The 71,349-nt window shown below is 38.5% G+C and overlaps 5 protein-coding genes and 1 pseudogene across 10 annotated transcripts; 2 read left to right on the forward strand and 4 right to left on the reverse strand.

Moving 5' to 3' along the window:
- Window positions 1-3,511: 3,511 nt before the first annotated feature.
- LOC143845885 (uncharacterized) lies at window positions 3,512-6,055 on the reverse strand. Its single transcript, XM_077354292.1, has 2 exons — window positions 5,878-6,055; window positions 3,512-4,176 (listed from the first exon to the last, which is right to left on the reverse strand). The coding sequence occupies exon 2, from the start codon at window positions 4,127-4,129 to the stop codon at window positions 3,689-3,691; it is 441 nt and encodes a 146-aa protein (XP_077210407.1). The 5' UTR covers window positions 4,130-4,176; window positions 5,878-6,055; the 3' UTR covers window positions 3,512-3,688.
- An 8,241-nt stretch (window positions 6,056-14,296) lies between these two features.
- On the reverse strand, window positions 14,297-19,735 carry LOC143845383 (transcription termination factor MTEF18, mitochondrial-like). 2 transcript variants are annotated; one of them, XR_013234407.1, is made up of 2 exons: window positions 17,453-19,734; window positions 14,297-14,644 (listed from the first exon to the last, which is right to left on the reverse strand). XR_013234407.1 is itself a non-coding variant. In XM_077353699.1 (1 exon), the coding sequence occupies exon 1, from the start codon at window positions 19,471-19,473 to the stop codon at window positions 17,605-17,607; it is 1,869 nt and encodes a 622-aa protein (XP_077209814.1). In that variant the 5' UTR covers window positions 19,474-19,735; the 3' UTR covers window positions 17,365-17,604. The 2 variants fall into 2 exon arrangements, 1 of the variants encoding a protein (XP_077209814.1); XM_077353699.1 differs by lacking the exon at window positions 14,297-14,644 and having other exon boundaries at window positions 17,365-19,735.
- A 3,998-nt stretch (window positions 19,736-23,733) lies between these two features.
- Window positions 23,734-29,999, forward strand: LOC143892349 (tobamovirus multiplication protein 2A-like). Of its 2 annotated transcripts, none has more exons than XM_077396898.1 (6): window positions 23,734-23,971; window positions 27,145-27,244; window positions 27,364-27,444; window positions 28,283-28,387; window positions 28,467-28,668; window positions 29,600-29,999. In XM_077396898.1, exons 1-5 carry the CDS (start codon window positions 23,745-23,747, stop codon window positions 28,566-28,568), a joined length of 615 nt encoding a protein of 204 aa, XP_077253013.1. In that variant the 5' UTR covers window positions 23,734-23,744; the 3' UTR covers window positions 28,569-28,668; window positions 29,600-29,999. The 2 variants fall into 2 exon arrangements, with proteins under 2 accessions (XP_077253013.1, XP_077253012.1); XM_077396897.1 differs by having other exon boundaries at window positions 28,467-28,650; window positions 29,600-29,994.
- Window positions 30,000-30,544: 545 nt separating this feature from the next.
- On the reverse strand, window positions 30,545-32,959 carry LOC143846148 (pentatricopeptide repeat-containing protein At5g59600 pseudogene; annotated as a pseudogene).
- Window positions 32,960-33,532: 573 nt separating this feature from the next.
- Window positions 33,533-37,724, reverse strand: LOC143845556 (uncharacterized). Of its 3 annotated transcripts, none has more exons than XM_077353937.1 (7): window positions 36,536-37,724; window positions 36,223-36,382; window positions 36,037-36,113; window positions 35,904-35,943; window positions 34,773-34,827; window positions 34,206-34,272; window positions 33,533-34,097 (listed from the first exon to the last, which is right to left on the reverse strand). In XM_077353937.1, the coding sequence occupies exons 1-7, from the start codon at window positions 37,130-37,132 to the stop codon at window positions 33,885-33,887; spliced, it is 1,209 nt and encodes a 402-aa protein (XP_077210052.1). In that variant the 5' UTR covers window positions 37,133-37,724; the 3' UTR covers window positions 33,533-33,884. The 3 variants fall into 3 exon arrangements, with proteins under 3 accessions (XP_077210052.1, XP_077210051.1, XP_077210053.1); XM_077353936.1 differs by having other exon boundaries at window positions 34,206-34,275; XM_077353938.1 differs by lacking the exon at window positions 34,206-34,272.
- Window positions 37,725-52,967: 15,243 nt separating this feature from the next.
- On the forward strand, window positions 52,968-60,638 carry LOC143846631 (ribose-phosphate pyrophosphokinase 1). 2 transcript variants are annotated; one of them, XM_077355122.1, is made up of 8 exons: window positions 52,968-53,284; window positions 56,607-56,780; window positions 57,294-57,542; window positions 57,958-58,101; window positions 58,249-58,416; window positions 58,812-58,881; window positions 59,047-59,128; window positions 60,149-60,638. In XM_077355122.1, exons 1-8 carry the CDS (start codon window positions 53,159-53,161, stop codon window positions 60,327-60,329), a joined length of 1,194 nt encoding a protein of 397 aa, XP_077211237.1. In that variant the 5' UTR covers window positions 52,968-53,158; the 3' UTR covers window positions 60,330-60,638. The 2 variants fall into 2 exon arrangements, with proteins under 2 accessions (XP_077211237.1, XP_077211238.1); XM_077355123.1 differs by lacking the exon at window positions 52,968-53,284 and having other exon boundaries at window positions 56,607-56,694.
- Window positions 60,639-71,349: the final 10,711 nt, after the last annotated feature.

Below are 71,349 nucleotides of genomic sequence, written 5' to 3' on the forward strand. Positions count from 1 at the left end.
ACCCGTTTTGATACCTCATGCATTTGTATTTTGATTTGGATTTGAGTTTTGGGTACAAAATACAGATTTGGATTTGAGTTTTGGGTACAAAACACATCAATCATCTTCATGATCATGTTTTAAGAGAGAGAAAAAGAGAAAGGGAGGGATGTCTCGCTGCCGTCGGAGCAACGTCGAGGAGCAGCGATGGTGAAGGAAGTTGCCACAAATATTGATTTCCAAATAATGTATCGCAGAACAGATTTGAAAATCAGAATTTTTTACACTGTTGTAGCTGATTTGGAAATCTAAGGATCTGATCCAGTTCAAAATATCAACTAAATCCAAATCTAAATCTTGTTGGTATCCAAACGTGGCCTAAAAGAGGTAGAAATGATTTACATTTCATGAAAAGAAAAAAACTAGGGGAGTGGAAATACCCTAAGAGAAAAGTGTATCTACACGATCAAGTAGGTAACTTATCTACTCCGTTGGCTTAAAATAGAGTGGGAGCCCACATTGTTTGGGTGATGCAAACCATTCATTTGATGGGTCCTCACATAGATAGGGTGTGCTAAAAAAATCAGCTCCATAGGATCATCCCAACCCTTCGATTTGCGGAGGTTAAAATGGACGGGTATAAACTTTCACAAATCTGTCCATTTTTACCTCCACAGTTCGAAAGGTTAGGATGATCCTAAGGAGCTGATTTTTTGGGCACACCCTATCTATGTGAGGGCCTATAAAATGAATGCTTTGGATCATCCAAACAATGTCGGCCCATTGTGTTTTGGCTAACGGAGTAGATAAGTTATCTACTCGATCGAGTAGATACACTAATCCCTTCGTAGAAATGGTTTCAATTTCTCTAAAAGACAAAACTTGGGGGTGGCAATATCATTTTCCATCACGGAAAGAGTGTTAATCGTGTGTATGTATGAGTTTGGTGTTCGTGTCTTACATTCAGGTAGGCGTGACGGAGACTTTTTGAGCCAAGGTTGTAATTAATTTGCTCAATTGATCATCATAGAAAAAGAATAAGAAAAAAAGAGAAAAGAAAAAGAGTAAATGTAAAAGAACTGATTGAACTGCATTTAAAATGGTAAGCATAGATTAACTGTAGCTCCCATGAGTCAACATAGAGAGATCAATATGTCATTAATTTGAAGCACAACTCAAACACACATATTTTAGATGCTGCCACATCAGACCTTTTTTTTTTTTTTTTTTTTTTTGGAAAAGTGACTTGATATATTCATACCATGGAATTTACATGGGGACTAGTAGTCCCTCTAGCGATTACATAGTATGATTATCCAGGAGCATACTCCTGAATCCCAAAAAAAGGATAAAAGATGAAATAAAAGCTGCATGTAGGCTTCCTCCATCCACATCCCAGGACACTTTCAACATCATGACATCCTCGCATAACACTTATACCATCAACCCTGCGTTGAATTTTTCAGAAACCACCTTTCCAGGCATCACCATACGTATCCGTGTCGAAACTCGACACATGAGTCTGTATCTACAAATCAAGATTATATATACTTTGTATTTTAGCAGTGTCCTCATTTCTAAATTTTGGGGCTTTGCCGTGTCCAACACTCCGTGTCCGTGTCGACACGCGACATTTGTGTTCATGTCCACAAATCATAGCTTCTAGATTATTTAACTAGGTGCTTCCCTTGTTCCTGAATTTTTGAGCGCCACCACTTCCCTGGTACTGTACAGTAATCTTCACACTCATGGGGCTTTTTCTTTAATGAAAGGGACAAGAGAGCCTTTTCTTGATCTTGTGTACTATGTTCCTAAAAGAGACTCCACATATAGGTAGGCAATGGTGTCTCCATTAATAGGCAGTGCTTTCTTGATTACTCTTACATAGGTGCTTCCCTGTTCCTGAATTTTTTAGAGCCGCCACTTCCCTGGATTCGTACACTAATCTCCCCACTAATGGGGCTTTTTCTTTAATGAAAGGGACAAGAGAACCTTTTATTGATCTTGTGTGCTATGTTCCTAAAAGAGACTTCACATATAGCCATATAGGTAGGTAATGGCGCCTCCATTCATAGGCAGTGCTTTCGTGATTACTCTACACACACATACGTATATATATATATATAATATAGACACACACGGTCAGAAGATCTGACTTACCTTTTGATGAGCTGACTCCCTTACTGTGTCAGATCATTGTTCATAAATTATAAGTTGGGCGAATAAAAAATTATAGTTTGGTTTGGGAACAGAGTGGCAAAACTACAATAATCTGATGTCTAATGAGAGAGAGTAAGGAGAGAAGGGGAGACCGAACTGGCCATGGAGTTTAGACTGTAATTTATGATACTCTTTACAACTCTAATCGCTCACTTATATATGGCAGCAAACAAACTAAATTACAGCTTATCCATTAATGACATAGACACCATCATAATACATGCATCTATGTGTTATTTTGCTTCTAACACTCTCCCTCAAGCTGAATCATTCCTCTGAACATGTACAGCTTGCTAGTAAAGCACAGATGATGATCACTTGTAAGACCTTTGGTGAAGATGTATGCTATGTGATCTTTGATTAGGACAAAATGAGGAGTTGTCTCACCACTCTCCACTCTTTCTCTGACAAAATGAAAATCAATTTCTATGTGTTTTACTAGCGTGTCACAAAATCTAGTTTTTTGCAGCCCTGAAAATGAAATTCATATCTCATGATTCTTTTCTTTTTCTTTTAATGGTATCTCATGATTCTTTTTGTGTGCATAAGCTTTAAGAACATCTCTGAATTCACTTCTCCGCCAATGCCGACACCATGATTCTTTTATAGATCCAATCGAACTTAAGTATGATACAATCACAGCGAGGTAGAGACAAACTATTAACAACTTTACCCAAGTACGCCCAAACAGTTTCCTTCCACTTTTGGAAAAGATCGCGTGCCTACAATCCTAAAACTCTTCCTTCACAAGGACCCAGTGGATGATGCAGAGATTACCCAAGCATATAGACATTATAAAGCTAATTGCATGTTTTTATGTGAAAATAATTCCTTAAAAAAGCATCACCATCATTACTTCTAATATAAGAAAAAGAGGAATGCTAAACTCACAGGAGCCCTTGCAAAAAAACAAGCGTAGAAGGGCTCTCCCATTGGTCAATAACCATTTATGACAGTTAAGAATGTAATTTGCAGGTACGAAAGGTGCGGGAGAGAAAATCTCACATTGAAAAAAGGTTTGAATAATTTCATACATTTTCCATAACAGTTCACTATCATAGATCTTGTTGAAACCCAGGCAGCAAAGAAGTTACTGAATTTGGCACTATATGTGGATAACTAACATATATTCTCTTTAAAATGGCATTGCCATGATTCATATGTGGAAAACAAAATTATATGCCATACCCTGATAAAGAATTAGCATCCCCAACAACAAACAATGAAATGAAAAAAGAAGCCTTTGGTTACACATTCCGCATTATATAGATAACAGGAGAAAGCTTATGAAAAGACTTGTGGCTCAAAGGAAGACTAGAAAGCAGTGCAGCATGTCCATAACCTCTCAAATAAAATATTCATGAACAAGGAAAGCAAAAAACAAAAACCGAAAACAATAGGAAGAAAAGCTGAAGAGACAAGGGCTCACAGACCACATATACCGCCGACACAATAAGGAAGAAGCCCGTTGGGACAATTGTCCCATATCTCACTTGCAATTAACACCGGCCTCGGCAGCTCGCCGAGGCTTGCTTTTGCGCCTGCTTCCGTTTTGTCGAAACCCATTTGACTTGCTCGACTCATCAGTGCTCGATCTGGTTCCGATACCATTTTCCTCTATAACTAAATCAGCATTCTCTTTTACCTGTGTATGCCTCTTTCTCTTCTTTCCGTTCTCAGATGCTGCTACACCTTTCACCTCTTTGCTTGGAATAGTGGATTTAGCATTGTCAGCATTTTCTTCGTCTTCAATTTTTTCGGCCTCTTCTTCTTCAAATTCATCCTTTAAAGGTTTCTGCGGCCGCCCTCTTCTTTTATTGGCAGGAAGTGATTCTTCAGCACCAGGAAGTGATTCTTCGGCACCACTTCCTGGGTCATCATGACTGGTAACAGCAGTCAACTTCTTCCCCTTTCCTCTACCCCTACCCATAACCCCAAGCCTCACAAGAGAGTTACTCAAATGAATAAAGGAGAATGCTGCGAAAAAAAATGGGATAGATACTAAGACAAAAACTAAAATAAAACAAGAATATAGTCTCTGGGAAACACAGTATAAAATACATATTCTAGAGCAACTAAAAAATAAAAGGAAAAAATGTCACATATGTACAGCTAAATAATGGATGGGAGAACAAATTTCTAATATTAAAGCAGAAAATCAGTAGCAGAGAAACTAAAACCAATTAAAAATAGGCGTAAGACCCCAAGATATCAGATTTGAGAAATAATGTCTGTTGAAACCAAGTAAAGAGAGTTCTATAGCAAGCCAAGAAAAACCTCATTTGATTAACAAAAAGTATAAATATTCACGTTAATTTAATTTTCAGCAGTCAAAGAAAGAGAAATAAAATAAAGGAAACCCAGATTAAGAGTTTCGGTAGAAACAGAGAGATAGAGCAAAACAATACTATCTTCAGTAGACCTACAAAACTAAAGAATATCCAATGGCCATGCAAAACAACACACCTGATCACCCCTTAGGAGGCAACGAAGTGAAAACTACGACCAGACTCTTAAACATCAGATTTTAAATAACACATCTGATTAATAAAAAGAGGATTAGAAGGAGGCAAAAGGGTGAAAACTAAGACCAGACTCTTAAACAACAGATCTGATTAATAAAAAGAGGATTAGAACTACCCCGTGGGAGGCAGAGAGGCGAAAACTAAGACCAGACTCTTAAACATCAGATTTTAAACAACACATCTGATTAATAAAAAGAGGATTAGAACTACCCCCTGGGAGGCAGAGCGGCGAAAACTAAGACCAGACTCTTAAACATCAGATTTTAAACAACACATCTGATTAATAAAAAGAGGATTAGAACTACCCCGTGGGAGGCAGAGAGGCGAAAACTAAGACCAGACTCTTAAACATCAGATTTTAAACAACACATCTGATTAATAAAAAGAGGATTAGAACTACCCCCTGGGAGGCAGAGAGGCGAAAACTAAGACCAGACTCTTAAACATCAGATTTTAAACAACACATCTGATTAATAATAAGAGGAACTACCCCTTGGGAGGCAAAGAGGCGAAAGCTAAGACCAGACTCTGATTAATAAAAAAAAAAGGATTAGAACTACCCCCAGGGAGGCAAAGAGGCAAAAACTGAGACCAGACTCAACTCAACAAAGCCTTTGTCCCAAACTAGTTGGGGTCGGCGAAAAGTAAGACCAGACTCTTAAACATCAGATTTTAAACAACACATCTGATTAAGAAAAAGAGGATTAGAACTACCCCCTGGAAGGAGGCAAAGAGGTGAAAACTAAGACCAGACTCTTAAACATCAGATTTTAAACAACACATCTGATTAAGAAAAAGAGGATTAGAACAAATCATAATAACCAACAATCAGACCCTAAACTATTGGCTTCTAGAAGCCCTACAATCTCCAACATACTCCATTACAGGAAAAAAAAAAACACTTCTACCTTTATAAGGCCAAAAAATTTTCAGAAAAAAATATTCCACAGAAGAAGAGAAAGAAGCAGGTTATAGAAAACAAAAAGTAAGTATTGATAATCAAACCCTATACCACTAGAGAAGCTCTACAATCTATTACAGGATACAGTAAGCAAAAAGATCTAAAACCCACCAAAAAAAAAAAAAAAATCTTATCAAATACTGATAAGAGAATAAACAAATGAAGGAGTAAGAACTGAGAAATCAAACTCACCTCTTATGAAAATACATCCCCATCCAACTACCACTGAAAACCCTTCTTCTTCTTTTTCTGAATCTGATGAAAGATTATTGAAATGGAAAACCCAAAAGGAGGAGGTTTTTTTTCAATGGTTTTAAAGAGACAGTTATGCTCTGTTTGGTTTTTGGGATTTTAAGAGAGGACTCAGAGGAGGATGAGATATTTGTTGATGGACTTGTGGAATAAAATAAGCGATGATATTTTCGCCCCCACTTCAGCAAGTATTCGCCCCACTTGAACGTGATTTGACGTCAAAAAAACGTTAAAGTTGCCGAGTGTTCACGTTATAAGGGGGCGAATGCGTACTGCGGAGGGGTGAAAATATCATCACAAATATAAACACTAATGAAGACTTCGATTTGTGTGGCCACAAGAAGCTCAAAGTAATTTTTCAAAAGATTGATTTAATTAAGAGGAATAAAATAATCCACCGTATAAGTTATAGAGGTAAGTTCAGTGTATAACCATGTCTCTCCGTCAGGACGTCAGATGGGCCATATATTTGTCCCCTTGTTTTTACTTGGAACAGCCCCCCATAGTCTAAAAGAGTAGCCATAAATACAGTAGAGGGAGCTGTCCGGGCGGGGGCCCTGCTTATATCACTTCCCTACAAAAACAAAAAATCCCCGCTAATCAATGGATTTAAACCGGTCACCAAAATTGTTGGGAGAGTCAAAGATGCTGATTGATACGGTCAACTTTTTATTAGCTCTGAGAATCAAAGTAGTTCTGACTGATTTGGTAGGGCAAAACTTGAACTCAGTGGTAAAAGAGAATCGATTCTGGCGAAGAAGAGCTTACTTGGATTTGGATTTTGATAACAGATTGTGTCCAAAACTGATTATTGGATTCAATGATGCTTTAATTTTGACTCACACAAACGGCTTAAAACAATAAAAGCATAGGCATAACTATGCATTTAGATTCGGTGTATATTTTTAAGCATAACGGTTTCTTCTTCATTTTATCAATCTAAAAAATAGGCCTTTCTCTTATTTAACCATTTTAAAATGGGAAGTGATATATTCGCCTAAATTCCTTCCCCAGTCAACCTTCTCTAGTGTATTTATAGCCATCGTTTTAAATTTCGACCGAAATCCGAAATTTCAGATTTCGGTGGAGACCGACACCGAAATCGGCCAAAACCGAAACGGTCATTTATTTCGGCCGAAGTCGAAATTTCGGTTTTTCCAAAATTTGACAAAAAAAAAAACTGTTTTTTTTTAATATTAATTTAATATTTTATCGAAATTTAATATTAAATAAAATATTGGTTTCGGTTTATGTACCAGATTTCGACCGAAATTTCAAAATTCCAGGGTCCGAAACCGGTACTGAAACCGAAATTTTAAACCTCGTTTATAGCTACTCTTTTACACTACAAGAAGGTGGCCCAGGAAACAAAAAGGGTGCGAATATATCTTTTACCCTTCTAAATATGGGTGGGTTTGTTGAAATCTTAATAGCATTTATTGCGGAATGCGATCTTGTAGATTACGTATTTAAGTTTCAAATATGCCATAAAATATTCCCGTTCCTTGAAGGTGTGGTTTGTAAATATTTAGTTAGAAAGTTAGAAGAGAACATTTCAAAAAATCTCTACAAATCAAGCAATCCCATTTTTTTGCCTCGTCTGCGCGATCGGATCAGTTAAAAACACCTTGATTGGATGATCCTAGCCCTTTGATCCTTCGAGCCTAGATCAAGCCACGTTCAGGGTTCTGCAGAGAAAATCTAAACCGTTGATTATTTTTTAGTCCTTTATCTTACGCATGCGATATCCATTTGGGATGGGAACAAGACCATGTGGGTCACGTCATGATGTTCTACAAGATCAACGGTCTTGATAGTGAGACTTTCTGGGACGTGTGGAGCCCACCACATACCTCTTCTTATAGCACATTGGATTTGTTGAGTGGATTTTCGATCACCTCAATCACGTCGCTCAGCTCATTCACTCTACCATGAATGGCTGAGATTAAAAAACCTATTTTTCAGGTAGACTAATCTCAGCCATTCATGTGAAAGTGGACTGATCTCACCCATTAGTCAGACAAAGCTGAAACAGCCTCGGTTTGTTTGCCCCCCTGATTGGAGCACATGTTTTCAACCCTGAGGCAAAAAATTCAAACCTAACTATATTTAGATTATGCTAATGATTCTCTAGAAGGTCTATAGAACCCAGTCTCTACGCTAAGCTTCTCTCATTTTTCTCCTCTTTCTCCTCTTTTTTCTACTTGTTTGGCAAGCTGAAGTTAGACAAATCCATACTCGTTCAAATATTTTAAGTAGAACCAATGAGGATCCATATCACTCGAACTAACCCTATTCATTTTTTACTTATAGGGACCCGAAATTTATACTGATATCCCTCTAAATTAACCATAGGCATAGCATTTTCCTTTCTAAACCATGAAAAGAAAAAAAGATCCCATGAAAAAATTTCATTGTGTCAGTTTTTCTTCAAAATGATACTGGGGTTGTTATGTAGGGATAGCTAGTTCGGGATAATTTTACGGCGATGATATTTTCACCCCGTCCCCCACTCCTGCATTACGCATGCGCTCCCCTTATAACGGGATTTAACGTCAAAAAGCGTTAGAAGTCGTCCACTTTTCACGTCAAATCACACTACAAGGAGAGCGTGCACGTAATGCAGGGGAAGTGAAAAATATCATCTCCCTTATTTTATCTTTGGATAGGCTTGCTATCCTTCGTTCATGTTCATGTCGAGAATAACCTCAATGGATAAGGTATACTCATAGTTAGCAAAAAGTGATACGGCAAAAAAAAGGGGATGGGAAAGATTCGAGTTTAACAAGGCATTGGTTAAAAAAAAAAACGGAAACACCAAAAAATGTATTTAAAATTTTGTCATTTACCAAATACAGTGAGTGTAAATTTGGAAAGTTGGACAAAAAATGTGTTTAATATGTTTAAAACTCATTTTAAACATGTTTAAAACGTTTTCTTGAAAAAAAATAAAAAATAAAAATTTCCACTGTAAAGGTTTTAAACGGCAGACTAATAAAACATGTTTAAAATGAAGTTTTGCTAACTATGGGTATACTATACAGGGAGATGACCACTATCAGGGTTATTATTCAATATAAAATTAAGTAGGGCATCCACTCACAGAAACAACTTATCCAAGGATGTCTACCCCCGTGCAGAACAGCCTCACTCTGCATGTGCCCATGTGATTTTGATCTTTATTAACCTCACTTAAGTCTACTTTTAGTCCTTTGATTTCATAGGCCCTGGGCCAGACTATGGTTTTAAATTTCGTCTGAAATTATAAGATTTTCACCGAAATTTCAATCCTTGGGCAAGACTACGGGCCCACATGCAAGATGCATAATTGCATAGGGAGTAATTGTTCCCACTATGCGTCCTGCTGGTACTAAACTACTAATACAGTAATACGTAGGGGGTGCAAGTTTGGCCCTGTCAGCCCTAATCCGCCCTGAGCCCGAATAGGGCTCAGGGTTGGATTTTCCAACCCTGAGGGCGGGTCAGGATTATTTTTTTAGACCCTGACTCAGGTCGGGTCGGGTTCTGGGTTAATGCCTCGGGTACCGTGACCCGGTTCGATCCTAAGTTTTCTATTATAGAATTGAACCATCTGTGCATGTTTCTTTTGCTAATGTTTCTTTAGATTATTATTATTAATTGTCTCTGTTGTCCGTCATGTTGTTGAATTCATATTGTCTTATTTTGTTCTATTTCTCTGTTTATTGATCATTTTGTTTTATATGATAAGTGGTTGCTTTATTTTTGACACTCTTAACCGGTATTTGCACTAGGGTCAATTAGGGCCGGCCCGGTCTTGCCCAATCAGGCGGGCCAGGGCCAGCACTGAGCCCTGTAGGGCAGGCAATGGGTTGAGGTTTTTCGGCCCTGACTCAGGGTTAGGGCCGAGATAATGAGATCTACGGTTGGGCTAGGGTTTTGAAAAACCCGACCCTGTTGCAGCCCTAGTAACACGCAAGGTGCATTTGGATTGTAGAAATTAGAGGTGGAATCAGTATCCTATTCCGATTCCAACATCTGGTAAAAAAATGAATGGAATGAACGGGTGGAACTGGAAATGACAACAGGGTGGAATTAAACGGGGAAAAAAATACTGGTAATACCTTTGTGACACCTGTTAAAAAACATAAGACAAGATGATTTCGTGCAATTATCAAACCATGATAGTGCCAATATCCGTAACATATCCATAGATAAATAAACCTCGGCTTACTATCAGCTATATGGAGAATTGATGGTTTTTAGGAATGTATAGGGTTTTCTTTACTACTCTATGGTTGGAATCAAAACCCCAAAAACTAGTATCTTATTTGTCAATTGTCCATTCATTAGTAGGAAACATTTGCTTGCCTTAACAAATCTTAGTAGTTCAATTGCAACCTGTATTTTCAGTTTTAACTTCTTGACTTGTATATCTAACAAGTTATGAGGTTTTGTAACCTTCTAAATTCACCTGTGTTACCCTTTGAGAGCTTTCTGAAGGTAGATAATGTTTAATACCTGCTCAATCTACAAGAAACACATCTCAAAAACCTTAGGACTTTCCAGTCTCATTGGAAGTGTATACAAAATTATTTATAAGGTCCTGTTGTTTAGACTTAGGGAGTTACACCATTATTGGTTGCAACTACCCATTATTGGTTGGAATTTTGATGGCCAGTGAAATTGTTTTCTCTACAAAATCTAGTGGCTCTCGTGCCATGCGGCCGAAGTCGGATCTCGAGAAAGCATATGATAGGTTTGAGTAACCTCTTCTAATGTAGACTTTGTGAAAAATGGCGTTTAGCCTAAAGTGTAGAAAGTGAATTGAATGCTACATCTCGACTGTCCTTTTCTCCATCATTATCAGAGAAGGTGAATTTGGCCACCTTCGTATGTTTAGAGGCCTCAGACATGGAGACCCTTTATAGATGAAAATATTAGTTTAATCTTGTCTGGAGCACTTGAATCTCGATTCCTTGTTGGTTAATTTCCTGTTTGTCATGGTGGCCCTATAATTTCTTATCATCAATATGTTGATACAATTATCTTTGTAGAGGCTTCTCTTTCCCATGCATCTAGAATTAGTGTTCATCATCCTCATTGAAGAGATCATTGTGCAAAGAATTAATCGATGTAAATCCTATGTGTGTGGCATCAACCTCGATGCCTTTGGGATTCAACCCATTTCCACTGTCCTTGGTTTTAATGCGTCTTCTTTTCCAGTTAAATACCTCAGTCTTCCTCTTAAAGACAGAAAACTCTGTCCTCATGATTGGGACCTGATGATCGTAAGGATTGTATCCCACATTGATTATGGGAAATGCAAATATTTTTCCCTCCCCTATTGAAGGCTTCTCTAGTTAATATTCTAATCTATTTTCTATCTTTGTATAAGATTCTTCCTCCAGTGGATGACATAATTAATCTGATTTCTCGTTTTATGGAACAATGTTTATACTTTCATGAAAGTTCATTTGATTAATTGGGACTCGGTGTGCTGTTTGAAGTCTGCTAGAGGTCTTGTTGTTAAAAGTGTTAAAACCCATAATGAAGCTCTTTTGGCGAAATGGTGGTGGAGACTCTTCAATAACAATGGGGAGTTATCGGATAACGTGATTCTCCATAAATACAAAGAATCTCGCAGTTACCTTCTCTTGGGAGAGTGCGCGGATATGGAGACACCAATATGGAAGAATTGGAAGTTGGTCTTGCAATTTTTTTCTTCTCACCTATTTGTTCATATCGGTAGCGGTGAGAACTCCCTGTTGGTTTGATAGATGGTGTGGTCAGCCTTTGGCAAGGTCCTTTCCTAACCTCTTCCCTAAAGCCATCAATCCCAAGGCCCTTGTTGTGGATTACTCCGAGGGAAGTGGTGCCCAAAGAGTTATCACTCCATTGATTCGTGAAGGAACTCTCCAAGGATTTGTAACGAGTCTTCGAGGCTTTCTAAATTAGTTTGCAAATAATACTTCACTACTGTGAATTACATGGATGAGTTGGTAACTCTGGAGAAAAGTGGCGTCTTTTTTGTTTGGGAAAAATACAGATACCCCCCCTCAACTTTCTGATATTTTCAACGACAACCTTGACTTTTCAACCTGCAATTCAAAATGCATCAAAGACACCACCTGACAATTTCTTCATTCCTATCTACCTTGTCACGCAACAAGCATTATTGAAAACTAAGGGGGTTTCGTTGATGACTTCGAAAGGTCAGCGTTATCGTTGAAAATGTCAGAAAGTTGAGGGGTGTATCGTTTCCCTCTCTTTGTTTATATGCCTTAGCCAAAGGTTCTCTCTTGGGTCCACGATTTCCAAATATCTTGAAGTCTTTCGCCTCCCTCAGGGTCATTGCCTTCATTTGGTGTGTTCTCCAACTGGAGATCAACTCATTAAGAGACATTTGTGAGTCATGAAATTACGGGTTTATGGATTCCTATTAGAATCCTTTATTTATTATCCAGTGTCCTAGGGCACTTTAGATGTGGAGATTTTTCTTTGGACTCTTTAACATTCGACCGGATTAATCCGTGCGTTCATCTATTATGTCCATTTGGTTGTATTGGAATAAACCAATAGGCAATAAGCAATTTGAATGCTTGTGGGACATCCCTTTTTCCCTCAACAATTTTGATTATTTGAAAAGATATGAATCATAGGATTTTAAACAAGAAATCTAACCTGATTGGTAAAATTATAAATCAGATAATTGTTGAGGATTTTGTGCGTGCATCTAAAACTATGATCGCATCTTTAAGGGTGTGGTAAAAAAACTCATCTCATCTTCTTTTGAAGGCGATCGCATGGGAAAAATACAGATACCCCCCCCCCCCCCCCAACAAACTTTCTGACATTTTCAACGATAACCCTGACTTTTCGAAGTCATCAACGACACCCCCTTGGTTTTCAATAATGCTTGTTATGTGACGGGGTGGACGGGAACAAAGAAATTGTCAGGGTTTGTCTTTGATGAATTTTGAACTATAGGGTGAAAAGTCAAGGGGTCTACTTCATGGACGGTGAAAAGTCAGTGGGTGTCGTTGATGACTTTGAAAAGTCAGGGTTACAGCTGAAAATGTCAGAAAGTTGAGGGGGTGTATCTGTATTTTTCCCCAATCGTATTGACAATTTCTTGGGTCAAGGCGATTCCTTGCTTCAAGTTTTTTCGGCCTATGATCTGTGGTATGGTTGGAGGGAAGTGTGAGGTAGTTCAGAAGCTCGGCCTTTGACTGTGCAAGCTTAGGAACTGCCGGCTTTTGGCTTATTAAAGCTTAACTTTGATGGTTCTAGTTTGGGCAGCCCCAGGCCAGCATGGATTTGAGGAGTTCTTAAAGACGATTTTGGGTTGGTTCGATGGGCGTTTCCGAGTCTCATTGGGTTTGCTGATTCCAATGAGGTGGAGGTCCGTGCTGTACTACAATGATTATGATTAGTGGCAGGAGAAAATTTGGATCAGGTGATACTGGAAGGGTGCCTGCCCTTGGCGATTTGCCTCTTCTTTGAAGAAATTCAAGACATTGTGGGTTCCGCATCGCTATGTTTCAACCATGTTCATACATCCGCTAATGGCTAATGGCTCCGCGGATAATTTAGCTAGACATGGTGTCAACTTGCATGCATTGGAGCTTTACGATTTCCTTCCGCCATGATTTTCACTTTATTTTATCCTTTTCTGTTGTTCTTGGTTTATCTTAGTTTACCTTGGTTTGTTGTGTATAAGGTAGACGCCCCTCAGTTGACGGTCCGTCGACAAATCGAAGAGTTAGGATGATCCTATGGAGCTGATTTTCTGGGCACATCCTATCTATGTAAGGGCTTCAAATGAATGCTTTGGATCCTCCACACAATGTGGGCCCGCTATGTTTTTGGTCGGCGGACTAGAGAAGGCTCTCTAGTCGACTGACTAGAGGCGAGATCTTAATTAGCATTGATAGTATAGTGTTTCAAAAGAGGGGGTCTACCTTATACACATTGAAAAGTCACGGGGTGTAGGTTATGAGTTTCAAACTACAGGGTTACTGTTGAATGTGTCATAAAGTTGAGGGAATGTAACTGTATTTTTCCACCCCACCAAAAAAAAAAAAAAAAACTCTAGATGCAGAAGGTATAGAGTACCAAGAAAGTGGTGCTCAGGACCCAGCTGCAATTAATCTTTAGGTTGCCTGATAGAGTCAAATATGCTTGCACATTCTCCGCCGATTCCACTGCTCTAGGATTTAGAATCTATATCGAATCGGATTCGGGAAATCTCAAAAAGAAGAATTGTGTATTCACCAAGATAATTTGATCAATTTTCAAAAGTTATTTGTTTTACATAATAATATAGCTGTAACAAGTAATATATTGAAGATTTTAATAGGTTAAGTAAATATAACAGTTTATCTTGGTATAAAAACTTACCATTGGATGGATACTACTCAAAATATGCTGTAATTGTAGAGTTGTTGTACCAGTATTCAATGAAAAAACATATAAAAGGGTGTTGCGGAGAATCCTAAAGTATTGGAATCCGACACATGTCCGCCACGGGTACTTAGCACATTAAGAAGAATCCGTGTAACATGAACGGGAATGCTTCCTATTGCTTTCAACATTTATTATCAGTCGGGGAACCAGCATGAACGAGAACTGCATGTTTTCCGATCTGGCAATGGTAACTGATAAGGATCCAACAGCTGGAAAATGCCGATTTCCAATAATGATTGCGTATAGTTCGTCAGTGGCACTGCATAAAGTGACAGATTACATTATTGGCAGTAGTTCTGGGGCTTTCAGTGTTCTTGTTTCTAATAAACAGGAAGGAATCCATCTTTCAGTAATTGATGAGATGTTTATGTTAGCAGATTAACATAGGCGCCTTTGCCATTGTCTGTAAGTGTTTTTTTTTTTTTTTTGAATGATATTGTCTGTGAGTGTATTAGATTTTTTTTTTCTCGAAGAGTGACATATTTCATTGATATTAGAATAACACTGGGGACCGGGAGTCCCATCCTGTATTACAAAATATCATATGGAGGATGGACGGGGTATGTCCACGACCAAGTAGAGGAAAATGTTAAAGCAAAACAAAATACAATAACATTATTCACTAGATTATTGTCTCTAAGCTAAACTCTTTGTTTCAGTGTGGCCTACCGCCTACCTTTCTAAGTATTAGAAGTATAAATTCCAGTAACAACAGATTCATGTGATCAAAAGTCAATATGAGCAACCTTTTTTATTATTTGTGTTTCAGGTGTCAATTGGTATTCCTAGACATCTTAAGATGGGTTCCATCTCCTCCATGGCCAACACTTTGGAGTTTCAAGTGTAATCCTGTTTCCATGAACTACCTGGGTAACATATTACAGAAACAGAGTGATATATGGGAGATGATAAATTCGCACACCCTATAGGATGATTCGCACCCCTTTTACACGTTAAAGTCTGCCACAATTGACGTTAAAAGGGGTGTGAATCATCCTACAAGGGGTGCGAATTTATGATCGCCCTTAATATTATTACTAACACAGAGTACAAAGGCTAGGTGGAGGCAATATAGTAGCTATGATAATGTCATTACACAAACTACAATTGTTGTCAACCATAAAACAGGAAATGAATTCCCCGATCGAAGCAACAGTGAATTTACACCTCTTGCCAAGGTTTCCCAAAAAAATTGGCGTGGAAACAGAAATTACAAGCCAAATAAATTAGAAAATAAAAGAAAACTGACTTGAACAGCACCACCACTGTTCATTCAAAGTAAATATTCGAGTTCAAGAAACCCAAACCTCAAATTCTAGTAACCATAAACAGAAAATTGGGGATGAAAATAACAAGAATGGGGCAGAACCTGTTTGAGTAATAGAAATTAAATGGCAGAAAAAAAAAACACTTCAACTTTGATGTTTGCATTCCTCCCTTTCGCCATCCATATAAGATTATTTATAGAGTTGTCTCTCAGTCAAACCCAAGTACTAACTTTAGATATCATTTTCCGATACAACACACTGTTTATCGAAAGAAACAAATTGTCAACATAAATCAAGAACCCAAGCACATAAATCAGGAAAATGGCTCATGCAAACCATTGAGCCTCTAGCCCAATGGTTAAGGCTTTGTTCTTTGACCCAGAGGTTGGGAGTTCAATCCCAGCTTACCTACCCAAAAAAAAAAAAAAAAAAAAAAACCTATCTCTTTAGAAAACCATCTAAAAACTTCCTAAAAGTGAAAAAAGTTCATGACAATTAATGTTAAAAAGAGAACGGCAGGGGTTCACCCTTCTTTTCTAGCAATTGAACCATGGTGGGCCTTCGCTGATATCAAGATGATATCACCAGTACAACTGTTTTGGCCCTGTTTCTTTTGGTTCCTCTTGCTATAAAATTTTTAAAAAGTAGAGAACTTTGATGAGGTTTTACTGTGGCCTTCGGGCCTTCTGAATTTGCATAACTGTTTAGCCAAAAAGAACTTGCCCTCGATTTCAGTTCTACATACGCTTCAGTGTCTTTAGGACCAATTTCTCTAATTCTTTTTTGCCGATCATATGGTGAAATCTATAAGAATAGGACCCCAATAGTCAAGAGACTATTCTTCATTATTGATTACCCTTTGTTGATGACAAAAAAAGTACTTTGGAAAAACAACTCCATATGAGGCGATTTGGCTTATCTGGGTGGAAAGAAATAAGAGTCTTTGAGGAGAGAAAATCATTGGGAACAATTAGAATGGAGAATAAACTCTTTTCTTAGCTGGAATTGGATAAAGAATTGATTCTGGGTATGTTGTTAGTTTGGAGTACTTCATAATTGGAAGAAGTTTAAATAGGTTTGTTGGTAGGATTGATTTAAGAAGAAGTCCGCCTCAACTTTGATGTAAGTTCACAAGATAATCTGACTCTGGCTAGTGTAAGAGGGATTTCTAGGAATGACTTGGGTGTAATTGGTAAAGCATTCTTCAATCCTACTGGGGCGGTGGACTCAAATGAGGGAAATTTAGGAGCACTCCTCGTAGAGTCGCATATTTTTAAAGAAGAGCTGCTCAGATTGCAATAGGTGGGAGGTGATCAAAGAGAGTGATAGCATGGGTCATGAGTGCTTCACTAGGACCATGGAAGTTGGCGAGGAATATTCTAGAAGTATTCAATATTAGTAGTGATCTGTCCCCATGGTCCAAACAAGTCCCAAGAAGCGTAAATGACATGGTGGACAGTCTGGAAAAAAAAGGAGCATATTGGCATGCTCTTGTAGTCAAGGACATGGTGCCACTGGAGATTTAGCTTGCGTCTTTTATTTTCTTATTAGGGACATTCCGGTTCATCTTCTTTTTGTAGTGGGGTTTTCTGTTTTTTTTTGTTTTTTCTTTTTTCTGAAATGATACTGGGTTTTCTCTGATTTCTGAAGTATCTTTGTGTTAGCACTAAAAAGATCATGCAACAACTAACAACAGACGCCTAACTGTGAATTGAAGTTATAAACACGAAATATCAAAACAAATTTGATATTCCCTCAATATAATATAGAAGAAAAAAAAATTAAGAATATAGACTTACACGGTTTGCAGTTCAGTTTCGCTGTCCACAGTCCGAATTTCGCTTATATTTCGATGAACTTAAGAAAAAGGTCACTCAACATCAACAGGCATTAACTACCTCAGCAATACAACAAAAGGAAAATATCAAATTTAATCAAGCTAAAATACTGCTTAGCCTGAAGATAATGACTTCTTAAACTTTTCCCAAACCTCAGGACCCTTTGGGTGATTATTTACATACTTATTCACAAATTTCTTATCTGAAGATGCAACAATAGTGCTCAAGGCCAACATGGGGCTTGCTATTCCTTCATCCCTAAGCCATTTGTACATTGAATACCTAAGTTTGACCCTCTCAATAGTATATGCCACATATGAGGGGAATGAAACTAATGACTCCACAGGATAACCCATTCCATGTACAAGAAAATCAATCTTTTTCTCAATCACATCTCTCGACTGGTTAAGAATATGTGGAGCATTTTTTACTATGTTGGAAACATCATTCGAATTCAACCCGGCTTTCACAAGACAATCAAATCTCTCCTGAAGTTCATCACTTTTGCCTCGGAACAACTTTAATGCTCTCTTCATCTCATTTGAGTTCTCAACAAACCCCAAATCCACCAAGAATATGGACTTTACTTGATCCTCATAAGAGCTCGGCAAAGGTGGAAAAGGGCTAACCTTAGTCCCCAAGATCCAATTCATCAACTGATTCGGATCCTCCTGTATAATTCTGCATAACCTTTTCTTCCCAACATTCAGTTTTGTAAGCAAACTAGTTGGTCTCTTAAAAGAACACAAACCCAAAATTTTCGAGTGAGTTCGCACAATCTTTTGAATCTCTTTATCTTCCATTTCAATTTCAACCAGCAATGTTAAACCCTGCCGCAAGTTCATTATGAAGGTACCGACTTGAACTTGAGGGAATTGCAATAACAAGCTCCTTATCTCAATCATTGGAACACCTAATTTGATCAATAGCCCAATCAGTGAATTTGTTGTTTTCCCTGAATTGTCTAACAAAATTTCAGGATTTCTAATTAACAATGCCCTCAATTCCTCCCCATTGCACCCTATTTTGCTAAACATGTGCAGAAGTCCAAGTACTTTGTTCCAGTCATATGAATTCTTTTCTGACAAACACCCACCAATCCAGTCACATTCAATTCCCAAACTCTTCAACTCTTCTAAAACCTCCACAAACACCTCATTAACACCCCCAATCAAAAGACAAGGACTACAACCAATAAGCTTAATAACACTAGTTTTACTCATACCCAATTCTTCATAAGCCTTAAGTTTTGAACTCAAAACCCCATACTCATACTTGAAAACTTCTGTTTCCCCCATGTAAATCTTTCCTATTTTACAACCGGGAAAGCCATAATTACACAGAAAGTGAAAATTCTCAAGCAACAAATCATCATCACTAAGAAACATCAGTTTACGCGGTAGAAGATGATTAAATTCTGAAGGATTCAATCCTATACTGTCGAAAAAAGGCTCAAATTCGTTAATGGGATGGTAGCGAAGGTACCGGGTTATTGACCGCCCGATTTCTTGTTTGTTTTCCACTCTTTCGATAAGATTTCGAAGAAAATTCGGCGAATTTTTGCTTATGTACTCTGCATCAGTGAATTGAAAGCTTCGGGTAGAGTGAAGGTAGTCCCTGAGAGCGGATTGCGCGTCCGTAATGTCGGTATCAGAGATTAGGGTTTGGGTTTGAGAACTAGGTATTGGGCTTGATTCCAAGACAGAGGCTTTTGTGGTGTGAAGAGCTCTTCTATTGAGTGAAAATTGGATTTTTGATAAATTAAGGTTGTTATCTGAAGAAAATGAAGAAACCCAGTTGAGAATAGAGATTAGAGTTAGGGTTTGAGAACTAGGTATTAGGTTTGCCTCAAAAAGAGAGGCTTTTGTGGTGTGAAGAGCTCTTTTAATGAGGAAAAATGGGATTTCTGACAAAGTAAGGTGCTTATCTGAAGAAACCCATTTGAGAATAGATGTTGTCTTGAGTTTCTGGAAATGGGTCATGACTATATGGACAAGATTTTGTAGAAGAGAACAAAAAAAAAGGCTAATCTAGCAGAAAAGTAGTCGTTTGGTTTGATTTTCTAACCTTGGATATTTGTGGTTTCTTAGGTTTTCCCGCCTCGATAGTGAGCTCCAGGAATTTGGATGGACTTATTCTTGATTTTATGGAGAGTCAGAGGTGGTGATTCATTGTCAGAGGAAGCCATGGATGGAGTTCGTCCAGCTCTAGGATGAGGGTTTTTGAAACATGGAAAGCTCGGTACTTTCATTGCCAAAAGCAGGGGTATTTTGGTCATATAAAATAGGAGATTTTTAGGTTGGCATTGAGAAAATATTAGTCGAAAAAAGGGTAAATGACACTGAATATGAGTTTTAGACTTTAGTGAGATGATATTTTCACCCCTTCTGCAGTACTCATGCGCCCCACTTATAACGTGAACATCGGGCAACTTTAACGCTTTTTGACATCAAATCACATTACAGTGGGCGCATGCGTGCTGCAGCGGGGTGTTCAATAATACTTAACTTAGTACAGTGGTGTCTGGTCTCAGTTTTAACAATCCTTTTCACGGAATATAAGTTCTCCTAGACCGGTTGGAACTAGAGGGTTATGTCCTCAGTAGAGGTATACAACTAAAAATTGTCATTTTTTTTTTTATGATTCATTTCTCATTTATCTCATTTCATGGAGCTTCGTGAAAAAAGCCCTTTATCGGATTTGAACAGATGACTTACGCCTTACCATTAAGTTTAAAGGGCCAATTTTCTTCAATTCATGAAGTAGTCACTAGTCACTATGAGTTTAGTGCATGTACCTATGTATATATTATATGTACATATATACATATACGCAGAGGGGCTCATTCGGAAGCAAGAAATCGGATTTATCTAGGAAGTTCTATGGTAAAAGGTAAAATGACTCCCATATATGTGTCTGTCTCTCTCCTCTTTCTCTCTCTAACCCAGAGGAGAGATAAAGACACATAGGGGTCGATTTAAGATATTTGGGAGTCGATTTAGCACTGCCCTATTTATATTTGATAAATATAAATGCAATGACTTCATCACCCGAATTTTATTCTCGTGAATTCCCGTTCGAACTAAGCTTTTGAATAAAAAACCAAAAATGCCTTTCCAGATAGTTTTGTCACTCTTCTTCTTGATTTTTTTTTTATTATCCACCACTCCAACCATCAATCCAACTTGGAAGAAGATAAAGAAGAACAAAAAAAGAAGAGCGAGAAAGAAAGAGAGGAACAAAAAAAAAGGGAGGAAGAAGGAAAAAGAAGATGAGTGAGACAATGAAAAACAGTGGAAAAAAAAAACGTAGAAAAAATGAAAAAGAAGTTGAAAAAAAAAAGAATCGACGCGCAGCAAAAAATGAAAAAAAAAAAAAAAAAAAGAGAGAGAGAGAGAGGAAGAAGGAGAAGGAATTATTGGAGTTGACTGATAAAAGTTTGTGAGATTTGGTGTCGAAATGATGCGATAACTGGTCGAAACAGTGAAATTTGGGTGTCGAATCGGTAAAATGGGCAGTTGACTCGGACCCATTTTACTGAGATGAGCTCCCATTTTACCGAGCCGACCCCCCATTTTACCAAGTCGGCACCCATTATACCAAGTTGAACCTTTATTTTATCGAGTAGACCTCCTAAATCCCACTATTTTGGCCTCAAATCTCACCGCTTTGACTCCAAATCTCACCGCTTTGACTCCAAATCTCACCAACTTTTATTAGTCAATCACAACTTTCCCTTCTTCCTCTTTTTTCATCATTTTTCTGGCGTCTTCTATTTTTTCCGGAGTCAATTCTTCTTTTTTCCTTCTTTTCTTTTCCATTTTTCTGGCGTCTTTCATTTTTTTTCTTACGTAGATTCTTCTTGTTCATTCTTCTCTTTTTTTTCTTAACCTTTTCTTCTTCCTCTTTTTATTCTTTTTTTCTTCTTCCTTTTATTTTCCAATTCCTCTTCTTCTTCTCCTCCTCCCTTTAAGGGCATTTTCCATCTTTTTCCTGTACAACGTAATTATGATGGATGTGCATATTTTTTTTAGAGGAAATGATATATCCGCCCCTTTTTCTTCCCGGGTCACACCCTTGTAGTGTAAAAAGAGTAGTCATAAATACACTACAGTTGGGTGGCCCCGAGAATTGTAGGGGAAAATATGAGTGGGAAAAGTAAAATTGGGGACCACTTGCCAACTGATCCAAAGCTCTTTATTCATCCCCTTTTCTTCCTTGCGCCTCGCACCTCGTGTATTTATGACTATTCTTTACACTAAGGCTCTGTTCACTTGCGTTCCCGGGAAAGCAAATCCCTGGAAAACAGCCTCTTTTTTCCTTGACAAGACAGAATTCTGGTGTTCACTTGGTTTCCTGATAAAGTAACAAGCCTAGGTGGAAAATGTCAAATAATGACATAGAAATTGTCAAAAATGATGTGGAAATGTCCCTTTTCTCACAAGTGTGAGAAACCAAATCCCACTATTTTGGTCAGATTTGCATTCCCGGGAAAACTAGTGAAAAAAGGTGGGCAAGCAATTTCTCGAGAAACCTTTTCCTGCACAGTTCCTGTGCACGTGAACAGGAGCGGGAAACCTTTTCCTACACAGTTTCCCTGGATTTCTTTTCCTAATGCCACGTCAGATTCCCGAGAAAACAAGTGAACATAGCCTTAGCCGGGGAAGAAAAGTGGGCAAACATATGATTTCTCTTTTTCCAAGACCTTGTTATGAATCGGCCATGGAGCAAAATCAACCATTAGATAACAGTGTCATTGAATAGACAATGAGAACAATAAAAAAGAAAACATCTTGCATTCATCAAAGAAAGCTTCCATAAGGCTTAGGGCATGTTTCTTTTTCATAGGTTTTATTATTATTTTCTCCTGTAGGTAAGCTGGGATCGAACCTCGACCTCAAGGTTGATGTCCAAGGCCTTGACCATTGAGCTAGGGGCTTTGGGCATGTTTGGCCACCATGAAAAACTATTCCATGGAATATTTGTTGGGTCAGTTGTGAGAGATGGGCCGGGGATGGAAATACTTGTAAGGGTGGACATGAGGGAAGGTCCGAGGAAAACAAAAAATACATGTTCTAAATAGGTATTTTCATTTCACTAGTTTTTAAGGATTTTTGTTGTCATCTCCACTCCCGCCACTTAAAAGGCAACATTCCTTCAAACTCACGTCTATAAAAGGAGGACAAACTTAGAGGTACACGACATATCACAATCACTCTCAAGCTCTCCCTCACGCTTTGCTCAACTCTTAATGTTGCCCTATCTGAATTAGGTATCGAGAGTCCCCCAAAGTCCAACTTCGGTCATCTTTCTGATCCATTTCTAAGCCAACTCAGCATGGTTCACTTCCCAAGAGCAACACCTGATTTCAGCTGCAAAAAAGACATAACATTTGGATAGTTTGGATCATTGAACAAGTGGACCATCTTGTACATATACCTCCTCCTATGTGCATCCATCTTATAAGGCTTACTAGATGGATGCATATATTTTTCAACCAAAGTTATGAGCGGCTAGAAGTATTATGGGGCCCCGGCTTTTGAGGAATTACGGTGATAGAAAAACGTTTTGTACAGCCTGAATCTTGAACAGAAGGCGAGGAAAGGGTTTCAATGGTCAGGCCACCCCCCCCCCCCCCCCCTCGCTAGTGTATTTGTGACTACTCTTTTTATGAGACTTTATTTGATGTGTGGCCGTACAAACCATATTTTTCAAAAAGTATGGCACGGCCCACACGATAGGATGATCCAAACAGTCCATTTGTTGGGCCACAACGTAAATAAGTTGTGCCCAAAAATCATTTCAACAGGATGATCCTAACCCTCCGATCTATAGAGCAACTGCACATTATAGATTTTGGGGGGGGGGGGGGGGGGGGGGGGGGGGGGGGTTAGGTTCATCCTACCGGAATGAATTTTGGGGCACAATCTATTTACGTTGTGGCACGTCAAACGGACGGTTTGGATCATCCTATGGTGTTGGTTGGACTTTACTTTTTGAAAAATAGGGGTGGTCCGTGGAAGAAAAGTGGGACGAGTATATATAGAGATTAGGAGGGCATTTTCATAGTTTGGATCTTAGCAAGCTATTTAAAAAAACAGGAAGCTACACACCATTAAAAAAAACGGTCATAACCGTTTCCATGGACTCCCCGCAATTCCAGTTCTCTAGCCCAACTCCCACCACTCAATTCCATACAAAATGCCAAAAAATTCAGGATTAGGGTTTGGACCAAACAACATTCTCAGAGAAAATGGAAAAAGTAAAGTTTTCTGAATTCTTCTTGAAGCTCCTAAACTTCTTCCTCGCCCTTATAGGCCTAGCAATGGCTACTTATGGGATTTTCCTCCTAATAAGATGGCATCAATCTTCTCTTGGCGATTCCGAATCGGGTTCTTCGCAAACACGAAAAATAGTCTTGGGTCGGCGATTTTTGCTCGCCGTTCATTTGTCACATTCTTACCATCTTCCTGAAGAGTGGTACGTGGGTTTTCATTAGATTTAGTTATTTTATTTGATTCTTCCAATTCTTGGGAATTGGATGCTTTCGATGAATTCTGATGATGTTATCCACCAATGTAGAGAAGGTTATATGTTAAAACTTTAAATTGGGTAGTAGGGCCTAGCTTATTTGAGGTACCTAACCAAAATGCCAAAGCTCCAGTGCTGATGGAACACATTAGGTTATGCCCTTTAATCCTGGCCCATACCAAGGTGGCTCCCACGTTGTCCCATACCTAGGCAGGCCTCCACTCAGGACCATAGCATTCCACCATGCTTCTTGTTAGGAATTAACAATGCAGCAGAATAACTATGCAAAGATAAACAAAAATCTCACAAACAGAACACCAGATTTACGTGGTTCACCCAACCAGTTTGGTATGGGCTACATCCACAGCAGAGCGACAAACCAACGATTCCACTATTCTAAAGAAGAGATTACAAACCCTCACCCTCTCACTATGGCGGCTTCTAATATCACATCCTTTTATATGGCGTTCTCAGACGCGTTACAATAAAAGGAAAAACCCTAATTCGAGACCGCCGCAGTCGGGGTAAAGTGTACAGTACTTTCCAGATTAGACTGAGATTAGGCTTCACCAATAACACTTCTGAATCTACAGCCCTTGGCACTCTATGGCAGCCCTTTAATCCTGGCCTATACCAAGGTGGCTCCCACGTTATCCCATACCTAGGCAGGCCCCCACTCAAGACCATAGCATCCCACCATGCTTCTGAATCTGCAGCCCTTGGTTGCCCACTCTATGTTGGCCCTTTAATCCTAGCCCATACTAAGGTGGCTCCCACCTTGTCCCATACCTAGGTAGGCCCCCACTCAGGACCATACCACCATGCTTACACACCTGCTGCCCTTGGTTGCCCACTGTATGGCAGCTTTCACTCTTGCCCTTTTTCCATGCAGCCCTTTTCATTGGTCGCCTCTTCTGTGGTGGCTCATTTTGTGGTAACTTCACTCTGATAGCTTTCACTCTTGGCTTTTTATTCTACATGGAAACCATTTCCAGGTCGTCCTCTCCACAGTTTACCCCTTTTGTGACTCAAACATGATGTGGTGGCTGCTCTGATGCTGAATGTTAGTTGCCCAACCAATACGCCAAAAGCTCCAGAGCTGATTGAGCACCTTAGGCTAGGCCCTTTAAACCTATCCCATACAAGGTTGGGCCTCACCTTGCCCCATACCTAGCCAGGCCCCTAGCCAAGATTGTAACAACCTGACGCATTCCATCAATCCCGGTGCTTTTGGTGTATTGGTTAGGTACCTAACATTTGGCATCAAAGCCAATACCATGTCTCGGGTTCGAGTCATAGAAGAGGCAACCTACGAAATGGGCTACCTGGAGCAACTAGAGTGAAAGTTGGCATAGCAGGAAGTGCGAAGAACGAGTCGGGGGATGATCATTGTCGTCCTCCGATTGGATAAACCTTCGAATTCACGAATGGTTGTTCTACAAATTCACGAAGAACAATATAGAACCATCCCTCTTCGAGAACTTTGAAAATTTTATTTTAGAAAACAAAACACCAGCGATCGTGCAAAGAAAGACCTTGCATGTAGATAATATAGAAATTAAGTTTTACTCTGAACAAGACTTCATCTCAACTGTTGATCTCACCTACCAGTTGAGGCTAATCCTAGACTCCTACAAATAAAAAAACAGTTGATCTCAACTACAAATAAAAAAAAACATAAAAACATGTATAAGTTAGAGACGTGAACTACTTCAAAAGCCACCGACGAAGGGGTGACCTGTGAAAAGTGCTACCTGAAGAACAGTCAGAGTGAAGACTGTCATCAAGTGGGCCATCAGGGACCTAAGCTGTGGAACATGGTGGAAAGTTACTGTCGTAAGTGGTTTAAGGGCCTAGCCTAATGTGTTCCACCATCCTGGGGCTTTTGGTGTGTTGGTTAGTTACCTAACATTGGGGCACTCAATTAGTTGCATCTAGCATTATGCAATTGTGATTTATTAAGTTCGATTCTTAAGTGTTTGATCAAACTGTTCAATCAGTTTATCATAACGTTAGATTGAAATTGTAGTAGGTTTAGATTCAGTATTGAAGTTGTATAAGATTATGTAACTGAATGGGGAAAGGATGGAAATACTCAATAAGAGAAATTGTTTATCAGTGTAATATTTGGATATTTATGCCAATGTATGCTACTAGATAATCTGAAATGGGTTCTATATCCATATTTGACTGTTCGATATTAGACATTAATGTGCCAAAACCATGTAGTAGTAAGTAGCTTTAGAGTTCTAAAGTTGTACCATCTTAAGTGAGCTGGTGTGCTTGTGAAAACATGTCTTTTAACCTGCCGACACCGAAGAAAGATGCCCTTCCATGAAAATTGATCTGATTATGAGGTGATTGCACATATTGATAATGATTGTTCCCACTTTGATTGCTAATGTTGTTGTTTGTTCATTGTTGCAGCCCATATTTCAGATGAATGTGAAGAATGTTATTTTCTGGAGGATACTTCTGTTGATGTCTTTAGCAGTTGCTATGAGTATAACACAATTCATATTGATGCACTTTCATGGTTGCTAATTGCATTGAGAAAAATTGTGGTTGTGGGTTTCTTTTACTATAGTTATGCCACCGCGTGAATGAGCCATAGCCCCTAAGTCACAGTGATTGGACTACGTTAGCTGTCTGACTCTGATCTATCACAATATGCATATGCTATGTGTACAGTGGGAACCAAAGGGCATGAACTCCCCATGCCGCAGCCAATGTTTATTAGTGTTTTCCTTTTAATCCTTGGAACTCTCTTTTTTTTTTTTTTTGATAGGCAAGCTGGGATTGAACCTCTGACCTTAAGGTTGAAAGCCAAAGCCTTAGCCAATTGGGCTAGAGGCTAAACCCCAATAATCCTTTAACTCTATCATTGGCTTCTGCATTGGACCTCGAAGTTGTATTTTCAGTTTGCCGCATCCACTTAACACTGCCACCATTAAATTTTGTGTTGCTTTGTATTTCTTAATGATTGAGATCATTTATAGAATGCATTTTTTGCATATAATACTTGGTTCGTACTGTGCACATATGCATATAAAAATCTATACATGCATGTATATACACACACATTCTAATCTTTAATTGATGTTGTATATGCTCTGTTGCAGGTTTATTTTCCTTTTGATAGCAATTGGAGCAGTCCTCTTTATGATTTCTTGTTGTGGATGCATTGGAGCAGGAGCTCGGCATCGTTGTTGTCTATCTTGTGTATCCTAGGATGTATATACATGATTTTGCCCTATGGTATTATATCACAATTTTCTTCATTTGATTTAAAAGGTTCCCTTTGGACATGATAATGTGATAAATTCCTTAAGACACACCAGTATTCTGCATGCATGATCTTACTTGTCGTGGTGGAACTTGCACTTGCAGCTTTTATATTCTTTGATCACAACTGGAAAAAGGTGAGTATTTTGTTCTGGTCATCATAGTTCCCATAAATGTCTTCTTGTTTTTTCAAGACAGGCACTGAAAATTTACTTAAAATTCCTTAAATCATATCCTAGAAATTACCAATTTATCCTTATTATTGAAAATGTTCCCTTTTTTTATAAATGTCTGTAAAGAATTCCTCTGATCTTACCAAACTTCTGACTGTTGTTTCATGTAATATAAAAAATACTAGCAATATTATAGCTGCAAATTTTGTCTAATTCTGCATAGCCAATGAAGAATTACTCAATTTGAATTACACATTATTTTGGGAAGATGGATTTATTAAATTACCCAAGTTTTAATAATTTTTATAGAAATTAACCCAAATGGAAAACATAAACTTTAATTCATGGAATATTTTGTAAGCATTAAATTTTGGACCAAAGCATTAGATTTTGAAATGCTTCATTCTTTTAATAATCGGTTTTGAGCTTTCCTTCATTTTCAAAGAGTAATTTGTCCCTTTTGAATGAGGAAATTAGTGTTGCTACCCACTTGTTTGGTCCTTCCTAGTTTCAACTCATATTTTTACTTTGAACTTTTGCATTGGCTCATACTCCTCACTATGAGCTGTGTGAACCAAGAAAGAAAAAATAAAATTAAACAGGTAGATGGGTGGGAAGGAGCAAAACCAGTGTTTCTGGCACTTTCTGCAATATCATCTCCCTTTGATTAATAATAATAATAACAATAATTCATATTTAATTTGGTCATATTTCAGATTTCAGAGGCATGTTATTACTTCTGAGGTATAAGGTCTACTATCTTGTTTTCAATGGCGTAACAATTGTATCTACTCTTTGACAGAAATTACCAACTGATAGAACCGGCAATTTTCGTACAATGTTCGACTTTTTGCACAGAGAATGGAAATACATTAGATGGGTTGCTCTTGGAGTAGTTGTCTTGGAGGTATAGATTAAAATGCACTCTAACAACTATCGTTTCTGTTAGGAATCATGTCCGCTGAGTTTAGTTTTCTGTTCTACAGGCTATAGCTTTCTCATTAGCTCTTTGCTGGCTGGCTGAAAAGCAGCCATCGGACTACATCATTAGGGATGAAGAGACTGTCGCCCCACCTGTTCCCCAATGAATTCTGATTATATGTAGGCCTTTCTCAGATAATATAATGTCAGTAATAGCGGTTATCGGCCGATGACTCGGAGTGAGAAAAGGTAGGCATCTGAGAAAAGGTAGGAATCTGTCTTGTTCAGAAGAACTGCAAAATTCATTACTACTCTAATACTGGTGTTGGAATGTATGATTTATTCTAACATATACTAATAGATGTCTACACACACCTAGTTGCAGATTTTAATGAATTATCTGTAATATAGTCCTAGAGGTCATAATACTTACCAGAAATTTGTTATTTTTCAGCTTATAGCATGAAATATAACATACATTATTGTTTGTATTAGTGGTAATATAGTCCTAGAGGTCATAATACTTACCAGAAATTTGTTATTTTTCAGCTTATAGTATGAAATATAACGTACATTATTGTTTGTATTAGTGTAACATATAAGAAAAGGGAAATGTTATCAGCCCAACCTTATTTTGATATTTGCAGAAACCCAGCTGTCTTTTCTGCTTTAATTGGCTCGTCAGAACATTTTGGGAAATGTAATAACGTTTTGACAGCTCTTTAAACACTAAAAGACAAGATGGGTTAGTAAAAATATCAAAATATGGTTGTGCTGATATCATTTCACATAATAAAAATATAACATACATTATTATGGGAAATGATAAATTCGCCTCTTTTCTTTACATGGGACAGCCAACTACATTGTACGTGGCAATCAAGCCCGTTGAATCCTTCCCACGTGAATTAAATCAGCCCTCTGCAGTCAAAGATACACCAGAGGTGGCTGTCCCAAGTAAAAAAGGGTGTGGATATATCACTTCCCATTATTATTTGTATTAGTGTCACATAATATTATAGAGATGGCCCTAGAGGTTATAATACTAATCAGAAATTTGTTGTGTTTCAGCTTATATTATGAAATCTAACATAAATTATTGTTTGTGTTAGTGTGACATACAGTATTATATCATCTGTTAATTTGACTGTGTTTTAAATGTACAAGCTATTTACAACTAATATTCCTATTCTTCCAGGCCAACGTTAGTGTCATGGGCAGAGTCAAGGCAGGAATTCTCTATCCTATCTCAGCATGGCTTACGACGGAAAGATACAGGGTAGTTCCATGTACTCAGCACTCACAACTGTAGGATTTTTCAAATCCTGTAATCAATTTTGTTACTCACAATCTGTATTATTTTGAATAGATCACACCACTTACTATGATTGAAAAATGGTGAAAATTGGGATGATACAGGGCATATGTTGATGTTGGCAAGTTATATTTTGGGATATGAAGAGAATATATTGCCAAGTTTTCTTTTTTCTCTTTGCTCTCTGCTCTTGTAGGGGTTTTATGAACACCTGACACTTGATTTCACTACCGGTGAGAATCATGGAGGTTGGCATCCGATTCCTGCATGAAAGAGGCCTGTTATGCAGTCGTATCAGTTCCAGGTCATGGGAGTAAATTTATTTGTTTCATATCTACTTTCTCTGTTGTTATGGGCTTTGAGCCACAAAATATGGGGTGTCTGATGTCACTCTATTGATTAGACTTCTTCAGTATGCAAGCTCCAGTCATAAACATTTTTTTTTTTTGAAGGATAACAGAATTTTATTAAAGAAAATGTTCTACATAAATACAAGAGGGACAAGACGTCCCAAAGGGTATATAAAGCAGAAACTCCCAAAAATCCCACCCACCAACCTACTAAGACTCCAACCTCACTTTGTCAGATAAATTTGAGCTAACAATCACCACCTCTTCCTTCTCCGCTCCTCCTTTAGCTAATTTATCTCCTTGGTCATGCACTGACCTCACCAACTGCTGAAAATCTGGAGATATTTTTAAGCACAGGTCTCTAATTTCCGATATAATGCCTGCTAATTTACAAGGACCTAATGCTTTGCTTTGAGCCCATGCTATGACATTTGCCGAGTCGCTTCAATGATTAAAGGACCCCCCCCGACCCCCCCCCCGCATAATTCACGAACCATCTCAACCCTTCACATAATTCGCAAACTTCATTAGTCAGGCTTATTGCTGTTAATACCTCTCAACTCTTAGATGCTCATCGATAAGTGACTATGATCAGAGTCTGACCCTGAAACCAAGTTACTGTTTCTTCAGTTTTTGACATTGAAACCAAAACCAAATGTAGGCTCAAACATCAAACTTAAGTCCCTTTCTTTTCCCTAGGGGTGTTCGTTCGGTTATAACCGAACCGAATAGACCGAAAGTTGATAACCGAAACTTCTAAAAACCGAACCGATTAAAAATTCGGTTATTCGGTTATAACCGAATAGTGGGAGAAAAGGAGGGAAAAAAAGCAAAATCTCGGTTTAGATCGGAGGGCTAGGATCGTCCTATCGAAATGAATTTTTTAGCACAACCTAATTAAGTTGTGATCAATCAAATGGACGGTTTTGATCATCCTACGGAATGCCATTTAGCACTTTTGTTTGAAAAAATAATGGTTTTTATCATAATTTCGGTTATTCGGTTCACCGAATTTTTTTTGAGATAACAGAAACCGAACCCGAATAACTAAATTTCCAAAAAAAAAATAACCGAAACCGAACCGAACCGACCCGACCAAACCAATTCGCTTATTTGGTTATAAGCGAATAATGAACACCCCTACTTTTCCCTACATTAAACCCAACCAAACCATCCTTCCTCTCAACCCAACTAGACCCTGGCTTCTTCCAGACCCCCTTCTCCTTCATCACCTTTCTCACATTCTCAACCCCTTCCCACTTCCCCTCCGCCGCATAAATATTGGATAAAAGCACAAAACCCGCCGGTCTCTTTAACTCCATCTCCAAAATCTCCTCTGCCAACTCCCTCGCCATATCGCTTCTCCCATGTATTCTACACCCATTAAAAAAGGCTCCAATCACTGAATCATTAACCTCAATTGGCATCTCCTTTAATAGTTTATAAGCTTCTACAAGCTGCCCCGATCGACATAAAAGATCAACCACACAAGCATAATGCTCTCTGTTTAATTCAACCCTATAAAGATCTTTCATAGAGCCAAAAATTTCCAATCCTTTCTCAACCATTCCACCATGGCTGCAAGCAGAAAGAATGCAGGTAAATGTGACTTGGTTAGGCTCTACACCTTCATTTTGCATCCTCTCAAACAGTTGAATCGCGGTGTCAACAAGTCCGTGCTTCCCGTAACACCCAATCAAAGCATTCCATGATGCAACATTCCTTAATGAAATCTGATCAAATACTTTTCTAGCATCTTTGACACACCCACATTTTGAGTACATGTCAACAAGAGCAGTCGCCGTAAAAATATTAAGCTCAAGTCCTCTTCGGTAGACGAGACTATGAACCTGCTTTCCTTTTTGTAGTGATCCTATTGATCCGAATACAGGGAGCAATCCAGCAACAGTGACTGAATTGGGTTTAATTCCTCTAACCAACATCTCATTGAACAGTTCCAAAGCTTCAACGCTCCGTAGGTTTTGACTAAAACCCGTGATCATCGCATTCCACGTGACCAAATCAGGGTCTAGTCCTTCTTGTTTCATTTTGTTGAAGTACTCTAAAGCTATGTTACAGTCTCCATTCTGAGCATAACCCGCAATTATCGCATTCCAAGTGAACTCATTTGGTTCCAAGCCTTCTAATTTCATTCGCTCGAAAAGAGCGAATGACTGCTCAAGTTTCTTTCTTTGAGAGTATCCACAAATCATGGATGTCCATGAAACTACATCTCTCTCAGACATTCTATCAAACACCCGGCGAGCAATCTCCAATTCCCCGCATTTACAATACATGTCAATGAGAGAATTGGCCACAGAAACTTCATATTCAAATCCCCTTCTGATTATAGTACAATGTAGCTCCTTCCCCTTGTTGATTTCTAACAGACCCAGGCAGGCTTTAAGTACAAATGAAAAGGTGAATTTATTGGCAGCAATTCCAGTTTTTTGCATGTGGGAAAAAAATTGAATTGCATATTTAAAGTCCCCTTGGAAAGCAGATGCTGAGATCATCCAATTCCATGCAAAAATAGTGGGTTTTTGCATACTGTCAAAAACTAGCCTTGAAGAGCTCATATCCCCACAACCAGCATATAGTCCTATGAGCTTGGACTTAAGAGATGCTATATCTATGTCTATTCCAGCTGCAAATAACTGTGCATGGATTTGCTTGCCTGGTTTCAAAGCTTTAGATTTCATGCAACTCTGCAACAGAGAACCCAATTGATCAGGAGACTGATTATACATCCTCATTCGAAACAAATTTTAATACCCTTTTAAGGAAGACTATGGTTTAATGATCAACTTCACCATTTGAATCTGATTGGTAATATCTTTTGAGACAAATATGTTGTAAAGATATCCAACTCATTTCCTTGTATAATTGATCAAGTTTTAAATTTGTATCCGGTCTTATGCCAAACTCCCAGCTGCTTATTTTTAAATAAAATACAGTAGGACCCACTGGATAGGATGATCCAAACCGTTCATTTGTCGGCCCACAACGTATATAGGATGCACCTAGTCCCGGTCCAGATGATTTACACGGCGCATCCTAGCACATCCTATGTACGTGTGGCCCAACAAATATTGTAACGGGTAACCTAATGGCATTCTTTGATTTTGTTTAGGGTGGGGTCATTGTAACTTAATGGCATCTTTTAGTTTGTTTCCATGATAATGTGCAAGAGTTTTTATAATGTGTCTACACATAGGTGCATGTATTTTTACAAAATTACATTGGGTCCACCTTGTTTGAAGATCCAAATCATTCATTTGTTGGGCCCAACGTAAATAGGCCGTTCCCAAAAATCATCTCCATAAGATGATCCTAGCCCTTCGATTTGTAGGGAGAGCCACATTATAGAAACCGCTACAGATCGGAGGATTAGGATGATAAGATGATAATCTGGAGATGATTTTTGGGGCACGGCCTATATACATTGTGGCCCAACAAACCTTAATGGTAGAATGTCTGGATAAGAATTTGCTAATTTTCCAACCCAAACCAAATGTCACTCTGGGATCCTTTGCCCGACCTGTTAAAGTATAAATGTTTAAATAGCACCAACTCTAACCTTTTGGAGTAGGTGGTTGTTTCACATGGTATCAGAGCTACTTCCTCACGCGGGTCCTGAGTTCAAAACCTAAAAACTCCTTGATATTAAAAATCCACGTGTACGGCCAACACAAAGAAGGGGCCACGAGTGAAGGGTAGTGTTAAAGTATAAATGATTGAATAACAGCAACTCTAACAGCTTAAGCTTTTTGAGTAATTGGTTGTTTCACACAACCAATGTGTGTGTGTTGGCGGAGCTAAGTGATCTTAATTGGGAAATGGGTGTTCTCAAATCCTTCATTTACGCCTTGAATCTGAACATCTTCAAGGCAGACAGGTTCTTCCCCTGGAAATAGGACATCTAACTTTTGGGTCTCAAACAGGTTGCTCTTTGCTTTCTGCTGCTGATCAAACATCTTTTGAAGTTGCTTACCTTGTTCTTCAATTTGCACCTGTAATTTTCGCTGAATCTGACCCAAAGAGAAGAGGAAGGAAGTGTTCAGATTTGATGGCAGAAATGCATGAACCATAACAAAATAGTAGAAAGGGCTGTCAATTTTTTCAAGGAAATGGCATGCCTCTAACTGCTCATGCAGACGCATTTGGACATCTATTTGAAGTCTTAGTGCTTCTGTGATCTGCATGCTGCTGTCATTTTCAGGTTTAAAAATGAAAGTAAGTACTTCGATTCTGCACTTTTTTGAACAAGCAAACATAAAGAAAACCAAGATCATAATTAGCAAAACTCTGTTTAAACAACACCATTTTGCATTTTGTAGATTTGCCATTTAATACTCCATTTAAAACTTTTACACCGTTTTTAGGAAAACTTTTAAAACATTTTGTAAACATATTAAACGCAATTTTTGGCCAACTTTCTAACTTTAACCCCGCTATATTTTGTAAATGAGAAAATTTTTAAAGTTTTAAATGTGTTTTTTTCGTGTATATGTTTAGTTGACCCCTTTTTTACTATGCTTTTTTAACCAATATATATTAAAGGTAAACCTGAATTTTTCCTGTCCCATTTTTTTTGCCGAATCACATTTTGTGATTTTGCTAACTATGAACAAGATATAGGAAGCTGGATAATTTCATATTTAAGTCTAAAAATCAGCCTAAGAGAGTTCGATATCGGAAGTTACGTTTTCAAGTCGAACTGTGGAATGTCAATAGTAGAAGCTTTCCTCTCGAATTTTCCTGCAAGAGAAGAGAGTATATTATACATAAGAAAAGAGAATCATTGGTAAAGAGGATGATCAGAAGCATAAAATGGAAAAGCTGGGACTGAAGCATATAAGCAATATGGACCAAGCCATAGAATCACGTACAAAAAAATTCATAAATAAATAAGCATAAATGTTTTTTAATAGCATCAATCAACACTAATACAGGATAAAATGTTTGAATGAGGAGATAAGACCAACCAACAAACAACAGGAGCAGCAGAAAAAACAGCATAGCATAACTTAGTTAAAACACTATAAAGCCTAAGCTACTCAGGCATATGATCCCTAATTATCTCGGCAATTATCAGATTATTGCTGCCTATCAGCCTCGTCAGTAAGGTGATTCTTCACCTCTAGCAGGCTTTTTCCCATTTCCCAGACACAAATTTTCTTCGCAGTCTATAACATAACTCGTTATCCCCACTCACAGTTAAGAAACTTCTATTTTTTGTTCGTCTTGGCAGTCTATGCTGTTAACATTCTCAGGTGTCTGAATTTGTAGATTCCTCATGGAGTGTCAACTCGAATGTCAGATATATGATTTTTTGGTCATGCACCCATGCATGTCCTAATCACAAAAGTCATCAGCTTCAAACTGCAGATCAAAACTCTTAGTCCAGCAGTTTTACGGGCAATACCTCATCTCAAAAGTACTCTTCTCAAGTTGTATTTCAAGGAAAACAAAAAAGTATCATCATTTCCAGCGGCTAAATCTATCTACTGTCTGCTCTTCCCCCTAACATCCATGAATTTCAGTCTCAGCTAGGGAGCTCCAAAGACAAAATTCACCTTCTACACAACTTTGAAAATTTGGTAATAAAGATCACAACCCTTTAAGGGGGGCAAATCTAGAACACCCTTAGAAGGTAAATCAAGGGGTGTGTGGAACTGTGATTTTCTCTACAACAGTTGGGCGTGAGTCTTCTCTAAGGTACACTAATCACTCAGAACATGACTATAACCAACTTGCAAGGAATCAAGGTTAAGGGCCGTCTATTTGAGGCTTTTGTGATGTGTATCGTGGCGGTGTGTGGAACTGTGATTTACCTTCAGCAGAATCAGGGATGTCCTTGGCAATTCGAAATTTCTGCAGACCACATAAGTTTCAATTCAGATCCCTAAAAGAACTCACTAACCACAACTAAAATCCATCCAAAGATACGAATAATATAATTACTACCTGCAAATGACTTTTTACATGAAAGACGGTCAACCCATCGGTGCCCATCAACCTCAAGATCCCTTTTGGAGTTGCTTCTGCAAACAATCAATAAATATTACTCTATAACTGGCATTTATCAAGTTGAAAATGGTTAAAAAACTCAATTCCCCTCTCCTCTATGAAGATAGATATCAAATTACTTACTCTTTGCGCCTCCAAGGTGATTTACAGATTCGACAAATCGTTCATGAAGCTCTTGAGTCCATCTGATACGTATTTTACTTGATGAATCATTGCTCGAAGAAACAGAAACACCCCTTGAAGTCTTTAGAAACTTTGTTGGGTTAAATGGATTACAGCCAATCTGTACAACACAAACAAAGATTTAAACAAATTTCAATAATTTACAAAGCAAGAACCAATTAAAAACCAGAATCACTCTTTTCATATTGACCAATAAAGCAAGGAAAGCTGCTTAAGCAGCTAAAGAAATAACTTAAAAGATTGGAAAACTCACACTAGGATTATGAAATCCCTCCCCATCAGAGGCGTAACCTTTACCAGGCTTACTTTGTATGAAAGGCGGTAGCTCACTATCTTGAGACTTTCTATGTTGGAATTTACCGAAATGATCAAAAGTCCTAGAATGTTGATTGACATCATTTTGATTTGGTAAATCAACAAAGAATTGACCCTCAGAAGGCCAAGGCGAAGGGAATTCTGCAGAACAGATTGGCGACAATTGAGAGAACGAGGGTAGTGTACCAACTTGATACACGTATGGAGGAAAACCCGGGCTACGATCATCGTCATAAAATGAAGAAGACTGTGATTCAAAGCAATTTGAGTCACTGTAAGATGAGTTAGTAGGAATAAAACTCAGCGGGGGAGAGCCTCCCTCCAAGCACGAAAACAAATCAGATGAGTGGGAACGAGGCCTTCGAGGAATGTTTTGATGAACTATGCCTTCTGGTAATGGAAACTGAAAAGAAAACCCCATATTACAGAGTTGCCTAGCACTAAACTTCTGATAGAAACTCGCAGAGCGATCCAATGAACAACCCATTAGTGACATGTGCTTATCGTCATGACATGAGATCTCGTGAGTGTTCATTTACAAACAATCTCACAATCCAAAACTGTCAAACCCACCAAACCCAAGAACTGAAAAAAAAATTTATATTGGAACCCACAACTAACCAATCATAATTCAATCCAAAACTGTCAAACCCTCCAAACCCAAGAACTGATCTTTTTGGATTGGAACCCACAACTAACAACCACAATTCAATTATTTGAGTCACAAAGAATACCACACAAATCGCGCATAAAACCAAAAATACAAAAGGGGAACCAACTAACACCTTGTCGAAATTCAAAAGTTTTATTCGAAAAGCCAGTGTCACTCTCATATTCTTAAAGACTTCCTTCGTAAGATATGAATATAAATGCATAATTCCATGAAGATAGGGAAGAACACTGATATACCCAAAGCACAAAACATTAAAAAATCAACCCAAAATAATAAAATTACACCCTTTTATGCCCATAAAATTGCGAATTTTGTTATGGATATTTCAGCTTAACAGAAAAGTTTAAGATGGCATGTTAAACAACTTAACACTGTTAAAGGGTCCAAAACAAAGATACAGTAATATGAAATTTTCCTAAAGACAAATAGGAACAAAGGGAAATATCTCGATAGACACAAAAACAAAAAAAATCTAAAAAATCAAAATAAAAAAAAAGAAAAAGAAAAAAGAAGAAGTGCTTTTAACCTTTTCAAACTCTATAAAATCTCCCTTTTCAAAGTCTATAGAGTTTCAGTTTCTTATTTGGAAAATTGAAATTGACAAAAAAATTATTTACCTTGAAAACCCCAGAGACAAAACATACAAAAACCAACCCAATAAATTACAAGTAAAAATGAAAAACTTTTTGAAATGGGTACATGACAGAAACAAAAAAAAAATTACCTTTTTATTTCTTTCTGGGTGTTTCTGGATTTTACAGCATGGGAATCTCCGAGTTACTGCGTGACCGTTCTCAACTAGACCTCATGTAATTTTACTCCCAAATGTACTTATTCATGGAGGGAATAATCAACTGTCGTTCTGACCCCACACCAATTAGCTTGGAACATTGTGTAAATAATACTATAGGATATGATATTCCCACTCCCCCTTTCTAGCATTTCCACCTTCTTTTGTTTGTCTTTTCCTAAAAATAGCTGCATCAGCATTACTGCCTTCTTCTGTCCTCCACCCCCACCCCCCCCCACCCCCTCTCCCCGTCTCGCCCCTTCATTTTCATAATTTTAGCTCCGTTTGGTTGCTCGGTTTTTTTTTTCCTAGGATTTATGTGGGAGAATATTTAGTGGTCACATCAGCTTTTTCTTAGCGACATCAGCAAAATCTTGTCTTGAAAATGATGGTCTCTCTTTCTCTCTCTACCTTGTCTCTCCACTCATCATAGTATCTTTCTCTAATTAATGCTGGTCCCCTCCTTTGTCTCCTACCTTTACCCACATAAATCCTAGGAAAAGAAAAAAACCCAGCAACAGGGAAGACTGGAGAATAATACTTTTCATAATTTTCTTTGGCCGATGATATTTTCACCACCTGCAGAACGCATACGCCCCACTGATAACGTGATCTGACGTGAAAAAGTGTTTAAGTTGCCCACTGTTCACGTCAAATCACATTATAAGGGGGCGCATGCGTAATGCTGGGGAAGTGAAAATATCATTTCCCTTGCCCAAACACCCCTGAAATTATTAACAATTAGAAAAGTCTTGATTAGAGTAGACAAACAGGAACAGTTGGTGGGCCCAACAGAAACCGTTGGTGGAATGGTGGGCCCATCTTTGAACAACGTAGGCCCCGCCCATACCACACCATAGGATAATCCAAACCGTCCATATTGGGCCATAAACGTAAATAGGTTGCGTCCCAAAATATTATTTCCATAGGTTGATCCTAGCCCTCCGATCTAAATAGAAACTACATCTTATGCAACCTTTATAGATTGTAGGGTTGTGATCATCCTACAAAAATGATTTTTTGGGGCACAACCTATTTACATTGTAGCCCATCAAATGGACGGATTGAACCATCCTATGGTCTGGACGGTACACTTCATTTTCAAAAATATGGGTGGGGCCTAAATTGGTACGAACCACATCATAGGATGATCCAAACCATGGACGGCTTGGATCATCCTATGTTGTGGACGGTACGCTTCAATTTGAAAAATATCGGTGGGGCCTACGATTGGGCCTTAATGTTAGTATACGGCCAACTCCATAGGATTATCCAAACCATGGACGGCTTGGATCGTCCTATGTTGTGGAAGGGCCTTAATGTTACTTTACGACCAACTCCATAGAATGATCCAAACCATTCATTTGATGGGCCACAATGTAAATAGGTTGTGCCCCCAAAAATCATTTCCATAGGATGATCATAAGATGTAGTTTCTATTTAGATCGGAGGGCTAGGATCAGCCTATGGAAATGATATTTTGGGACGCAACCTATTAATATTTATGGCCCATCAAATGGACGGTTTGGATTATCCTATGGTATGGTATGGGTGGGGCCTACGTTGTTCAAAGATGGGCCCACCATTCCACCAACTGTTTCTGTTGGGCCCACCACCTGTTCCTCTTGTGTGTGTGTGGAGAGAGAGAGAGGTCAAATGGTGGGAAAGTGACATATATGTTAAATTTAGCCAGCCGTCATGGGGAGGGGGGGAATATCAGCGCCTATTTATATAATTGTAGGAGAAGAAATGGTAAGAGTAGAAGAATCTCCAATCTCGTAAGTGCCAAATAATAATATTAAAAAAGAAAGAAAAATATCTTCCTAGTTATAAGAAAGATATAATATGGTAAGTCATGTAGGCCTTCCTTCAAAAACAGCTGTGACCTGTTGACAAAATCCAAAGCTTCGATACTTACACTCTTTGCATAACAAGGTACATTGTTTCATTTGTTTGGATGTTTATTCGCCCCCTTAACTTCCCCGGGCCACCCCATCTAGTGTATTTTTTACTCCTTTTTTACACAACAAGGGGGTGGCCCCGGGAAGACATGTGGACGAATATATCATTTCCCTTTGTTGAAAGAGACTCTTATTTTATTGCCTATGTTCCAGCTTCATTAAGCCAGGGATCATATGACCCTTTTGAGATTTCAAAGGACCAAAGGAAAAAACATTAATACTCCTGTCGTTTGTGCTCCTGTCCAAGGTTGTCGCAATGTGTCTATATAATTAATATATTCACCCCTTTTTTTACTTGGTACACCCCTCTAGCGTAAATAGGTAGAGAGGGAAAAACCATTTGTATAGGATGATCCTAACCCTCCTATCTATAGGGGTTTCTATAATGTGCAGAAATGATTTTGGGGGCACAACCTATTTACGTTGTCGCCCAACAAATGAACACTTTGGATCATTCTGTTATGTGGGCCGTACAATGCCTTTGAAAAATACTGACTATATGGCCACACGCCGTATAAATTCTCAAGAGAGATTTTATAGGTAGGCGCACAGTGGGGGCCCCTTCATAGAATGATCCAAACCGTTCATTTGGCCACATCGATATGATCAAATGATTGAGGCACTCACATATACTAGCAAATTGGAATGCCATGACGGAGGAGAGAGAGAGAGAGAGAGAGAGATGAATGGTTCGGATCAATCAAATGTAGTTCGGGCAATTCTGATTCTCCCTAATTAGAATTGTTGCCGAACGCACCAATATATGAGAAGAAAGAGCCAAGTTTACCTGTATTCTATGCAATTTGGGTTGCCAATGGATGGCCATTAATCTCCAATAATTGGCCCTCTCTGTTCATTTTAAATCTCCACAAATCAGAGGATTAGGGTCCAATTGAAAATACTTGAATTGAGATGGGCACCGCAAACATTTTTTTTCCTACATGGCCTTCCACCAAATAAAAACTTGGCTCACCTGGGCCATAATTAGGTTTCCCAGGATGCCTCTCTATTCTGATTGGCAGAGGTGCCGATCAGTTCAAACAAGCGAGAATGAGCTGCTTTTCATAAATTTGTCTGGAAAATTGATCTAAACCCATTAAGTATAATCTTAACAGAGCTATAAGACTTGTCCATGTTTTCTTAGTCATCGAGGTGAAGCAACCGGGCCAAAGAAATTTTGGTTATGCAATGGCGGGAGCCTCGTGCACTGGGCCGCCCTTTATGGAACAATGTTTTTTTTTTATGGAACAATGTCATAGTAGAACTCCACCAGGTTTCCTGCCGAGTTAACTCAACTTGTCCCTGTTCTCAGTTTTACACGAGCTTTCAACCGTATTTAAGATGACTCTCACATGGGGTTTCATCCATATCCAGTGGGAATCAGAGCCACAGGACTGTGACTGTTACGGACCTAAGTGGGGGCCCGCCTAGGTATGGGACCGGGTGGAACCCAGCCTGGTATGGGACAGGTTTAAAGGGCTGTGCCTAACGCATTTCATCAGCTTTGGAGCTTTTGGCGTATCGGTAAGGTACCTAACATTTGGTATCAAAGCAGCCCCCACGTCCCGTGTTCGAGTCACGGAAGGTCGTGTGAAAAGGGCTACTTGGAAAAAAAGGCCAGAGTAAAAGCCGTCACAGAGTGGGCCGCCGAGGACAGCAGGTGCGGAAGTGTGGTGGTATGTTACGGTCCTAAGTGAGGGCCTACCTAGGTATAGGACTGGGTGGGACCCAGCCTATTTTGGGACAGTTTTAAAAGGCTTTGCCTAACGCATTCCATCAGCTCTGGAGCTTTTGGCGTATCCGTAAGGTACCTAACAGTGATCATGATATGCAGAGGTGTTTGATATTCTCGCATAACAAAAACCCACACAGAAACTCCCAACAGTACCTAAAAAGCAACCAAACAAAGCTTCTTACTTTGCAGATTCTTGGGCCATTCTCTTTTCCCATTCCATCTTCTTTGATCACAGAAACTTCTTCAAAAGCCAACCTATTCTCCAGCTTTAAAAGAGCAAAGGGTTCCAATTGATAGCATCATAATTAGTTTTATAGCTATTCAGGCATATTTCCCTATCAATTTGTTCATGAATATCACGGCACCTGTAAAAGTTACGGGTGAGACAAGTCTCCTGCTCAAGCTTCTGAGTCATCAAAAACCACCTCACACGAATTTATCTCTAGTAAAGTGATGCAGGTGGCCGCGGAAGCATGCTCGGCGACCTTCGAAAGAGATCGGACACCGGTGAAAATTCTGAATTCTTGCAAGAGGATGCAAGAATACATCAAATCTGATCTTAATCTTGTATTAAACAAGATAAAATAAAGATTAAAGAGCCTAATCTTTTTTTTGAAAAGGTTTAAAGAGCCTAATCTTGATTTCCAATTTCACAAGAAAACCAGAGGATAAAGAGAAGAGAATCTCTCTAATTTCTCTTCAAAAGAGAATCTTTACACAACTCAAATCAATCAACAACTAACTACAAATTAGAGGCAAATGCCCTTTTATAGGCAGCTCATACATGTAAAAAGACAAGTACACCCCTACTAAGGCTAAAATGACTAAAAATGACATTTAAACATCAAAATAACCAAACTACCCCTACATGCAAGTAAGCAGAGGATAAGAAAAACTGCTCCCAAATGAGCAAGCAAGGGCTGATGTAGAAAGTCCTAGGGGATGCTCCTGCATCAAACTCCCCTTCTTGAAATAACTCGTCCTCGATTTCCCCACCAGCATCAGTGTCGTAGTAGTCCGCCTATTCAAATATGTAAATGACCCACTCTCGTAGTAGGAGCCGACGGTCATCAAAGTCAATCCGCCATGCGTAACTCAGCAAAAGTGACCCATCCCGGCAAGTGCGGCGGAATGGAAAAGTAACAATTTGGCTCAGGCCAATCATCGACTGTAAATGATAAAGAAGTAGTGACCTGCCATGCGAACTCGCTATAAACACCATAAGCAGTACCATCTCAATATGAGCTACATCTACTAATACCATATCTGTGACTATAGAAGAAGTAGGCTCAACTGCAACGGTCGCATCTCGATGCACCTCATCTGCATCTATAAATCGCACAAAATCAACTAAATCACATATCTCTATAATATTTGCCTCTGCATCTCCAATCTCGGCAATAGGCTCAGACTCAATATGCTCTGGCATAACCACAATATCAGTACCGCTGTCGGTCTCATCATCACAATCAATAGGCTCATCAATAGCATCATCATCAGCACTAATGCTAAGCTCAATACCATCTGTGTCTGGCTCTAAAATAACCTCCTCATCCATTGTATACTAAAACCCTGGGTGTCCGTCATCATCAACATCAGTGATAGTAACAATAGCTGGAGGTGGACATCGAGTCGGACAGCTCCACATGTCATGATCAAGCATATCACACCAAATGCATCTCACTAATGCTCTGAAAGTAGTAGATGGAGTGACAACGTGTCGAACTGGTGGTGATGGTGATGGTGATGGTGATGGTGATGGTGATGGTGATGGTGATGGTGATGGAATAGACTCATGGATCCTACACCGATGTCGCCCCAAACGTGGATAATAGTACGGAATCAACTCAAGCTTGAGTACCTTCCGCATCTCCTCCCATGTCTTGATCGGATGGTCGTAAATCTCTCGTCGACGATTTAGTAAGCTACACCACCATGTACGCGCCTGGCCTCGGAATCGGGAAGCGGCCAAAGATACCTGATGAACTGGATGAATTCTCTGGACTCAGAAAACCTCCTCAACGATGTTCAACCAATCAGAGATCTCATCTTCTGGCATTCTCCAATGGAACTCAGGGATCTACCAACCACCACCGGTCAATTCCGTTTTGGGGCCACCCCTTACTCCACCATTATGATAGGGGTATGGGGTCCGAGACAAAGAAAGATCAAGGCAGCATACCAGTTTTTCCTATATACTTCACTTGGATCTGTTTTTATGCGATTAGCTATTCCGTTGATTCTTCTCCAAACAGGAACATCCTTCTATCACCACAAGCGTGCGAAAAGTATTTAGGGACTGATCTGTATGTAAAACCCTGCTCATAATTATCTTCCATATATCTATCCCAATCCCCCTTCTTGAAAAATTGATGTACATAAGGGAAGGGACTGGTTGTTCCTTGAATTAAGCCGTTTTTGTCGTTGCCTTATGCTTTCTGACTCGCAACAAGTTGTGTAAGAAACTGGTTTCAGTTCCTGTTGAAAATTAATCAGCCACCAATGTGAACCCAAAGCTGAATTCAATATGCAAACAATCCGAAATTAAGAGAGCAGATCAGAGTATCAATCCAAGAGGACAGTTCGAAGGCAATCAAACACAAATAGTCCACACACAAGCTGTCTATCAGATCCAAGAAACTGAAGTAACTAGGGCGAAGGACTTAGTTCAAGCTCATCTGCTTCAGCCTTTAGTAAAAACACCTTGTAGCACAGGTGATGCCAAAACATTGCAAACAGTTGAAGAGCAGTAATTTAGATAGTTCCGAACTAATTCAGGGCCTCTGATGTTGGAACAATTTGACCTCTTATAGCAGCAGATTTCGAATGGCGAGTTTCTAATTCGAAATGTACTCCAACTCAGCAGACTTGGATGAATATCCTTGTATTGAAACTCCAAATAGTTGATAGCAAATATTGAGGCTCACTGTCGCAGAAAAGATACGAGTTCTGTCATGCTTTGTCAAGAGAAGCAACAAGGAAGCTAACTGTCAAATGTCTGACCCTTTTTATACAAGCTTTCTTGTTTTTTTAATACTTGCTCAGTTCCTGGATTATATTCAAAACTGACACCTTATAGCCAAAGAGTTTCTCAACAGCAGAGCAACATTCATATGTGACAGCAATAAGGCTCGAACAATGAAAGCTATGCTCTTGCACGAACATTCATAAAACCCATTCCAAGTGAGACAATGGTACAAACTTGAACTAATTTTTATCAAGAAAACTCAGAGCAAACCACAGGCAAAGAGAAAATCACATGCAAAAATCAGGTAATAGAAGTCAAAGCCTCAACTAAGACTGGCAAATATAAGTCCCATTCTCAGCTGTGCTCTGGGATCTCGGATATGAAACGAACCAAATTCAGCTACAAACCAGAAAATGCTCTGCATGGGATCAGATGCCAAGTGCAGATGTACAGGCTATTCTTGTTTCTTAAAGCATGAACCAACTTGAACCAACTGAATTCAACCCAAACTACACGATGTTGTATTCTAAACCAGATTTGTGCTTAAAAATTGCTCCATAGCAAGAAGCTTCATGATGCAAATGAATAGTCATGATGTGCAGTCTGATTCACTTTGATCTCAACAACGCCAGGAACTGATTAAACTGAAATATGGCTTGTCTAATAGCAGGTTCTCGCACAAACATTTAAACAAACACAAGTGGGTCAGCAAATATCCAAGCAACTGTCGGATGATGCTTCAGAAAGCAAGGTTTATGACAGTCATGCATTCAACCTCATCAAGTCACTGTTCTAAGTAGTAACAACTATGATTTGGCCGACACTTTGAATTTATTGCCGACTCACGTGTTCGGCCATGTCCGACACAACACGCGTGTCTACACGTGTCAACACTCCTTTGGACACTTTTACTAGTATTGCTGGAAGTGTTAGACTTAATGTGGGTGTGCGGACTTGTTTTTAAACCATGTCAAGTGCGACATTCTATTTTTTTTTTGAATATTGTGTTTACCTCATTTAGACAACTCATATCCATGTCGAAACTGGACACACGAATTCATCTCCACAAATCATGATTGCATATACTTTCTATTTTAGCCGTGTCCCCGTTTCTAAAGTTTGAGAGTTTGCCGTGTCCGACACTCCGTGTCCGCGCTGACACGCGACACTCGTGTCCGTGTCCACAAATCATAGAGTAACAGTGATCCCTATTAATTGAAAGGGGAAAGGTCTGAATTAGGGAATAAGCCTATAGCCCTCCATTTTCCAAATTGGAGAAAAAAAAAGAATTTAGAATCACAGAACTCCAACAATGTTTTGGTCATGAGGTATTCTTGCAAGCCTGAACTAGTGTATGGACGGAGCCTCATACATGCAAACTAAAAAAATTGTTTGTAAAGGCACAATGTGTATTTGGAAAGTCTTCTTGAGTGTACCTTTATATGTACTGTAACTGGTAAGTTCCACTTCTTTTACAAGCAAAGAAGACGACCTTCAATTCATTCAAAGCATAGCCTTCAATTTCCAATAAAACAAGTGAAGATTGTTCAAATAGGTTTTGAACCATATGGAATTCAAGTTTCAAAACAATCCAAAACAACACTTCATTGAGCAACCGCAAATCGTTTCATTTGCAACAGTTTCTGTTGAGATGCCTATCAAAATTCCAATTAGATATAACTCTCCAGGCTTGAAGGAACTTCAAGGAAATGTGAGCTCTTTTAAAAGATAGCACCAAGACGTGTAATTGTTAACACAAATTCAACAACAATAGCCACCGAGATCTAGAAAATAGTGGATCGAAGTCCGATTTAATGGAGCTTTGCTCTTTTGAGGGAATTCAATCTCAATTTCAACATGCATACACGATCGTTCTACACAATAAATGCTTTTCTAAGCTATAAGACCAATGGCTTAAACTTTCCGCAACCAAATTCCGGCTATTATTCTAAGAATGCAACATGAGCTCTCCGATTAGAATGTGTTAGCCAACAAGAGTCGATCATTTGGATCAGATCTGGAGGGAAAGATAACCTACACTCCAGATCTGAGTTGTTCTCGGACAAACTTCCTGTAGCTCTTTCCTGGAGCAACCTCGATGCAAATCTTCTTCCAATTTCGAAAAACTCAATGAAATTTTAAGCATGAGCCATTAAACTCCTTACCTGGCTTGATGTACTTGAGGATCAGAATTCTTGGTAAGCTGATCAAAGATATAAAGACTGTTGGGAATGATTTAGACAGATTGATCTCATTCAAAGATAAGAGTCGAGGAGATTGTCCGGCGATTGGTTTAAGATTGAAGATATTAAGGAGAAATTAGTGAGAATAAACATCGTACACAACTCAACTCAACTCAACTCAACTCAACTAAACTAAGCCTTTTTCCGAAACTAGTTGGGGTCGGCTAATGAATCCTTTAGAATATTTTTATGAAGAAAGTGAAAAGAAGAAAGTGAAAAAATCTACCCGGCTCCAATCGAGAATAAACACTCTAATACTACTTAAAAAGGCGTTAGAATTTTCCACATGGTAAAAGGTAGGGCTTAGGCTTTCTGGCGACTCCACAGCGTGTCGGGTTCACGTGCTCAGCCCAAAGAAGATAGATGGGCCATCGAATACCTAAGTATTTGAGTTATGACCATAGCCGATCGGTCGTTACGGCCTCACAAGATATTTCACCAAGCCCATCGATTACCTTATTATCAGAATTCTAAGGCCAATAAGTCGTTACGGGATATTTCACCTAACCCATCGATCAGTTGAGAATCTAAGTTTTGAGTAAGTCTGATGGGTCATTATAAATTTGACCTAGCCCATAGATTGCTGGAGGATCTAAATTATGAGTAAGGTCGATAGGTCCTTATAGGATAATACATCCAACCAATTGATTGCTTGAGGATCTTAGCTGGGCGTGAGGCTGATCGGTCGTTAAGTGATATTTCACCCAGCTCATTTATTACTTGAGGATTTGAATTCCATGTAAGCTTATAGATGACGGTCGAAGATTGGAGCGAATGACCTAGACAAATCAAAATGGTTTGATAGATGAGGCGGCAATTAGTTGAAGACCTCTGGGAATGATTGAGCCGATCGATATGATTTCATATATATAATAGTTTAGGACATTATCCTACAATTGGTCTAGCTACTTGAGGATTTGAATTCCATGTAAGCTTATAGATGACGGTCGAAGATTGGAGCGAATGACCTAGACAAATCAAAATGGTTTGATAGATGAGGCGGCAATTAGTTGAAGACCTCTGGGATTGATTGAGCCGATCGATATGATTTCATATATATAATAGTTTAGGACATTATCCTACAATTGGTCTAGCACCCCCTAATTCTATTTTTTTTAAAGCAAAATGTTACAATCAAGCAGAATTGGAATTAGATCCCGATTCAATGCCTAATCCTGACAATCCAGACAATTGAAATATTTTTTGGCAAGCTCCGATTGCATGCAAAGCAACGAAATATTAAAAATAAATAAACCACAAGATGCACAAACTGAGATTTTATGTGGTCTGGCCAAGATGCCTACCTCCACGGCGAGAAAACAAAAAATACAAAGATTACAATAAAATTAACCCAAAACTTGCAAACCACAATCCTTTAATTGTCCTCTCAACCAAGATGTACACGAGCACCCCAATAGACAAGCAAGAAGAGAACACAGACTCTTCTCCGCTTCTCACTCATTCTCTAGGCGCTTCCCTTCGGTGTCAGTGAAGAGAATTTTTATGAGTTAGGTTTTTTGGAAAACCTAACCCCTTTTCTATTTTTGCTCCCATCACAACTAGGTAATATGTCGTGGGAAACAAGGTACTTTTCCAACACAGGGTGCACCCTAACATTATTTTTTGAATCTCACACGATACAATCAAGACCGTTGATTTTGTACCTAGAGGTGGCCCATATGATCTTCATGGTATATATATAGAAGACATCTCATGCATAGTACTCACCCTTACAAGCTAGTTGTTAAGGGGAGGACGTCCAAGTCCTTATAAGCCCATCCACATCCTTTGACTTTCCTAGTGTGGGATCTTTGCTTTCGCGTGGAACCCCCAGCAATCTCCCCCTCCACGTGGAAGCAACGTGGGCAATCTTGCCCCTCCATGCGGGAGAAACGTGGGAACTATGAGATCTTCCCTAAGAGATTTTTTTCATCCTCGAAACCATACGAGGGTTACCGAGATCTTCCCCAAGTGATTTTTCCATCCTCGAAGGCACATCGGGGTTACCTTACCCGCCTCTGATGCCACTTGTTGGGACCCGAGTAGAACTCACCCTTAAAAGCAAGTTGTTAAGTTGATGGTGCCCAAGTCCTTATAAGCCCATCCACATCTTTTCACTTTTCTGATGTGGGATCTTTGCTTTCATGTGGAACCCCCAACACATATGATAAAATACTACAAAAATTATCAATATAGCTTTTCTTGACGAACTACTCTAAACAGGGCTTAAGATCATCGGGCCGAGTTGTGAAATATGATTGTACCAATGGATTTGATCAAATACACATGGTGCACGAGGGCCCGAAAAACACAGAGCTCCCACGAATTAATTGTGAATTTTTATTAAATTTGAGAATAGTTCATTAGGTTAAAAATATGTTTTGAAATTCTCTAATCTTATCTTTCTTTATATGCATTGTATTTTCTAATTTTTTGGACGTTTATATCATGCTGATTTAATTCCAAATCCAATAATGAAACTTTGTCATCACTTTGAAAGAAAACAAAGAATTTAAAAGCTTTCCATTATTGGAAACTAATATTGTATAAGATATACATGCATGGAAAAAAATTATTATTTTGAATAATTTTAGAGCAATATTTTTGTACAATACAAAAGTATAATGTTATATTGATTGTAAAATCTAAAATTCTTTTTTTATAATTATCATCCAAAACAATAAATTGTGTTTTCCGCTAAAGATTATATGAACTAAAAGGACAAAGAGTGTTAGAGTAGGTTAGATCTCGACCGTTGGATTGGGTGTATGGTAGATTAGTAGGTAAGATTTCTATTTTTATCACTTTCCTTGGTTATGCTAATCTCTTTCTATCTTTATCCTTTTGAATGGACTAATTAATTAGGTCTAATTGTATGAAATCCGGGATGTAGTGAAATCCGGGGACAAAGAGTGTTAGAGTAGGTTAGATCTCGACCGTTGGATTGGGTGTATGGTAGATTAGTAGGTAAGATTTCTACTTTTATCACTTTCCTTGGTTATGCTAATCTCTTTCTATGTTTATCCTTTTGAATGGACTAATTAATTAGGTCTAATTGTATGAAATCCTAAATTTATCAAGGTCTGTTCCAGTGAGGGTAAATTGGGGGTAAAACATTCGTTTACTCATTATGCAAAACTTAAGGGTGTTCCAATAATCAAAATATAAGCAACTTTCCCTGTAAGTTGTTTATGTGTCGCCATCTGTTCACCCGGAAAGAGGCAAAATGGCATATATTCAAGGAGGTATTAATTAGAAACTACGTAGGTCACAGTCGTGTTGAGTGGGAGTCAGAGAAGCTGTGACCCAAGCAAATATTCTCCCGTATCGAGTAAAAATGACAACAATACTCCCGCATCATGGAAAATGAACGAAATAACCTATATCGGGTGAAAATGACCAAAATACCCCTATCATGGAAAATGACTAAAATACCCTTATGACAAAAATAATCAAAATATCCCCATACAGAGTAAAAATAACTAGACTATCCCCGAGTCATGGAAAATAACCGAAATAACCCTACATATCATGTCAAAATTACCAGAATACTTATGTCATAAAAATGACTAAAAAATGCCCCATGACATAAAAAATGATCAACTAATATTATATGAAGCAAAAAATGACTGGAATACCCTGCATCATGAAAACTGACCGAAATACCTTGATGTTGGGTGAAAATGACCAATGACTAGAATACCCTGCATCATGAAAACTGACAGAAATACCCTGATATTGGGTGAAAATGACCACTGACTAGAATACCCTGCATCATGAAAACTGACCGAAATACCCTGATATTGGGTAAAATGACCAAAATAACCCTGATTCATGGAAATGACTAAAATACCCTAATGACATAAAAAGATCAAAATACCCCGTACACAGCTAGAATACCCCTTAGTCATGGAAATGACTAAAATACCCTCATGACATTAAAAATGTTCTAAATATGTTGTATCGGGTAAAAATGACCAAAATACTCTAGTGTCATGGAAAATGACCAAAATACCCCTAAATCATGGAGTATGATTGAATACCCTTATGACATTTCCCCTCTACAGTATGTGGTGCGGGAACACTAGAAATAAAATACCCTCCTTACTGTGTAAAATGGAACAATGAAAATTAAATCAAAAGTAAACCAATACATGGTCAGTAGATTACATCGAAATGGTTTTACCTTGAAATGGCTTACTCCCTCATATTTACCCTCATTGGATAAGATACAAAATTGAGTAATTATTTTGAAGAGGAATGATAGATGCAAGGGCGCTCGTTACGCAAGGGCTGGAGAAGGGCCTTTGAATATATCCTCGTCATTTTAAAAGTAGGTTGAGAAACTGAATTCGGATGCACTTAATGACGTGTATATATTCAAGGGCCCTTCTCCGGCCCTTGCATAAAGAAGGCCCTTGCGTCTATCATTCCTCTTATTTTGAATAATGATGAATTAGTCATAACTTAAATTAAACTATATCAATAAAGGATTTGCCAGCATCCATCGCAGAAGGCATTTCGCGGATGGGCTGTTGCATGTGAGAGCAGCCACCTCATGAATAGCTGCGCTCACATGCAACAGCCCATCCGCAAAATGCCTTCTGCAATGGGTGTAGCAAATCCCTATCAGTAATGCATGTGATAATATCATTTTATTGTCGGAGCTGATATTTACGCCCCTTTTGATTACTAGGGACACCCAGCCCCAATGTATCAATGACCAAAGGGGGGCTGATGTACTTGACGTCAGAAGAATCTAGAGGGTTCGATTGCCACGTACACTGGTACTGGGTGTCCCTGGTGATCAAAAGGGGCGTAAATATCACTTCCCTTTATTGTAATTTTTATAAATTGAGCCAATCATTATATCATTTCGAACCCATTTAAGAAAAAAACTGATTGGTTTAAAAATCAAAATTGAGAAAAAAAAAACTCGGCATTTTCAAGATCATAAATTCATTAAAAAGAAAATTCAAACATATATTTTCATCAAATTAACTAGTTGATAAAAAGACAATGATACAATGAGAATCCATACTATACAAAACAAATGAGAGAAGCTTAAGTTGGCCTACCTAGCTACATGATGTTAATGTGATACAGCCTTCGATTTATAATTGACATAGCATGAAAGAACTCCATTTGAACATTTCTAACCACTCGATCCTAACATCATTGACCATTTTTTTTTTTTATGGGTAAGCTGGGGTTAGGCAGACCCCCACCAGATATTTGAAAAGAAACAAGATACAGCAGATAAAAGAGCAACAACCCCAAACACATATGAATGGGAGAAACAAACAGAGACAAAAAGGCTAGAGAGAAGAGAAAAACACCTAAAAAGGCCTAAACAAAATCTAACAACATAAAAAGAAACAAACCAACACACTAAGAAGATCAAGGCAACCAATGATCCACTCCTTTAAGCCTTGAAATTCCTTTGAATGGATCACTGAGGGAAGAGAGGGAAGATTTTCCCTTTTTTCTTAGGGACTGTTTGCCAAGTACCAGATCGAAGATGAAATAATATCTGTGTGGTCGGTCTCCTTTTGAGCGATTGAACAACCTTCAATTTTACCCAATCATTGACCATTTTTAATTAACCAACATCTGCAAGCCCCTGTATCAAACAAAAATGAAACTAATAGTTAAGTGCTACTCTGTTTATCTTTTCATCTCCATGTTTGAGACTACTAAATCAACGGCCCAGATCATGCTAATATCACTTGGATGAACTTGGTTCAGGTGTCTTATTCAAGTCTCATATTAAGGATTCTCATTACATCATTCCTCTCAAAATAAAATAATTTCTATTCTGCGATATGCCTTTTGCGATGGTCCCTAGCAAATTCCTTTTAAGTAATATTTGATTAATTAATAAAGGCAAATAACTAGGGCATTTTGGGTAACCAAAAGTTGAATGGCATTTGTGTAAATATCGACCAAAAATCCAAGAACCGCCTAAAATTATACAATTGCCTACAAAAAAGCAAAAGAAGAGAGAGAGAGAGAGAGAGAGAAATAAAGGCAGCCATGCGAGCAGAGAGATGCTGGGGTCGATCTCCAAAACCGGAGATTCATCCTCTCCTTCTCTTCTTTTTTTAGCAAAAACCTCTCTTTTTCAAAAGAAAAAACCCTAACCCTAATCTCTTCTCATTTTTTGCTGTTGAGAAAATCTTGTTTCAGTAATGGCGGCAAAGGTGTTCGTTTCACCTGCTCCCGATTTTCGAGCTTCGTTTCTCCGTAGGAGTTTGGAGAATCGGAAGACGAGCTTCCAAACCCTAGGTTGCAGAAACGGGCGTTTTGAAGGAATCGTGAGATTTTTTTTTTCCTTTCTTTGATTCTCTGATTGAATTCGGAGATTTGTGGCTTTTCGTTATATGAGAATGTTGATTTTATGGATCTTATAACACGTATGTGAAGTGTTTTCGTTGTTTGGATTTGGTTTTTGAGTAATTTGTGGTATTAGTTTGTGTTAATTTGTTGATTGTTGCGTGGTGGAAGCGAATTTTTATAGTTGTTTGAGATTTTAATTTTATTTGATCTTTACGGATGTCTAATCACAAAAGAGCTGATGCTTAGGATTTTGGGAGGGAAAGATGTCAAGGGGAAAATTCTAACGATTTTAGAAGTGGAGTTGGTGAAAAAGAGAGTATTTAAGTACTTCGTTTCTAATGAATCTCTTTACTTTCTCAGACTCTATAGGATTGACCAATACGCCAAAAACTCCAGAGCTGATAGAACGTGTTGGGCTAAGCCCTTTAAACCTGTCTCATACCAGCCTAGGTCCCACTGAGTCCTATACCCAAGCTCACCTCCACTCAAGACTGTAACATACCACCACACTTCCGCATCAGCCGTCCTCAGCGGCCCATTGTGTGACTGCTTTCACTCTGGCCTTTTTACCCTCCGAAAGTTCATCCATAACTAGAGTAAAAAGATGAGGGCTTAGAGCTGATCCGTAGTGCAATCCTATTGTAATTGAAAACTCATTAGACGTGCTATCCGTGGTTCTGACACTAGTTACTGCTCCATCGTGCATATCCTTAATCACATCAATATATTTAGTAGGCACTTTTTTCCTTTCAAGGACTCACCATATAACACTCCTAGGAACCGTATCATACGCTTTCTCCAAATCAATGAAAATCATATGAAGGTCCTCTTTATTTTCTCTAAATCTCTCCATTAACCACCTAATCAAGAAGATAGCTTCCATAGTCAATCGTCCGGGCATAAAGCCAAACTGATTCTTTGACGCTTTAGTCGTTTTTCTTAGTCAATGCTCAATTACCCTCTCCCAAAGCTCCATGATGTGACTCATTAGCTTAATTTCTCAGTAATTGGTGCAACTCTGAATACCGGCTTTATTCTTATAAATAGTTACTAAAGTACTCTTCCTCCACTCATCAAGCATCTTCTTAGTCTTCAAAATATTGTTAAATAATCTAGTTAAGCAAACCAAACCCACATCACCCAACTCCAAGGCTCAATAGGAATACCGTCAGGCCCCTAGCCTTACCTAATTTCATATTTTTCATAGCTACTCTTACCTCTGATGTTCGGATCCTACAAACAAACCTCCCGTTTGTATCATCAAAAGCATATCAAGTTCTCCCAAATTCGCTACAGGTTCTCCATTAAACAACTTATCGAAGTAACTTCTCCACCTCTCTTTAACCTTGTTTTCTTTTACTAACAATCTTTGATTCCCGTCTTTGATGCATTTTATATGATTTAAGTCCCTACTCTTCCTTTCTCTCATCTTAGCAAGCTTGTATACATCCTTTTCACTCTCTTTCGTCCCTAACCTGTGGTACAAACCCTCATATGCCTTGCCTCTAGCTTCCCTTACCGCCTTCTTAGCTTCTTTTCCAGCCAATTTATACTTCTCAATGTTCTCCTCATTTCTACACTTATGCAAACATTTAAAACACTCTCTTTTAGACATAATCACATTTTGGACCTCCTCGTTCCACCACCACGTGTCTTTAGACGGTAGCCCACTTCCTCTAGATTCTCCAAGTACCTCTCTAGCCACTTTTCTGATATAATTAGACATCTCATTCCACATAATATTAGTCCCCTCGTCCAGACTCCAAGTCCTTCTTTAAGCAGTCTATCCTTAAACATTTTTAGTTTTTTCCCTTTGAGATCCCACTTCCTAGTCCTCTAATGTCTAACATCTCTATCTTTTCTCCTCCAACGTTTGATGCATATATCCAACACTACTAGCCTATGTGATTGTTAATATGGAAACACCTCAGACTTTAGTACTGACAGAAGTCTATTTATTGGCTAGGTTTTAGAGTGACCTACTCACCGAGCTGGAGCTTGTGCAGATCTCATGTACACATGATCACTCGTGGGTCCTTTGCTAACTGTTGATAGAAAGTACATTGCATATGCTTTGGCTGAGCTTCCCTATTCTACTTTTCATCTGTCTTGGATATTTTCTCGCCAGGTTATTTTTAGAGCATCATGTATCTTCTTTAGTAATTTTTTTTAATAGTCAGAAATATCATTAAAAGGTATGAGATGGTCAAAAGATACAAATAGGAAACAAAAAGAATATACAAAAATATACAAGACAAGAGACCCAATATGGCTCAGGGAGGGAGAAAATCATAAAGCTCGAGGGAGCCAAGTGAACTCCGATTCTAGCTAACTTATCCACCTATCCATTAGCCAGTCTCTTAATGTGACAGTAGGAGGTGGAGGAGGATCCTACAATATCTAAAATCTCATTGAAGAGATCCGCAAATCGCCAAGGAAAAAGATGAGAATGGGAGAGCCATTGAATGACGTTGAGAGATTCACCTTCCACCACAACCCGATCGAGATCTACCCCCTCTAATAATTTAATGCCTTGATGAACCGCCCGCACTTCCGCCTCTATGATTTGTGGACACGGACACGAGTGTCACTTGTCGACACTCGACAAGGACATGGAGTGTCGAACACAGCAAACCCCCAAACTTTAGAAACGGGGACACGGCTAAGTTAGAAAGTATATGTAATCATGATTTGTGGATATGGATTCAGGTGTCCAATTTCGACATGGATACGAGCTGTCTAAATAAGGTAAACGCAATATTCAATAAAAAAAAACAGAATGTCACACTTGACACGGTACAAAAACATGTCCACACACCCACATTAAGTCTAACACTTCCAACAATACACGTAAAAGTGTCCAAAGGAGTGTTGACACGTGTGGACACGCGTGTTGTGTCGGACACGGCATGACATGCGAGTCCACAATAAATTCTTAGCTTGTTCAATTTTTATATGCCTGCATGAGTTTTGACTAAAGAGTGATGGAGCAAGTGCAATGGTGCCCTGTATTTCTATAATGTGTAGCGAAAACAATAGCCAAACTTCTTGAGTTCTTCCAATCCATGGTTGTGCACTAATTTGTTTTGTCTCTTTGTTTTGAACTAATTTTTAATCATGAAACAGGGTATTTCGTGGTTGAGTTTTCTTTGTTTTTAGTTTTCATGTCAGTGTTATTGACCTTATCTTAACATGTCAATAATGTTTTGAAAATGTTATAACTGTTCAAGAATTTTCCTTCTCTATAAAAGGGTTTTCCTTCTCATCTAGATATCTCTTTTGGTTTCTTGCTTTTTGCAGGAATGCAGTTTGGCAAAGTCATTGCAGTTCTCTAATGGAAGGTTGATTGCACCAAACTTTAAAGATCACAATATACCTGACTTCTTAGGTACACAGCATGAGCCTGAAATGATTCAAAAATTTGATACAAGGTTACGCATATTCTCAGGCACAGCTAATCCTTCACTTTCACAGGTTTTAGTACTTCTTGCGTTTCCACCATTATTTTCCTAATTTACTGGACAACATTATAGCCATGGGAAGAGATTGTGCTGTTAAGCTTTGGGGTTGCTCTTGGATAGAGCAAAAATATTTTCCATGACAATCTGCTTTTATGGGACTATTTATGAGTTTTCTTTGGCAATTTGTCTTTCAAAGTATTCAAATGGTATCAATATACAATGACTCTGTGTTATGGTTAGGTTATATGTATCATGCTTTGAAAGACAGACTGCGTCCAGTTATTAAACTCTGTCCATGTGAAACCCGATTCAGTTTCGGGGTCTTCTGCTTTCTATAATGGTGGAAGACAAGCAACACTTTAACTTTGCAAAAATTTAAGGCGCATATCCCTATCTTCATATGCACTTGTAATTTCCTTGATTGGTACCTAACTCATTAGAGTTTAGATTTCTTTTTGTATTTGTCATGTGATGCTGGAAGTTTTATGTGACTGACTTCTTTCTGCCTTTTTTTTTTTGCGGTTAGGAAATTGCTTGTTACATGGGTCTGGACCTTGGGAAAATCAAGATAAAGCGTTTTGCTGATGGTGAGATTTATGTTCAACTGCAAGAGAGTGTAAGGGGCTGTGATGTATTCCTGGTGCAACCTACATCCCCCCCAGCAAATGAGAATCTTATGGAACTTTTAATAATGATAGATGCCTGCCGAAGGGCATCTGCCAGAACCATTACAGCTGTCATTCCATATTTTGGATATGCTAGAGCTGATCGAAAGGTATGTACCCTGTTGGTTTCACATGTTTCAATTAATATCAGTCATGCAAAAAGAGGAAATAAATAAACAACCTGCTACTGTTCTGAAATGCCCCCATCACTATACTAGCAGTAACTCCTACAAATGATTTCTCCATGGTTCCACGTGTCTGGAAAGCTATGAAGGAAGGTGAGAGTCACCAGTAAGGAAGGATTCAATCAACCGTTGGTTTCCCTGCCTAGCGGTTCGGTGCTTCATTATGGTTGATGCTCATAATCATCCTATGTCACACTCCTATTTTCAGAATAGGAATTTAGAATTTTCTATCGACACCGAAACTCAATCCATAATTTCCATGAATGAATTAAAAAACAAAGTATGCATCTTCTGTTGCAATTACTTAAGTGCCCTATTCCTGAGACACTCACGTTTTCAGACTCAAGGTCGAGAGTCCATTGCAGCCAAACTTGTGTCGAACTTGATCACAGAAGCAGGTGCCAACCGTGTCCTTTCTTGTGATCTTCATTCTGGGCAGGCAATGGGATACTTTGATATTCCGGTGGATCATGTATATGGACAGGTAATTCTGCTGTATTTCATGTGAAAGATTTTTTACTTATTTTTATTGGGGTAGTTTCATTAGACATATAGTTGACTTCTAGAAGGATTTCAATATGGAGTATATATTTGAGAAAAAAAACTGTTTCTCTGTTTGTTCATATTGTAGCCTGTGATTCTGGATTACTTGGCCAGTAAGATGATCTCTTCAAATGATTTAGTTGTTGTCTCTCCTGATGTTGGAGGTGTTGCTCGAGCACGTGCCTTTGCGAAGAAATTATCTGATGCACCTCTAGCAATTGTTGACAAACGACGTCAAGGACATAATGTTTCCGAGGTATACACTGTTTTCAAGGAATTTGATGAACCTCTATTGGGATCAATCTTTTACAGATATAAGATAAAATCACTGTATGGAAATTTAGGTGGTAAGGAAATAAGAATGTTTCTATATCTTCTATTAAAAGTGTTTATAAAATTACTGTATGGAAATTTAGGTGGTAAGGAAATAAGAATGTTTCTAATATCTTCTATTAGAAGTGTTTATGGTTGCACTGTCTAAAATGTTGTGCTACCTTATTGTAACTGTCTTCACTTCTCCTTCTCAATTTGACTCCTAAGAGTAAGTTTATGGAGCTTTCTTAGATTGAAGTTTACTTGTGGAAAGAATTTGTTTCATTGCTCTGGTTCCATAACAGTTTCCAATGGGGCTACTCATATTGACTTATGTAGGTTATGAATTTAATTGGCGATGTCAAAGGAAAGGTTGCTGTCATGGTGGATGACATGATTGACACTGCCGGTGAGCTGTTGCTAATTGTGTAGTCATATGCATCAATATTTCAGAACAGGGTTTTATGTCCAGAACATTTTTGTATTCTTATCATTTTGAAAAAAAAATTAAATAAATTTAAAAACATTCTTCTATTCTTGATTTGAATATTTGTTTACTGTATGGTCAACTCAGGGACGATTACTAGTGCTGCAGCTTTATTACAGCAAGAAGGGGCAAAGGCAGTTTATGCATGCTGCACACATGCTGTTTTCAGGTGTTCATCTATTTTTCTCATCCATGTATCTTTCACTTACGTCAAGAATTAATGTAACCTTTGTTCTTCATGAATCTGTCAAGAATTACCCATGTAACCTTGTTCTTCATGAATCTGTCAAAATGCCCGACTTCCAAAATTTAGTGAAAATGCCTAATTTCCAAAATTTACTGACAAATGCTCCGAAAAGTTGAAAAATGACTCTAACGCACCTCGTTGCTGAATAGGCTGTTTTGTTAGCTTATTTGGGTCTACTTCAGTCAAAACCTCTGGTCCATGGCATACCTTATAGCCAGGGGCGGAGTCAGGAATTTACACTTGGGGTGGTGGGGGGGGGGCGCACCCCCACGCTATAGATGACAGATCTGCACGTGCTATGTATAGTTAAATGGCTCCTACTCAGTAATTTTGGAATGTTCAACATTAAACCTAAATGACTAAAATGTCAAAATTGTAAGAATATAAATCCCTAAAACTTGTAAACCTAACCAACCGTTGAGTCCTCAACTTAGTTGTAATCCTAACCTACACTCAATCCTCCTTCCATATACTCCCCGAACCCTGCATCTTCCTATATGTATTTTGTGCACTGCGCCACTGCCAATGATGCTTCCTGCAGCCTCACGTTTACTACCCATGATGTTTTTCACCCGCTTCCTCTTTGCTTTCCCCAATGCTCTATCAGTACTTCTTACTTCCCACATTTTATTGCTTTCAACGTCATTTGTTTGCGACTCGGGCAATTATGAAAATTATTATGATTTGGCAGATGTGGTGTGTTCTGATAGTTAACCTAACATTGTGATGTTTAATTTAAACCTGCGGTAGCTGTAAGATCCCACAACGGGGCGTGACAGTGCCCATGGCCATTATGGTTCATGTATAAAAATAATTGCTTTTCTAATCTTTTGTTGTTCTTTTTTTTTTTTTTTGACAATTTTTTCTATTCTTTTCATTTTAATGGAGCTTTTGTTCTCTCAATTGACCTGTGGATATGGTTTTCTTGACATTTCTTTGTAGCCCCCCTGCAATTGAGAGACTGTCTGGAGGCCTTTTTCAGGAAGTTATAACTACGAACACAATTCCAGTAGCAGAACAGAATTACTTTCCTGAGTTAACTGTGCTATCAGTGGCAAACCTCCTTGGCGAGACCATTTGGCGTGTTCATGATGATGGCTCTGTGAGTAGCATTTTTCTATGATATGTCTCGTGTTCCATGTTTCTTTTCTTTCTTTTCTGAAAAAAGTCTTGCTGCATCTTTTTGTCTCCTATTCCCCATTGGTTTTAGTTCAAGGCTCCGGAAATTTGGGTTTGACACTACTATTGAAATTTTCCATGTACCCTTTTGACTTTCCCCTCCTGACTCTGTAATTCTCATATCCTAGAAGTTTGTCACCGAGTTTTAACTTTGGTTTCCCTTACCGGACTATGCATCCAAAATGGCTATAGAAGTTGGGCCTTAATATGACAAACTTTCTTATATATAGCAAAAATATTGGATGAGCGCTGAGTTAACCTTCTTGTTTTTATGGTTGCTAACAAATTTGGGAAATTTTATCATATAAAGGGTTTTATCGACAAACATTTTTATGGTTTTCTTTTGCTACTTGAATCTCTCTTTCATCGTCTTGACCTCAACATCTAGTTTATGTTTGGGTGCAAAGAAGGGGAGTAGAATACCACCAGAGAGAATTTTGTAAATTTAACCCCAGAATAGGATAATAGAGAGGGAAATTTTTGTAAAATTAACCCTTAAGTAGGGTAATTAAGATTAAGATTTTCAATGGCAGTTTTGTAATTAAAATCCATCTGAGCTATAAAGGCCAAAAAAAAAAAATTATTCAGAAGGGGAAATTATAAAAAAAATGCAAAGTTTTGTCTAAATTGTGAATAAAGGGTATTGATTTGAAATTTATAAAAAAGGTGTTGTCAGGTGAGAGAAGATGGCTTTTAAGACAAATATACCCCTCCTACCTCTTTTTTCTCTCCACCTTTTTGCACCTATCCTTATGCACTTATTACCTTCTCACCTACCACCTTCTTCTTCCTCAAGACTTTCTAACGTGGAAAACTCCATGGAAGGGTTTTGAAGGTTGCCATTTACAACAGGGTTTGGTAATCATGAGAGTTTATTCATGATAAACTTATCGAAGCAGTGTTACAAAATGCAAAGAAAATGAATTTTGAGCTTAAAACTGAATTTTGTTGTTTTCCCCATTTTCAAGATAAATCCATTTTCTTTGCATTTTTTTATTCTAAAACATCAAAATCAAGCTTCAATATATGGTTACCTGCACGATACTAAGATCATAATGTATATCCCTATTATCCTTCGAATTTTTACTCAATTTGAAAATAAAAATCTTTGGAATTATCCCTATTCTACTGGCTTCCGTCGGAAGTTCGAACAAAACTTCGGATTTCCGAATGGAAGCCAATATACATAACCAAAATATTGGTTCCATTCAGAAGTCCGAAGGTATGTTCGGACTTCCGACGGAAGACAGTCAAACTTTGTAGTTCGGTAATTGTCATATGTTAGTGCATATTTTGGTTTTTTTTTCGTAATTTTAATACTTTGCTTCCATTTTTTTGTAATTTTTCATTTAAAACATAGCACTTCAGCCACAAATCCGTAATGATTACTATTTTTTGCAATTATGCTTTTGCTAGCTACCTTTACACCCATATTATTTCTGCCAATCTTTACATCAAAGGATGGGCCACAAGCCGAGAAGTTGCCTCGGCAAAGGTGGCTAGCAAATTTCCATACAAAAAAATGGAAATGTTATTCACACTACTATATTTTGATGAGGCACTCCTCATTTAATTAAAAGTACGGTATGGCCCCCCATAGGATGATCCAAAGCGTCAATTAGATGGGTCACAGCCTAAATTGGTTGTGTCCTAAAAATCATTTCCATAGGTTGATCCTAACCCTCCGATCTATAGAGGGTTAGGACCAACCTTCTAACATTCTAATCAGAGGGTTAGGATAAACCTACGGAAATGCTTTTTGGGGCACAACCTATTTAGGCTGTAGCCCATCTAATGGACGGTTTGGATCATCCTATGGTGCGGGCCATACCGTACTTTTAATAAAGTGAGGAGTGTCCTCATCAAAATACGGTAGTGCGGATAACATTTCCCAAAAACATCTTAAAAAATACGGCAAAAATCTGGGTGACACGCGGGTCGACCCGGCCCGTACGGGCCCGGCTTGGGAACCACATTTTCTACCCCAGAACCACTAAGGAACTACATTTTCTACCCCGAAACCACTAGGGAACCAAATTTTATACCTCAGAACCACTAGGGAATCACATTTTATACCCCGGAACCACTAGGGAACAACATTTTCTACCCTGGAACCACTAGAGAACCACATTTTATACTAGGGAACCACATTTTATACCTCGGAACCACTACAGAACCACATTTTATACCCCAGAACCATTACGGAACCACATTTTATACCTCGGAACCACTATGGAACCCCATTTTATGCCTCGGAACCACTAGGGAACCACATTTTATACCCTCGAACCACTACCGAACCACATTTTATGCCTCGGAACCACTAGGGAACCACATTTTCTACCCCGCAACCACTAGGGAAACACATTTTATACCCCGGAACCACTAGGGAACCACATTTTCTACTCAGGACCACTAGGGAACCACATTTTCTACCCCGGAACCACTAGGGAACAACATTTTATACCCCGGAACATCTAGAGAACCACATTTTATACCTCGGAACCACTACGGAACCACATTCTATACTACGGAACCACATTTTATACCCCGGAACCACTAGGGAACCACATTTTATACCCCGGAACTACTAGGGAACCACATTTTCTACGCCGGAAACACTTGGGAACCACATTTTCTACCCCGGAACCACTACGGAATCACATTTTATACCCCGGAATCACTACGGAACCACATTTTATACCTCGGAACACCACATTTTATACCCCAAACCACTAGGGAACCACATTTTCTACTCCGGAACCACTAGGGAACCACATTTTATACCCCGGAACCACTAGGAAACCACATTTTCTACCCCGGAACCACTAGGGAACCACATTTTCTACCCTGCAACCACTAAGGAACCACATTTTATACCCCGGAACTACTAGGGAACCACATTTTCTACTCCGGAACTACTACGGAACCACATTTTCTACTACGGAACCACTAGGAGGGGTATATTTGTCCTAAAAGCCATCTTCTCTCACCTGACAACACTCTTTTTATAATTTTCAAATCACTACCCTTTATTCACAATTTAGACAAAATTTTGTATTTTTTTAATAATTTTTCCTATTCAGAATTACTCATATTTGCATTTAGTTGGGGTAATTCAATGTCCAACTAAATATTGTCATGTTACTGATGCAAGCTTAACCTGTAACAAGTTAAGGAGAATTTTTTAGTGTGAAGTCCAATATTTTTTATTTCTCGAAAAGTATTGTGAGGCCCACTTCATAGGATGATCCAAACCGTTCATTTGTTGGGCCACAACAGGTTGTAGCCTGCAAATCGTCTACATAAGATGATCCTAACTCTCCGATTTGTAGTGGTTTCTATAATGTAAAGTCCCTCTGCAGACCTGAGGGTTAAAATCATCCTATAGAGATGATTTACGGCGTAGAGACTATTTACGTTGTGGCCCGACAAATGAGCGATTTATGATGTGGGTCCGCCGATTTTTTATTTTTATTTTTTTTGAAAAACATTGGACTTCAAATGCACGGGCAGGTGCACACACCCTATAAAATCTCCAAGTTAAGAGCCCCCGTAGCCCTTTATCATACGATGATGAACATAATTGAGGCAGTATTATTATCCAAGCACTTAATTTGCACTATAAGATATTTGATTATCAAGTTCATCAATCGAAACTAAGGGAGATAATAGGATCAGAGCTATAATTGAAAATGTCTGATCAAATATTTCAAGGGGAATGCAGTAACAACAATTTTAGAAAGATGTCTGCCATTCAAGTTCTTAGCTTTGGTAAATTTCAAAGGACAAAGAGCAACCAAATCTCCCATTGCCTGAAAATATTAAGCACAATAGTTCAGTAATTCTCAGACACCCAAGTAACAGTGTAACATGAGGAGTTCTGCACTGCCCAGTTTCACTCAGCCAAGTCAAATATAATTAATAATCTTCCTTGAGGGTGGTAATCAAGGTTCCGAGGTCAACTTTCTAGTTCAGAACACTCCAGATGATTGATGTTGATCTGTATTTATGAACCTGAAAGCCTGATAAACCATCAAGCTATGAACTAAGTTTCCATGAAGGAATTGGAAGTCCTAGGATATTTCCAAATTACCACGGCCTTAACCGACTGTAACAGAGAGCATATCTTTTATAGATTAAAAAGGCTGCTGATATTCGCACTACCATGTTTTGATAATGGGGCGAACTCAGTTTGTCTATTATTATTTAAAAGGCTATTACAATTCCCAAAAAGCATTAGCTGTCAAAGGCTATTACAATTCCCTAAAAGCACCAACTTTCAACTTTCAAAGTACTTGAGAAGGCAAAGGACAAGGTGAGTTCGCCACATTATCAAAATAATGGAAGTGTGAATATCAGTAGCCATTAAAATTCATATTATAGGTTCAAAATCATGGGCAAGATTCAAAATTGAAGAATAAAACAACATATTGATATAATTCATATCATGGACCCAGATCTATGATATGAATTATAAAATTCGATTCTAAACAAAGGCAGGATAAGGTAGATTGTGTCCTTTTCAAGTTCTGCCGTTAAACTATTGGGGAATATCCCTTTCCTGTTGTAGAATTCAGACTTGTAAACAGTGAATTTAATGTTGTAGTCTTGCCTCTGCACTTGCTTGCATGCAGTGCTAATGCGGGTGCTTAAGAGGAAAGAAGAAGAGAAATTAGAAATGAAGAACACAACTTAGAGAAGAAGAAGAAAATGGGAGCAAAGTTCTACCCAATTGATATTCCATCAATTACATAAGTTAATCAACATCCAAAATCCCCTCTAAAGATGGTTTCTAACTCTTTAAATAAATAAGAACCAAAGCAAATTCGTTCAAGCTCCTTCACTAGCTAGCTTAGGGACTAACATAACATTAATTGCATTGAAACTCACTAACTTTGACTGTTTTGGGAACCCACATACACAGTCCACAAAAACTACTATAACTTTCTACCCTCTTCTCCAATTTTCGAGCACAAATACTTGTTGGAAAGATCTCAAAGAGACCTACAACTTTGTAGTTTACCACTTTTCATAATTCTAGCATTTAGAGGTAAAAAAATAGGTTAATAAACGGCCCAGCAACATTACTGCAAGAATGCACCTTGGAACTCCACCAAAAACACCTAGGTTTGACATGGCTGCCATGTTGGAACTGTATCAAGTGCTATGGAGGTATACCTTTTCCCATTGTAGAATTCATACTATAGCTATCAAAAATACCTTTTGCCTTTTCAGTTTATAGAAATCTTCTGCAATATCATGTAGAAAAGTATTGGATTGGATTCCTAATTGTGTTGTCAGTATGTATAAAATAAATGGATTCCTATTACTGTTTTCTACAATAATCTATTCATCTCGGAATATTTTTTTCCCAGGATAAAAACCCTGCAGTATGCATTTGCCCCCCTTATAACGTCAACAGTGGGCAACTTCAACGCTTTTTGACGTCAAATCATGTTAACAGGGGGGCCTACTGCAGGGGGGTGAAAATATCATTGCCCTAAATCTATTCATCCATGCAGTAATTGTCTACTCGGTGTCTTTTTCATTTTGTTTAGTCTTGGGGTAGAAATTAAGTCTGTCTTCCAGCAATGTGAGGGAAATTTTAGAGGAAAACGTGAATTAGAGCAAGAGATGAGTTTCTCTTAGGCGGATACAAGAGAGTGAAAAGGGTAAAAATTCTTGTTTCTAGGTTGGCAATTTTCATTCGAACTGCCCTGAAGGTTGTTCCTTTATCCTTTTGTTCTTGTATGATTCTATCTTGTTCTTCTGACTATAGTTTTAAAACTCCCTCACATTGTCACGGAGTCCCTCGAGTTGGACTCCCTTTTACCTTGGCTGCATCTGTGTCCGAGTCCGCATTTTACCCTCCAAAGTCAATCAAAACTTCTTTGACCCTCCCGAGTTATGACTGCATTAACCGAGTACTCAGCCTCGTCAGCCGACTACATGACCGTGCCGAGCCGGCTACGAATTTCTTCAGCCAAGTTTTGACCTGCATTCGCGTTTTGAAACACTGAGTTCTGACCATCTTGGTTGTGGGGTCTCTCTCTTTCTTGATTTTAATTTTTAAAAATTCACCATTAAAAATAATAATAATTCAAACTCCAAAATTTTGCGACCGAAAGACTTATAAAATGTAGAAAAAAATTGACACTCGGATTCATTGTAAATACTCTACTTGCATGTCTCTGTCCATATCATGTCTATTGCGGGTCCAAAATGAGGCCAAATCAAATCCTAGTTGACTCAGCACGGTGCAGTCGAGTACTTGCTTGACGCAGTCATAACTCAAGCGAGACAAAGGAGTTTTGACAAAAAAAAAGGGCCAAGGTAAAAGGGAGTCGACTCGGAGAGTATACGATGATGAGGGTAGTTCTGAAACAACAGTAGCAACTGCGAAGCAGACTGACACCCAGATTAGAAGAGATAGCATATTTTGGACCTGCACTTCTCGAGGGGGAAAGGAAAATTCGGGTGCAATTTTCGTGTGGGAACCTTCTTTTTTTTTTTATGGGAAAGCTGGGGTTAGGCGGGACCCTACCAGTGTATTAATTAAAATAAAAGGATATTACATTTGAGTTCAGCCAGCCCAATCCTTAGGGGGCCATGCATAAAGGAGAGGAGGAATCTAATAGGCACTAGTACCCTTGATTACAAACATCAAACATAGATTTAGGATCTAGGAAAGGGAACTAGAATTGAGACTTAGGCAAGGAACATTCCAAGCTGCTATTGATGTCATGTTGAAATCGGCAATTGGGTTTAGGGTCTTCCTCATTGGCAGCAGTCGAACATGTAATATCTCTCACTTAGTCTCCTTTGTCGCGAATAGGGTCTATCAGTTTATGGATAGAACCACGCCTGAACATTACGGAGTTGTAAACCACATCTTGTTGTATCTCATAGAGATGATTAACTCTATACCATTATTGGGCTGCCTTGTCCCTGTCGTTGTAATTTGTTCAGTCATCAATGAAATCGTTATCTTGTCCCTGGAGTCTCTCCATTGCAAATTGGGTCTTCACCACCACCATTCTCAATTTTCTTGGTTAAGTTTGATTTTCACTTTGTTCATTGTAAAGTAACATGTAAGGATCTAGATGTTTAATTTCTTTCAAAGTTGCCTCAGTTTCCCACCGCATATTTCCTAATGTAACTAGGAGAGTGTGTGTGTGTGTGTGTGTGAGAGAGAGAGAGAGAGAGAGAGAGAGAGAGAGAGAGAGAGAGAGGTAGGTTTCTCTTGGGGCTTTCTCAGGTTTTTCTCGTGTACGATCTTAGTTGGGAAGCAAGGAAAGGGTTGTGGGTTTGTGGGTTTCAGATTAAATCTATTATCATCTTTGTAATTTTGTTTCCTCACAGTGGAAGATGGTTGTGGAAGATGGTGTTCTCTCCGTGGACGTAAGCGTCTTGGCCGAACCACGTAATCTCAGTGATCATCTTGTGGTTTGTCTCTATTTCTACTTTTTCGCTTATCTGTGCACAATTCGATCGGATTTGCCAAGGCGGATTTTTCAACAGGTGCAATCTCCCAACTATCCAAACATAATCAAAGATTGAGTGTGCTCCCGATAGCATAAAAATTTGGATATAATCTTGTATTATTTCTTTTTTTTCAGTTATCCATCATTACCTATCTGTAATCCAAGACCTTTTGTAATATCATCCTCTCTTGACAAATACAACTCCTCTCCCATGCAAAGCCGGAAGAGAATCACTAAAATCTCAAGATCCAAACCTTAACAAAGAAGACAAAAAATTTACATGGTTTGTCACATTCTATGTTCATGGGCAAAGGCAATCTAAGAGCTTCCATGACAAGCTCCATTACAAAGTAAAAGATATCCAAAAGGTCTAAGACCAAGACCGTGTATTAATTGGTTTGAATCATTCAAATAAGTGAACCCCTCATATATACTTTTGTGCAAAAATACAAGTGCACCTACCATAACAACTCTGGTGGAACGCTTCAATAGTGTTTGACCTCACTGTAATACAATGAGGCACCTCCATTACGGCAATGTGCATCCCACCTTTGATCGATTTAAACAGTCCAATTCATAGACCTAATGGCCCAAAAAATCACGATAATCATTCAATCTTAACATCCAATAATGTTTATTTTAATTGTTGAACATGGATTATTAAAAACTAAATATAGGTAATGATTCATATTCAAAGGCAAAGAATCTCATTACTATATGTTAGGATGGCATTACCTCAATCCTAACCCAACCCGTCTAACCCGATTTTCCAAATCAGGCCGAGTTAGGTTCAGGTTGGCCCTTGGCCAAAAACAAAAAAACATACAAAAAAAATTTATGCTGCATTCAGGATTAGGTCCAGATCGCAATAAAATCATGATATAATCAGGGTCGAGGTCGGGTCGATTTGCACATGGCCTCAATCCTAACTCAACCCAAAATTAAAACAGGTTAGAATTTTCCAACCCAACCCGATCGAAAATCTGGTTGAACCCATCAGCTTAGGGTTGAGACCAGCCCAAGTTGCACCCCTAATAGGATATCCAAAGCAAGAACTATAAAATGGACGGCTCATATGAATCAACAAATAGGACCCACCATCCTCCTTACACGAGGATTCCTTTCACACCTAAGCTCATCTATGTGCACAGATGATGTGTGTGGATGTAGTGTTCCTCCCTTTCCCATGTGCAAATAATTATGGGGGTGAAATCACCAAAGCTGACCCTTTGGCCACCTTTTCAAAGGCACCAAACGAATGAATTGCTTATTCAGCCTCAATCAAAAGATGAAAATGTATAGGCCATGTCATGTTAGAAAAGCAAAATAATTCAAGTACACTAAATAAAGATAAGTCTCCGATCCACACACCTTAGCAGAGGAATAAATAAAGATACAACTCTGATGAGAAATATCAGACCTCACCTTAGCTAAGGAAAAAAGATAGAGATCTTATTCTGTTATCAAGATACATGTCACCTTTCTCCTTAGAAAACTTATGTCTAAAAGAAATATATATCCTTGTGTTTATGTAATAGAAAAATGAAAGGTCTGAGAAGGACTCTTAACCTTTTACATGATGATGACAGAAGAATGTTATGATAGAATGATTGGGAAGCAATGTTTAAGGCAAGTAATAGGCTGCGTTTGGATTGTGGGAATCGGAATTGGCTTCCTATTCCAATTTTCCCGCAAACAAAATGGAAAAAAAATTAGTTAAAAAAATTCCAATAAAGATTTAATTGAATCAGAATACCGCACTCGGGGTGGGAAAGACATTCCGGTGTTTTTCCTCCATTTAAATTCTTCCCTGGTGTCAATTTCTCCCCCTGATTCCATTCTTCTTTTTTGAACCAGACGTCGGAATCGGGTGGAATTGGAATAAGATGTTGATTCCTGCGGCTGATTCCGGAAATCTAAAACTCACTGTAAGATGAAATCTAGGTTTAAGAAGGGAGAAACCGTCGAGTCCAAAACCAATTAAAGTTAAAGTCCACTTTAATTGGTTTTGAGTCCAATAATTGGTTTTGGACTCACAATCAGTTGTCATAATCGTGAATTAATAGATTCTGATATTACATTTTCATTACATGTCCTGCTTTGATGATTCCGGTGTTTTTCTTCTGCTTTGATGATTCAGTACATTCTGATGAAACGACAAATATAAACTAATTATTGGTTTATTTTGGATACCAACTTTATTCTGTTAGATGGGAAAAAAAGAAGAAACGCTCAAATAAGCAAAAGCAGCCCAACTGCCCATATAACAATATAATGAGAATTTATATGATGGGTGGCCATGAAAACACGTGAAGTCCCTAAAAAAGTAGGTACGGCCCACTTTTTTCGATGATCCAAACCGTTCATCTGTTTGGGCACAACATAAATAGGTTGTGCACCAAAGATCATTTCCATAGGATGATCCTAACCCTCCGATCTGAACTGATCTGAAAATTGAGATTTCCAAAAATCATTTATGGAATCTTCTACAGATCGGAGGGTCAGGATCATCCTATGGAAATGATTTTTGGGGCACAACCTATTTATGTTGTGCCCAAACAGATGAACGGTTTGGATCATTTTAAAAAAGTAGGCTGTACCTACTTTTTTCAGACTTCACATGTTTTCACGGCCACCCATCATATAAATTCTCACAATATATAAGTTGTGATTCTGCATTTGGCATAAAAATATCTATTTATTCTTTTTCTTGTAAACTTCTCATCTATTTCGCTTTGTAACGTTAACTTAATATATTTTGTAAGGGAAAAACAGCAAAAATAAAATAAAATGAAAACACACACACACACACTCTTTTTGCTTTTAATTTCTTGTAAATTTGATATACCATATGTTTAGGGAAAACTGTTCGTGAGCTTGAGCTCATATAGCTTGTATGAGCTAGAGTGCCACGAAAACATGGGTCCCACATTTTTTGGGGTGATCCAAACTATTCATTTGGAAGGCCTTTACATAGATAGGGCGTGTACTTAAAATCAAGTCCATAGGATCATCCTAACCCATCCATAAGTGGAGAGAAAATGGATAGGCATTGTTTGTCAACAAATCTGCCCATTTTTTCCCTCTACTTTGGAGGGGTTAGGATGATCCAATGGACCTGAATTTTGGTACGCACCCTATCTATGTAAAGGCCTTCCAAATGAATGGTTCGGATCACCACAAAAATGTGGGACCCATGTGTTTGAGCACTCTAGCTCATATAAGCTTATATGAGCTCAAGCTCACGAACAGTGTCCCCATATTTTTAAAGGGGGGACAACAAAAAAGAAAAAAATTGAAATCATGTTCTTGCAAAAACTTCGTATGTGAAAAAGTCATCTTTTTGAGGTGAAAAAAAGGCGACTTCGTGCGCTCCCTCCCTAGGGATTTCGCCTAGGGAGGGTGGCGGTCTCTCTCTCTCTCTCTCTCTCTCTCTCTCTCTCTCTTTGGAATCCCACCCTCTCGTCTCTCCCCATT

Source organism: Tasmannia lanceolata, unplaced genomic scaffold (genome assembly GCF_043159265.1).
Source record: "Tasmannia lanceolata isolate RefF3 unplaced genomic scaffold, GAP_Taslan_0.1 ptg000015l, whole genome shotgun sequence".
NCBI lineage: Eukaryota > Viridiplantae > Streptophyta > Magnoliopsida > Canellales > Winteraceae > Tasmannia > Tasmannia lanceolata.

Coding starts and splice junctions, on each gene's coding strand:
- LOC143845885 (XM_077354292.1), bottom strand. CDS start 4,129: ATGGGTAGGGGTAGAGGAAAGGGGAAGAAGTTGACTGCTGTTACCAGT.
- LOC143845383 (XM_077353699.1), bottom strand. CDS start 19,473: ATGACCCATTTCCAGAAACTCAAGACAACATCTATTCTCAAATGGGTT.
- LOC143892349 (XM_077396898.1), top strand. CDS start 23,745: ATGGAAAAAGTAAAGTTTTCTGAATTCTTCTTGAAGCTCCTAAACTTC. Junction 23,972..27,144: donor TACCATCTTCCTGAAGAGTG/GTACGTGGGTTT, acceptor GCTCTGTTGCAG/GTTTATTTTCCTTTTGATAG. Junction 27,245..27,363: donor ATCGTTGTTGTCTATCTTGT/GTATCCTAGGAT, acceptor AAGACACACCAG/TATTCTGCATGCATGATCTT.
- LOC143845556 (XM_077353936.1), bottom strand. CDS start 37,132: ATGAACACTCACGAGATCTCATGTCATGACGATAAGCACATGTCACTA. Junction 36,114..36,222: donor TCACCTTGGAGGCGCAAAGA/GTAAGTAATTTG, acceptor GATTGTTTGCAG/AAGCAACTCCAAAAGGGATC. Junction 34,276..34,772: donor CCACAGTTCGACTTGAAAAC/GTAACTTCCGAT, acceptor TGAAAATGACAG/CAGCATGCAGATCACAGAAG.
- LOC143846631 (XM_077355122.1), top strand. CDS start 53,159: ATGGCGGCAAAGGTGTTCGTTTCACCTGCTCCCGATTTTCGAGCTTCG. Junction 57,543..57,957: donor ATGCTAGAGCTGATCGAAAG/GTATGTACCCTG, acceptor TCACGTTTTCAG/ACTCAAGGTCGAGAGTCCAT. Junction 58,102..58,248: donor TGGATCATGTATATGGACAG/GTAATTCTGCTG, acceptor TTCATATTGTAG/CCTGTGATTCTGGATTACTT.